At 42.6% G+C, this 72,089-nt stretch overlaps 1 protein-coding gene across 1 annotated transcript; it reads left to right on the top strand.

The window, feature by feature from the left end:
• Nucleotides 1–12,403: 12,403 nt before the first annotated feature.
• valopa (vertebrate ancient long opsin a) lies at nt 12,404–70,653 on the top strand. Its single transcript, XM_068053336.1, has 5 exons — nt 12,404–12,635; nt 40,125–40,335; nt 53,218–53,335; nt 57,416–57,655; nt 70,447–70,653. Exons 1-5 carry the CDS (start codon nt 12,404–12,406, stop codon nt 70,651–70,653), a joined length of 1,008 nt encoding a protein of 335 aa, XP_067909437.1.
• The last annotated feature ends 1,436 nt before the right edge of the window (nt 70,654–72,089 follow it).

The raw sequence follows: 72,089 nt of genomic DNA, 5'->3' as shown, positions 1-72,089 counted from the left end.
AAACGGGGAACTACAAGCCAGTTATCCTGACCTCAGTTGTCAGAAAAATGCTGGAATCCATTATTAAAGAAGTGGTTAACAATTCACTTAGAAAATCAGAATATAATTAAGCAGAGTGAACATGGTTTTATGAAAGGGAAATTGTGTTTGAGAAATCTGTTAGAGTTTTTTGAAGATAGATAGCAGAATAAATAAAAGGGAACCAGTGAATGTAGAATATTTGAATTTTCAAAAGGTATTCAATAAGGTTTTTCAAGAAGGTGACCAAACAGGTGGATGAGGGTAAAGCAGTGGATGTGGTGTATATGGATTTCAGTAAGGCGTTTGATAAGGTTCCCCACGGTAGGCTATTGCAGAAAATACGGAAGTATGGAGTTGAAGGTGATTTAGCGCTTTGGATCAGAAATTGGCTAGCTGAAAGAAGACAGAGGGTGGTGGTTGATGGCAAATGTTCATCCTGGAGTTTAGTTACTAGTGGTGTACCGCAAGGATCTGTTTTGGGGCTACTGCTGTTTGTCATTTTTATAAATGACCTGGAAGAGGGTGTAGAAGGGTGGGTTAGTAAATTTGCGGATGACACGAAGGTCGGTGGAGTTGTGGATAGTGCTGAAGGATGTTGTAGGGTACAGAGGGACATAGATAGGCTGCAGAGCTGGGCTGAGAGATGACAAATGGAGTTTAATGCGGAAAAGTGTGAGGTGATTCACTTTGGAAGGAGTAACAGGAATGCAGAGTACTGGGCTAACGGGAAGATTCTTGGTAGTGTAGATGAACAGAGAGATCTTGGTGCCCAGGTACATAAATCCCTGAAAGTTGCTACCCAGGTTAATAGGGCTGTTAAGAAGGCATATGGTGTGTTAGCTTTTATTAGTAGGGGGATCGAGTTTCGGAGCCACGAGGTCATGCTGCAGCTGTACAAAACTCTGGTGAGACCGCACCTGGAGTATTGCGTGCAGTTCTGGTCACCGCATTATAGGAAGGATGTGGAAGCTTTGGAAAGGGTGCAGAGGAGATTTACTAGGATGTTGCCTGGTATGGAGGGAAGGTCTTAGGAGGAAAGGCTGAGGGACTTGAGGTTGTTTTCGTTGGAGAGAAGGAGGAGGAGAGGTGACTTAATAGAGACATATAAGATAATCAGTGGGTTAGATAGGGTGGATAGCGAGAGTCTTTTTCCTTGGATGGTGATGGCAAACACGAGGGGACATAGCTTTAAGTTGAGGGGTGATAGATATAGGACAGATGTTAGAGGTAGTTTCTTTACTCAGAGAGTAGTAGGGGCGTGGAACGCCCTGCCTGCAACAGTAGTAGACTCGCCAACTTTAAGGGCATGTAAATGGTCATTGGATAGACATATGGATGAAAATGGAATAGTGTAGGTCAGATGGTTTCACAGGTCGGCGCAACATCGAGGGCCGAAGGGCCTGTACTGCGCTGTAATGTTCTAATCTAAAGGTCGCACACGAAAGGTTGCTGCACAAGATAAAGGCTTATCGGGTTGGGGTATTATATTAGCATGGCAGAGAATTGGTTAAAGGACAGAAAATGGAGTTGAAATAAATGGGTCATTTTCAGGTTGGCAGACCTATTACTAGTGGGGTGCCACATGAATCAGTGCTGGGGCCTCAGCTGTTTACAATCTATATTAATGATTTAGATGAAGAGACCGAGTGTAATGTATCCAAGTTTGCTGATGGTACAAAGCTAGGTGGGAAAATATGCTTTGAGGACACAGAAAGTCTGCAAATTGATATAGATAGGTTAAGTGAATGAGCAAGATAGAGGCGAATGGAGTGTAATATGGGGAGGTGTGAGTATATTCACTTTGGTGGGAAGAATCGAAAAACAGAATATTTTTAAATGATAAAAAACTATTAAATGTTAGTGTTCAGAGGGATTTGGGTGCCCTTGTACATGAAGTCCAGTAAATTAACATGCAAGTACAGCAATATTTAAGAAGGCAATTGGTATGTGGCCTTTACTGCAAGGGGTTGGAGTACAAGAGGGAGGAAGTCACTGCAATTGTACAAGCCTTTGGTGCGACCACACCTGGTATACAGTCTACTTTCTTAGTATCTACACGTAAGGAAGAACGTACTTGCCTTAGAGGGATGCAACAAAGGTTCAATAGATTGATTCCTGGGATGAGAGTGTTATCCAATGAGGAGAGATTGAGTAGAATGGGCCTATATTCTCTAGAACTTACAAGAATGAGAGGTGATCTCATTGAATCGTATAAGAATTTGAAAGGGATTGACAAGGTAGAGACTGAGAGGCTATTAGGCTGTTTCCCCTGGCTTGAGAGCCTAGAACTAGGGGGGCATAATCTCAGAATAAGGAATCGGCCATTTAAGACTGAGATGCGGAGAAATTTCTTCATTCAGAGGGTTATGAATCTTTGGAATTCTCTACTCCAAAGAGCTGTGGATTGAATATATTCAGTGTTGTGATCAATAGATTTTGAACTCAAAGGGAAACTAGGGACATGGAGATCAGGTGAGAAAGTAGAGTTGAGGATACGGATCAGCCATGATTTTACTGAATGGCAGAACAGGCTCATGAGGATGCGTGGCCTACTCCTGCTCCTATTTCTTCTGTACTTATGTTTCTTGTGTTCTTGTCCGAGGTGCCATCTACCACTAAAAATTAAGACCCTGTTTTCCAGTTCTGGTAGTAGTAAAATATCTTGGCACTATTCGAAGAAGAGCAGCAGATCCTGGCCAATATTTATCCTTTGACTAAACCAAAAAGAGATACATTGCTTATTTTCTCACATCTATATGTGTGACCTTGTGTGAAAATTAGCTGCCAAGTGTACCTGTATATTTCAAAACTAATTATTTCACTGAGGGCATGAAAGATATTGTGTAAATGTAAATTCTTCCCTCCATTAACATTCATTTGAATAATCCCACATCTGGTGGGAGATCCCAGAAGTGTTAGCAGCTGGTGGGGAGCTGGAGAATTGGCTTTTCAACTGAATTTATACTTACCCTATTGGAGTTGTGCTGGAGAGCCTGTGTAACTTTAGAGGAAAACGTTTTCAAACACTCCAGTCATTATTGGTTTGTTCTAGGATTCCCATTATACATTGATTCATCCGTTGTTAATACAATAAGCATTCAGAAGAAATCTCCCCCCAGTGAGTTCAATATATTGAAGCTTTACTAAGCATAGGGGGTTTAATCAGGATTTGGGAACCTTGCTAATTGCATCTAAGTATGTTTGCAAAAGATGCACCCAGTCAACCAGGATTAGTGCCTTGCTACAACGCCGTGATTATAGGCCAACTTCATCCAAAAAATTCTGAGTTGAAATACTCAAGAATAGACAACAGCAATCAGATATTGAATAAAAAAAGGACAATTTTGTTTACAAAAGGTATAATCCATACTGATAGTTTTATCACTAGCCTGGTTTATAAGAAATCCTTCTGTTGGATCAGCCGATCTCCAATCATTCAATTCGATATGGCCATAAAGACTCAGAAACAAGATGATGCTTGTTGTTAATCAGGTGGTTCACAGACTAAGTCTTGTATCTGCCAACCAAGAGTGATTGTCCTAGCAGAAGCTTTTATTCTGCTGCTTGTGAGTAGATAAGATAGATCTGATCAATCAGCATCTCTGGAGCTTGTTGATTGTTATGATGAAAATAGCATAATGATTGATATCCCATCACTGACGTTTCTCAGCATTTATAGAAACAGAGGAGCATAGTAACCATTAGCCTCACTGAACTTGCTCGGCCATTTAGTTTCCCCTACTCTTTATCTTTGCTGTATTGTTTTTCCATGGTATATTGTTGGCAGTTAATGTAAAATAAAGAGCATATCATTACATGGCAATGGGTTGATAGTCACTGTAATTGGCCCCCAACAAGAATTCAAGTTTCAGGACCATATAACAGCTTTGGTACTATGGAAAACAAATTATTTGATGTTTTGTCTGCAGAATAACCATTCAGCTGCGCTGCATGTGCTGTTGAAGGCTGGACAAAGTCGAGGTAATTCTTCATTTCTACAGTCATGTCACTGTTCCAGTAAATGTTGCTATCAAGGTAGAAAAATTGTTCAATGTCATCAATACTGTTACTTCTAACTTGCAGACCAGTATTTGATGCAAACAATTTGCCCTCATCTTAAGAATTTGCATTTTTGACTTGGAAGAACCTTTGGCTAGACCCCCGAGGGTTGATGACAGATGCAATTCATTTCAGGAAGAATAATGTTGTCATACTTCTGTCCATAACTACATTAAAGAGTTATTGGGTCAGAACACATTTTTGACAGATATTTAAGTGTGAGGTATTGGTTTGCAGTACAAATACACTTAATGTAAGTAGTGCAGAACAATTGAAATATTTGCAGATCCTTTGCAGGCATAGTAACTTAGATATCACAGCTGACTGCATCAAAGATCGACAAAGACACATAAAATGATTTGTTGAACTCCATCATCTTTTCACCAATAATCAGCTTAAAAAATTCTGGTTCCAGGAAATGCAAACCTGAAACTCATTCACTTGATCTATCATTAAACTTCGTCCACCTAACTGGACTTAACTTCCATCCTCAGTCACTTGTCCCTGTCTACATCCTGTCCACAGGTACTTCAATGGAATGACCAGGACCATTGTTCAAGTACATTGCTCATTGCTACAGTACATTTTGGCATCTGTCTTAACTTCAAACCCTGAATGGCGTTGTAACACTGGAGCTTATTAGTGTTTTTTAATCCCTTTGTGGTGGTTTAGACATCTTGTTTCAAATTGAATCGACAATAGACGCTGGCTTTGCCAGTATGCCGACATCTTGTGAATGAATAATAAAAAATAAAGAGGTTTTCTTCTTGGATTGTAATGGCAGAACAATCACACGTGCCTGAGCAGTTGTCCCTTCATACGCATGCTCCCTGTACTGGGAACCTCTGAAGAAGAGTCACTGACCTGCAACGTTAACTCTGCTTCTCTCTTCACAGATGCTGCCAGACCTGCTGAGTATTTCCAGCATTTCCTGCTTTTATGTACATTTATAATACCCCACTCAAATGAATCATAGTCAAAAAATTGTTTTTATGTACATTTATAATACCCCACTCAAATGAATCATAGTCAAAAAATTGTTTTTATGTACATTTATAATACCCCACTCAAATGAATCATAGTCAAAAAGCAGGTAGGTCCAGGCCAGTCACCACAGAAGCACCACTGCACCTACAGTTGCAAGGTCATTGTATGACAGAGCAGAAAGAGATATAAGCCATCACCAAAGACATCCAACAGCCACCATCTCATTTTCTTCTCCCAAAAGCAGTTCTTGAATGAGCACAACAAAAGACTTAGTGGAATATGCTCTTTATATACTGTCACCTATTTCCTTCATCATCAAGTCTTGTGGGAGTCAATTATTGGGCCAATTACTTAGGTGTGGAAATTGGGCTGAACACTGATAATGCTTTGTTTCCATCCCCATTGCACTTGATATACATTCACTATGCACCCCAGGTCTGAAAGGAAAGCTGTTGCGTGAAATAGGTGGAGTGTTTAAATTTCATGGAGTGACATTGAAACACCTCTCCTGTCACTTTCTTGGGTTTTCACATGATATCAGCCACAGTCAATTTGTGCACATCAAGTTCCCACAAATTGCACTGAAACAAATGTGCAGATCATCTGTTTTTGTTGTTGGTTGAGGGGTAACTATTGTCCAGGACACCAGGAAGAACTCCCCTGCTCTTCTTCAAATAGTGCCAGAGGATCTTTTATAGCCACCTCAGAGGACAGACATGGTCTCTATTTTACATCTTATCCAGTACTGCACTGGAGTGTCATCCTGAATTTTATCCTCAAGTCTCTGGAAGGGTCCCTTGAACTCACAATCCTCTAACTTCAAGATGAGAGCACTGTGGCTAAGCCACAGCTGAAACACTATCAGAAACACTCGTCTAATAATACATCTTCTGAATTGACTTCTCAATTTGTGCAGAGTTCACAATTTTGTAGCACAAAATGAATGAAATGACCATGAATAGCAAGTGAGGTGAAGTATAGGGTCATGCTGCCATTAGGTTGGGTGTAAAAGTTCATTGGCATATGATACAGGACTGCTTGTGAACTTCCAAATTTATGTAAAATGGTTCTCCAGTAAATATCCAGTGGAGCATGCATCTCCTCAACCACTGTCTAATCATCTCAGTCTTCTTCCATTATTTCCTAACCGTCCTCTTGCATCTGCCACATACTGGTTATGCTCTCATTTGGGAGACCTTTATAGAGCAGTACTGCAGGACACCTGGTCTCTTCAAGCAGCGTAATCTTTGTTTCAGCGCTATTGTATATTCTGTTTGTATACCTGTCGAGGCATATGTCTCATAAGATTGCATTTCTGCTGCAATTCTTGGACTCTGCAGTGTTACCAACCATGGCTTCAAAGGCTTTCCTTGCTGAAAGAAAAAACAAACTTTCATTTGAATAGTGTCTTTCCTGACCTCAGGACATCCCAAAGTACTTTACAGCCAATGAAACACTTTTGAAATGTGAATCACTGTCATAATATCAAAAACACAGCAGTGAATTTGCAGACAGCAAGGTCTCACTAGCAGCAAAAAAATAAATAAATGACCAGATCATCTGTTTTCCTAGGCTCCTTCTGTTAAGATTGAAACTTCCATTAACTAATGTAGAACTATTGATTGGGATATATGAATGCATGGAGGTAGTTTCCAGCGTCTCTGGTATCCATTTATATGGTATAGTTCTATAATCAAACACAAATATGATGTTTATAGAATGCAAACCCCTTCCAACACAAAAATGCCATTTCATAGATGAGGGGACCTTGTATGTTCACCTGGGTTCTGTTGATGAGAGGCTACACTCTTGCAAAGCCAGCTACTCCTCTGGGAAAAAATGAATGGTCCTTTCTTGCCACAGATTAATGTCCTTAAAAAAAAAGTAAAATTGTTCAGCAGAGCCATGTACTCCAGTCCCATTTCCTTGTGTCCTAATAATATTTTCTTCCTTCTATTTTCTTCTTCAATTCCATATTCAGTTAACCTTTATATGGATTCATTTGTTATACTTTTTGTGGAGAATGTTGAAAGTGCTTCAGAATAGAGGAACTAAATGGAACAAAAGAATTCAATCACTGACCTTTCATCTTTGCAATCTTGAGTTTAGATAAAAGTTTATTTTCAGTACCTACTGTCTGTGATATTCTAAGAGAAACTAGTTCAAGCAGCAATAACTTAGTTGCTCCAAGCATAACTCCACAAGTCCAGCACAGAAGTTCCTAAAATGTGGTACTTAATGACAGTCTCATTAACAGGAGTCAAAAAATAACCTTTAGTGCTGCAGCAGCATGGCTTGTTTTATTTTTTGAAAACTCATCTGCTTTCTCATCTCTTTGTTTAGGTACAGCATACTCATTCCATTCATTCCATCTTTGCTGCCTCCGGAGAATCCTTGGCATCAGGTGGTAGGACCGTATCTCCAACACCAAAGTCCTCGAGGTGGCCAACATCCCCAGCTTACACACCCGACTGAGTCAGCAGCGCTTGAGATGGCTTGGCCATGTGAGCCGCATAGAAGATGGCAGGATCCCCAAAGACACATTGTACAGCGAGCTCGCCACTGGTATCAGACCCACCGCCCGTCCATGTCTCCGCTTTAAAGACGTCTGCAAACACGACATGAAGTCCTGTGACATTGATCACAAGTCATGTGAGTCAGTTGCCAGTGATCGCCAGAGCTGGCGGGCAGCCATAAAGACGGGGCTAAAATGTGGCGAGTCGAAGAGACTTAGTAGTTGGCAGAAAAAAAGACAGAGGCGCAAGGGGAGAGCGAACTGTGCAACAGCCCCGACAAACAAATTTCTCTGCAGCACCTGTGGAAGAGCCTGTTACTCTAGAATTGGCCTTTATAGCCACTCCAGGCGCTGCTTCACAAACCACTGACCACCTCCAGGCGCGTATCCATTGTCTCACGAGATAAGGAGGCCAAAGAAGATCTTGTAGATGGTACACACTGCTGCCACTGTCCATTAGTGGTGGAGGGAGTGAATGTTTGTAGATGGGGTGCCAATCAAGCAGGCTGCTTTGTCCTGATTGGTGTTGAGCTTCTTGAGTGTTGTTGGAGCTGCACTCATCCAGGCAAGTGGTGAGTATTCCATCACACTCCTACCTTGTGCCTTGTAGATAGTGCACAGGCTTTGGGGAGTCAGGAGGTGAGTTACTCGCCTCAGGATTCCTAGCCTCTGACCTGCTCTTGTAGCCACGGTATTTATATGGCTACTCCAGTTCAGTTTCTGGTCAATGGTAGCCCCTAGGATATTGATAGTGGGGGATTCAGCGATGGTAATGCCATTGAATGTCAAGGGGAGATGGTTAGATTCTCTCTTGTTGGAGATGGTCATTGCCTGGCACTTGTGTGGCGTGAATGTTACTTGCCATTTATCTGCACAAGCCTGGATATTGTCCAGGTCTTGCTGCATTTCTACATGGACTGCTTCAGTATCTGAGGAGTTACGAATGGTGCTGAACAATCATCAGCGAACATCCCCACTTCTGACCTTATGATTGAAGGAAGGTCATTGATGAAGCAGCTGAAGATGGTTGGGCCTCGGACACTACCCTGAGGAACGTCTGCAGTGATGTCCTGGAGCTAAGATGATTGACCTCAAGCAACCACAACCATCTTCCTTTGCACTAGGTATGATTCCAGCCAGGGGTTTTCCCCCTGATTCCCATTGACCTCAGTTTTGCTGGGGCTCCTTGATGCCATACTCAGTCAAATGCTGTCTTGATGTCAAGGGCAGTCACTCTCACCTCACCTCTTGAGTTCAGCTCTTTTGTCCATGTTTGAACCAAAGCTGTAATGAGGTCAGGATCTGAGTGGCCCTGGCGGAACCCAAACTGAGCGTCACTGAGCAGGTTATTGCTAAGCAAGTGCCGCTTGATGGCACTGTTGATGACACCTTCCATTACTTTTCTGATGATTGATAGTAGGCTGATGGGGCGGAAATTGGCCGGGTTGGACTTGTCCTGCTTTTTGTGTACAGGACATGCCTGGGCAATTTTACACATTGCAGGGTAGATGCCATGTTGTAGCTGTACTGGAACAGCTTGGCTAGGGGCGCGGCAAGTTCTGGAGCACAGGTCTTCAGTACTATTGCCGGAATATTGTCATGGCCCACAGCTTTTGCAGTATCCAGTGTCTTCAGTCGTTGCGTGATATCACGCGGAGTGAATCGAATTGGCTGAAGTCTGGCATCTGTGATGCTGGAGACTTCAGGAGGAGGCCGAGATGGAGCATCAACTTGGCACTTCTGGCTGAAGATTGTTGCAAATGCTTCAGCCTTATCTTTTGCACTGATGTGCTGGGCTCCCCCATCATTGAGGATGGGGATATTTGTGGAGCCACCTCCTCCAGTGAGTTGTTTAATTGTCCACCACCATTCACGACTGGATGTGGCAGGACTGCAGAGCTTAGATCTGATCCGTTGGTTATGGGATCGCTTAGCTCTGTCTATTGCATGCTGCTTACGCAGTTTGGCATGCAAGTAGTCCTGGGTTGTAGCTTCACCAGGTTGACACCTCACTTTGAGGTATGCCTGGTGCTGCTCCTGACATGCCCTCCTGCACTCTTCATTGAACCAGGGTTGGTCTCCTGGCTTGATGGTAATGGTAGAGTGGGGGATATGCCAGGCCATGAGGTTTCAGATTGTGGTTGAGTACAATTCTGCTGCTGCTGATGGCCCACAGCGCCTCATGGATGCCCAGTTTTGCATTGCTAGATCTGTTTGAAAGATATCTCATTTAGCACGGTGATAGTGCCTCACAACACGGTGGAGGGGATCCTCAATGTGAAGGCGGGACTTCGTCTCCACAAGGACTGTGCGGTGGTCCTATGATGAGAGGCAGAGTAAATTGGGTCTATATTCTCTGGAATTTCGAAGAATGAGAGGCAATCTAAAGAGACATACAAGATTCTGAAAGGGCTTGATAGGGTAGAAGCTGAGAGATTGTTCCCACTGGTCATGGAATCTAGAACACGCAGACACAGTCTCAGGATAAAGGGTCAATCATTTAGGACTGAGATGAGGAGAAATTACTTCACTCAAAGGGTTGTGAATCTTTGGAATTCTCTCCCCCAGAGGGTAGTGGATGCTTCATCATTGAATACATTTAAGGTTGGGATAGACAGATTTTTAGTCTCACATTCAATCAAGGGATATGGGGAGCGGGCAGAAAAGTGGAATTGAAGCCCAAGATTAGCCGTGATCATACTGAATGGCAGAGCAGACTCGATGGGCCATATGGTCGACTTCTACTCCTATTTCTTGTGTCCTACATGCAGTATTCAAAATTGGTTTCAAGTATATGTGCCAGAATCAGTAGCCTTGATCTTGGTAATTGTTCCAGAAGTTTTGGTGGACTGTTTAGCTAATTCAAAGATTGAGAGGTACGGGCAGTCAAAGATTTCTGCTGTATCCAAGCCAAGCTGAACCTAACCTGTGAGTTCATGGTGCTGATACTGGACGTCATTGTGTACCATTAAAACTAATACCCAGTTGGACACACCAATTTTCACCTCAGATCGATTTTAAAAGCTAATTTTTTCTTAAAAAGTGACGCTTATTTGTCTTTATGGCAACCAACTTTGGTAAAGTTACAAAATGAACATTTGGAATGTATTTGTTTAATATTTCCAGACCTTTGTTGTTTATAAAACAAGAAAAAAGTCCATTTGTGTCAAGCATACCCAATGATGCAATATTATCATTGAGTTGCAGTTGCTGCAGTTCTCTCCCCTTCGTGAGCAATGTGGGTGTTGCTTTCCGCAGCAGGGACGCAAGTTTTGCACCTAAAAGTCCAATGTGAGGACAAAGCAGTTTAGTGCTCCAATAATCCACCTTTCACCGTACACCTAATGTGTGGAAAATCTCCAACCGGAACAAAAATGTCTTGCTAACGGATTTGTACAACATGCAATCTCTTATCATGTTGGAAACTTTATCGGAGAATGTTGTCTTGTTAACTACGACAGTGCACGATTTTTGTTTCTGTATAAATGCCGATGATATGGTCCAGGAAATAACTGAGAGGGATTCCTGAGTTTAATAAATGTAGCCGAACTGAACTGACAGCATTAGTGGAGATGCAGATACCATCTTGTGATGCTTGCTTTTCAGCCTTTCATGTTACTTGCCCGCACACTCATTTCTAGAATCGCCAAACACCACCCAGTGCATCAATGTAATCATAAGTGATGTTAAAGGCAATAATAATGATTTAAACGATTTTAAAACATGTATGTGCTGTAAGAGTTCATATGCAGCAACAAGTACAATATTTCCCCCGAGGAGCGACAACATTCAGAAAAGGAAAGGCAGTATAATTTAAACTCCAATTTAAACGCCTCTTAGCGGCCATCAGCTAGTATCGAACGTGCTGGGGCAAAACAGAAATCTATCACTCCCGTTATGGGTGCACGATGAACAGAATCTTCTCTATCTGATTTTCTGGTTTGGATAATACATCTCGCGTTCCATCGATGTGGTCGATTTGCCACCTGTTTTATTAGACGTTGCACTCTTTGTATTTGTCGATTGGATACTTCGATTGAACTTTTGTAATCGATTGCCTAAAGTCACAAGAAGGCATGCAACAGGTCGATTGACATAGAGGAGGTAACTTTCCCTTTTGAGATGGGTCTATATGATGAATAACATTCCCGTCGTGTAGATGGCACTGCATTGTTGGAAACATATCTTTGCCCTTGGTAGTTTGACATTTTTCAATAAATCTGTATGCACAAGGGGATGAGGTACAGCTTCAAGTTGTAAGCATCTCATTTTTTTCCCTTTCGATTTCCTTATTTGAAATTTGTGAAACTTTGTTGTAGGAGTCCTTCCTGCTCTCCCCAAAATAATTCAATTTTCATCCGTTTGCTGCACACTGTAAACTAAAGCCCACCTCAAACTGATATCAGTAGAAAGGGCTCTTGGTACCTCCTCCCCCTCCAGACAAAGAACATGCTGTCAGATGTCCATGCCCGAAGATAGTTCCATTAATCGCACAGAATAGCAGGAGAGAGCACCTAAGACTGGAAAGGGGGCAATTTGCTGCTCTTAAACCTCAAGTGATACCTCCTTTCCTTTTAATTTTTCTTTTCACTGGTACTGCTCGTTGCGAGTTTTGGCAAAATTAAGTAAGCCCATAGTGATTGTTGCAAGGTATTGGCGAATTTTTCGGACTTTGTGTAAAGGATGAATTCTTCGTGGAGAAGGGCTGCCAACGAAACCCTGTTCCCCGAGGCGACCGATGTGGTCCCCCCGGCTACAGATCCATTCAGTGGCCCCCTGCACACCATCGAACCCTGGAACTTCAAACTTTTGGCCACTTTAATGTTTTTTGTGACATTTTTATCACTTTCTGAAAACTTCATTGTCTTGCTGGTGACGTACAGATACAAGCAGTTGAGGCAGCCTCTGAATTACATTATTCTCAATTTATCTGCGGCTGATTTCCTTGTCGCTGTTATCGGGGGCACTCTCAGTTTTATCACCAACCTTTATGGATACTTCGTTCTGGGAGCCTGGGCGTGCGTTTTGGAAGGCTTTGCGGTCACATTTTTCGGTGAGTCGTTTTACATTTAGAAGTTTATCACTGACATTAGAACCCAATATTTGTAGCAAATAAGTATTTGCCAAATATTCCAGGACATTGTGATGATAGTAAGTCGGTATATGGTTTTTTATATATTTTTTTATTTTCAAAATATACTTTATTCATAAAAATCTGTAAAAATTACATGCCCAAACAGTTTAAAACAGCATCAAGTCAAAAAATACAAACAGTGCAAAGGTGATCAGTTTCCTTCCATACAATTATGAGTTGCCTCACAACCCTTCCATTTCATTGTCATGCCATATACATTTTTACATTTACAACACACAAAATTTTCCCGATACAGTTCGAGGGGTTTCCCATGAATCCAGCCCCTCAGTTCAGCTTGGTGAGGGGGACCTTACACTGTGGTCTTTCCCCATTGAGCCTTTGCTGCGGCTGCCCCAAGCTTTAGTGCGTCCCTCAGCACGTAGTCCTGGATCTTGGAATGTGCCAGTCTGCAACATTCAGTCGTGGACAACTCTTTGCGCTGGAAGACCAGCAAGTTTCGGGCAGACCAAAGGGCGTCTTTCACCGAATTGATAGTCCTCCAGCAGCAGTTGATGTTTGTCTCGGTGTGCATCCCTGGGAACAGCCCGTAGAGCACAGACTGCTGTGTTACAGAGCTGCTTGGGATGAACCTCGACAAAAACCATTGCATCTCTTTCCACACCTGCTTTGCAAAGACATATTCCAGGAGGAGGTGGGCAACCGTCTCTTCCCCACCACAGCCACCGCGGGGGCAGCGTGCAGAGGGGGCGAGACTTCGGGCGTGCATGAAGGATCTGACGGGGAGGGCCCTTCTCACCACCAGCCAAGCTACATCTTGGTGCTTGTACCTAAGATACAATCTTCAGACATTTCCACATACTGAAGAGAACACGAGCACACTTGGGACAGGAGAGTGTCAAATGCTTCCTGTTAATGTCACTCTAGTCGCGCGGTGTGAGATGAAATTTTTTATTGGCTTTTCGCTATGAACAGTCACAGCTGGATTAACACATCGGTCAGACTCCTAAGAACTAGACTCTCCGAGCTCAAAATGCAATAGGTTAGTCATGAATGCATCGCCTGCCCTGACATCGAATTTGTAAATTCAGTCTAAAACAGGCTCATTCACAAACCCACAGCTGAAGAAGGGATCGTACAGTCCCTTTGGTGCCAAACCAATTTGTGAAGTTGAACTTGTTGAGTCCCTGGTTCCTCTCACTGTGTGGCCATTACAGACGATTCCTTCGGTTGGAGGCGGCAATTGCGTTGGGGACTTCAGCACTGCGCGTAATGCAGCGAAATGTGCTCCGTCTTTATACTGCATGGAACTTACAATGTTTGAATTCAAAACTGGAGTGCAGGTCCTGTGCTTTCCCTGAAATTAAAATATAATCGTGGTGGAGAATGCGTTCATTTCTGTCGCCAAAGCACAGATTCAATTCCATAAACTGCCCTAAGCCATCGATGTAATTGCTGTCCACGGTGCAAACATTCGGGGCAACTCCTAAGTGTTGAGAAGATGCTTTATGGTTTCATGGCGCGTCTTATTCGGGTTGCTCAGTTTTGTTTCACATTAGCAAAAGTTTCACAGTTAGTAGGGACTATTAGGAACCTAGACATGTTTTGCACTCAGTCATAGGAGTTGCTGCTTCCCAGAGTTCACTTTGGAAATCCCCCATAGTAGGTAGGGAAATGACAAGGCGAAATAGAATGTCTTACTCAGTTATGGTCCACACCATTGGGGAAAGATGTGTTTACCGCCTGAGCAGAGCACAGAGAGGGAAAGCTGGTAGGAAGGGGAATAACACACCAATAACAGAAGCCGCCAGATCGTGCTTCCATTGAAAATCTGCTACCTCTTTGTGTGAACATTGAGCAGTTTTGGCTTTGTAGTCATATCCTGGTGTGAAGTTGCTCAAATTGGATCTCGGCAAACGTTGCGGGCCATCTCGTAGAGTGTAACTGGAAGCGGTACAGAGTGAGGTTCTCAGCTGGTCCTTTTGTCTGCATGGGAACTGAAAGCAATTTTTTTTTCAATGTCAGAACCCGTTGTCCTGTCAACTTTCTGTTAACATTAACATTTAACCAGAATGGGGATACCAGGTCAGTGAAGCTCTATGTGTGTGGAAAAATCACAAAAGGCCAGCTGTATCTTGACTAACATAATAAAAACAAGAAACTCTGGAAATACTCAGCAGGTCTGGCAGCATCTGTGGAGAGGCAAGCAGAGTTAACGTTTCAGGTCAGTGACCCTTCTTCAGAACTGGCAGATCTAAGAAATGTAAAATATTTTAAGCAAGTAAAGCGGGGGTGGGGCAAGAGATAACAAAAAGGATGTTGATAGGACAAGGTCACAGAATAGCTGACCAGAAGGTCATGGAGCAAAGGCAAACAATATGTTAATTGTATGCTGAAGGACAAAGTATTAGCACAGATAGCATGTTAATGGACTGAAAATTGAACAGCCACAAGCACAAACATGAAAAAAAACAGTGGGTAGGCACAGTAGAAACAAACTAAAATAAATAAACACAAAAAAAAAGAAAAAGGAAAAATAAGAAAAAATAACTAAAAATAAAAGTAAAATGGGGGGCCCGTCATGCTCTGAAATTATTGAACTCAATGTTCAGTCCGGCAGGCTGTAGTGTGCCTAATTGGTAAATGAGATGCTGTTCCTTGAGCTTGCGTTGATGTTCATTGGAACACTGCAACAATCCCAGGACAGAGATGTGAGCATGAGAGCAGGGGTGTGTATTGATAAGGCCAGCAACCGGAAGCTCGGGGTCATGCTTTCGGACTGAGCAGAGGTGTTCCGCAAAGCGGTCACACAAGTCTGCGTTTGGTCTCCCCAATGTAGAGGAGACCACATTGTGAGCAGCGAATACAGTATACTACATTGAAAGAAGTACATGTAAATTGCTGCTTCACCTGAAAGGAGTGTTTGGGGCCTTGGATAGTGAGGAGAGAGGAGGTAAATGGGCAGGTATTACACCTCCTGCGATTGCAGGGAAAGGTGCCGTGGGAAGTGGACAAGGTGTTGAGGGTAATGGAGGAGTGGACCAGGGTGTCGCAGAGGGAACGATCCCTCCGGAATGCTGATAGGGGAGGGGAGGGGAAGATGCCTTTGGCAGTGGTATCATGCTGGAGGTGGCAGAAATGGCAGAGGATGATCCTTTGGATATGGAGGCTGATGGGGTGGAAAGTGAGGACAAGGCGAACGCTGTCACCGTTCTGGGAGGGAGGGGAAGGGGTGAGGGTAGAGGTGCGGGAAATGGGCCGGATACGGTTGAGGGCCCTGTCAACCACAGTGGGGGGGGAATCCTCGGTTGAGGAAAAAGGAAGACATATCAGAAGCGCTGTCATGGAAGGTAGCACCATCAGAGCAGATGTGTCGGAGAGGGAGAAACTGGGAGAATGGAATGGAGTCCTTACAGGAGGTAGGGTGTGAAGAAGTGAGGTCGAGGTAGCTGTGGGAGTCGGTGTGCTTATAATGAATATAGTAGACAGCCTATCCCCAGAGATGGAGACAGAAAAGTCGAGGAAGGGGAGGGAAGTGTCGGAGATGGACCATGTAAAGGTGAGAGAAGGGTGCAAAGTTGATAAAGTTTTCCAGTTCAGGGCGAGAGCAGGAAACTGCACTGATACAGTCATCAATGTACCAGAAAGAGTTGGGGGAGGGGGCCTGTGTAGGACTGGAACAAGGGATGTTTGACATATCGCACAAAAAGACAGACATAACTACGGCCCATGTGGGTACCCATAGCAACACCTTTTACTTGAAGGAAGTGAGTGGAGTTGAAGGAGAAGTTGTTCAATGTGAGAACAAGTTCAGCCAAGCGGAGGAGGGTAGTGGTGGATGGGGACTGGTTGGGCCTTTGCTCAAGGAAGAAGCGGAGAGTGCTCAAACGGTTCTGGTGGGGGATGGAGGTGTAGAGAGATTGGACGTCCATAGCGAAGAGGAGGTGGCTGGGGCCAGGAAACTGGAAATTGTCAAATGACGTAGGGCGTCAGAAGAGTATCTTCACTAACACACAGCCAGCAGTGTACCTGAGATCTTCTGGCTCAAACTGGTGACAGGATAAAATTTTATCAGTGTTTCATAGTAGTAGTAAATGGGTGGGGGTTGGCATCCTTTCATCTATGAAAGATGATGGACATGCAACAAACAATCCATTTAGGTGGGATATCTTCTCTTGGTGCATCTTTGCTGATGGCTGTGAAGGCCGGTGCTGGAGAGGCAGGTTCTGTCACAGGTGCTGCATGTGAAGCTGCCAAGTGATGCTGTAAGTTGATTTTTGTTGTTGGCGCCTGTTGTCAAGCTGCTATAGCAACTGGTCATCATGGTAGTGCACACCAGTCCACACGCTGTGTCGCCATTTCCCTCTTTCATCAGCTGTTGACTCCCAAGTCCACCAGTTGACATTTAGAGCTGTCATGATATGCTTGCAAGCATTCTTGAAGTGGAGCTCTGGGCGCTTCGCTGGTCATCTGGTCCCAGCTACATCACCATTTGAACATACATATGAATGTCCGAACATGTGAATTAGGAGCAGGAGTAGGCCATTCGGCCCTTCGAGCCTGCGCTGCCATTCAATAAGTTCATGGCTGAACTGATTACTCCACATTTCCACCTACCCCCGATAACCTTCCACCCCCTTGTTTATCAAGAATCTATCTATCTCTGCCTTAAAAATATTCAAAGACTCTGCTTCCATCGCCTTTTGAGGAAGAGAGTTCCAAAGACTCATGACCCTCTGAGAAAATTTTTTTCCTCATCTCTGTCTTAAATTGGCGACTCCTTATTTTTAAACTGTGTCCCCTAGTTCTAGATTTTCCCACAAGTGGAAACATCATTTTCACATCCACCCTGTCAAGACCCCTCAGGATCTTATATGTTTCAAACAAGTCACCTCTTACTCTTCTAAATTCCAGTGGATACAAGCCTAGCCTGTCCAGGCTTTCCTTGTAAGACAGCCCTCCCACTCCAGGTATTAGTCTAGTAAACCTTCTCTGTACTGCCTCCAATGCATTCACATCCTTCCTTAAATAAGGAGACCAGTACTGTTCACAGGACTCCAGATGTGGCCTCACCAATGCCCTGTATAGCTGAAGCATAACCTCCCTACTTTTGTATTCAATTCCCCTTGCAATAAACAATAACATTCTATTAGCTTTCCTAATTACGTACTGTACCTGTATACTAACCTTTTGCAATTCATGTTCTAGGACACTAAGATCTCTCTGCATTTCAGAGCTCCGCAATCTCTCACCTTTTCGATAATATTATTATTATTCTTGCCAAAGTGGACAATTTCACACTTTCTCACATTATTCTCCATTTGCCAGGTCTTTGTCCATTCACTTAATCTATCTATATCCCTTATGTCCTCTTCACAAGTTACTTTCCTACCTATCGTTGTGTCATCAGCAAATTTAGCAACCATACGTTTGGTCCCTTCATCTAAGTCATTTATATAAATTGTAAAAAATTGAGGCCCCAGCACAGATCCCTGTGGTACACCACTCGTTACATCTTGCCAACCAGAAAATGACCCATTTATGCCTACTCTTTGTTTCCTGTTAGCTAGACAATCTTCTATCCATGCCAATATGTTACCCCCTACACCATGAGCTTTTATTTTTGCAATAACCTTTGATGTGGCACCTTATCAAATGCCTTCTGGAAATCTAAGTACAATACTTCCACTGGTTCCCCTTTATCCATAGCACATGTAACTCCCTCAAAGAACTCCAATAAATTGGTTAAACATGATTTCCCTTTCACAAAATCATGGTGACTCTGCCTGATTACCTTGAATTTTTCTAAATGCCCTGCTGTACTGTCTTTAATAATAGCTTCAGAAGATCGTTGGATATGTGACCGTCTTCCATCCTGCGGACAATGCCAAGTGTGTTGACAATAGCAGAGTACAATCAAGTCCTGACTATTGTCTTTTTATGGTACCTTTGGTGTTACGATGCTCCAAAGAGGTGATCTTACACCATTACACTCAGCCCCTGACCTCATTACAGCCTTGATCCAAATATGGGCAAAAGCGATGAACTCAAGAGATGAGGTGAGAGTGATATCCCTTGATATCAAAGCATCATTTGACTAAGGGTGCCAACAAGGATCCCTAGCCAAATTGAATTCAATGAGAATCAGAGGGTAAAGTCGCCACTGGTTGGAGTTATATTTAGCCCAAAGGAAGACAGTTGTGGTTGTTGGCGGCCAATCATCTGAGCCCCAGGGCGCAGCTGCAGGACTTCCTCAGGATAGTGTCCTAGGCTCAACCATCTTCAGCTGCTTCATCAATGACCTTCCCTCCATCATAAGATCAGAAGTGGGAATGTTTGCTGATGATTATACAATGTTCAATACCTTTCGCAACTCCTCAGATACTGAAGCAGTCCGTGTCCATATCTAGCAAGACGTGGACAATGTTCAGGCTTGGACTGATAAGTGACAGACAACATTTGCCCCACACAAGTGCCAGGCAATGATGATCTCCAGCAAGCGAGAATCTAACCATCTACCCTTGGCATTCAACAGCATTACCATTGCTGAATCCCACACCATCAACATTCTGGTGGGTTACTATTTACTAGAAACTGAACTGGATCAGCCACATAAATACTATGGCTACAAGAGCAGGTCAGAGGCTGAGATGTCTGTGGTGAGTAACTCACCTCCTGACTCCCTAAAGCCTGTCCACCATCTGCAAGGCACAAGTCAGCAGTGTGATGGAATACTCTCCACTTGCCTAGATGAGTGCAGCTCCAATGACACTCAAGAAGCTTTACACCATCCAGGGAAAAGCAGCCTGCTTGATCGGCACCCAGTCCACCACCTTAAACATTCACTGCCTGCACCACCGACGAAAGTGGCAGAAGTGCATATGATATGCAAGATGCAGTGCAGAAACTCGCCACACCTCCTACAACAACACCTTCCAAACCCATGATCTCTTCCACTTAGAAGGACAAGGGCAGCAGATGCGTGGGAACACTACCAGCAAGTTCCCTTCCAAGCCACACACGATCCTGACTTGGAACTAAACCGTTCCTTCACTGTCGCTGTATCAAAATCTTGGACTCCCTCCCTAACGGCATTGTGGGTGTACCCGCACTAGATGGACTGCAGTGGTTCAAGAAGGCAGCTCACCACCACCTTCTGATGGGCAATTAGGGATGGGCAACAAATGCTGACCTTGCCAATGACACCCATATCCCTTGAAATGAATAATTTTTAAAAATGGCTCTGCGTGAAATCCATCTTGAATTAACTAAAAATAATGAAACTATCATATCTTATTAGCCTTTGACCACTGACCACCTCCAGGCGCTTACCCATTGTCTCTCGAGATAAGGAGGCCAAAGAAGAGTATTGTAAAATATCTAATTAACAGTTGAAGGCGAGTAACAATTAATATGTTTAATATGTACGTTTTCAGTGTTGTTCCCACTGTGGCTCAGCTGATAGCGCTAGGGCTGGCGGTTAAGAGTTCAAGTCTTACTGCAGGACCGGAGCCCAAAAATCAAGGCTGATATCCCTGCGTACTAGTGGGGGAGTGCTACACCGTTGGAGGTGCTATCTTTTGGATGAGTCCTGGCCAATATTTATCCCTCAATCAACATCACAAAATCAGATTATCTGGTCATTACCTTATTGCGGTTTGTGGGAGCTTGCTGTGCACAAATTTGCTGCTGTGCTTCCTACATTAAAACAGTGACTACACTTCAAAAAGTACTGTGTTGATTGTAAAACATTTGAGACATCCTGTGGTTTTGAAAGGTGCTATATAAATGCAAGTCTTTTCTTTCTTGTACTATTTGACTTTTATGAATTTTTTTTCTATGGGTATTTTAGAGCCCTCAGTCCACACTGATGAAGCAGGGCAGTGCAGTGTCATTTCTTTTGTACATTGGTTTGGTAGGTTAAAAATAGAACAGACAAAAATCTACTTTTACGTCACAAGCATCTGTAATATAAATGTCTTAAAACATTTCACAGGGAAGAAATGTTTGCTGAGCAATGGTAGAAAAGTTTGAACAGATTCAATCAAGTTAAAGAGATAGGATTTGATGAGGCTTTTGAAGGTGGGGAAACAACCAGCAGGTATGGAATTTTAGAGAGGGTGGAGTTGGCTGAACTCTACTGCTAATGACGGAGTGAAGGAATCAGGATATTGGAAGAATCATAGAATGCCACAGCACAGAAGGAGGCTTTTCAGCTCATCGTACAAACTATCCAATTAGTCTCACTCCCCTGCTCTTTCCCCATAGCACTGCAAAATTTTCTCCTCCAAGTACTTATCCAATTTCCTTCTGAACGTTACTACTGAATCTGCTTTCACCATCACTTCAGGCAGTGCATTCCAGATCACAAAAACTTGCGGCATAAAATTGCTTTCCTCATGTCACTGCTGGTTCTTATGCCTATTGTCTTAAATCTGTGTCCTCTGGTTACCAACCCTTCTGCCACTGGAAACCATTTCTTCTTATTTAATCTAGCAAAACTCTCCATGATTTTGAACTGCTCTATCAAATCTCCCCTTCACTTTCTCTGCTCTGAGAAGCATAATCCCAGCTTCTTTACTGTCTCCACATAACTGAAGTCTTTCTTCGCTGGTACCATTCCAGTAAATCTCCTCTGCATCCTCTGAAAGGTCCTTCCTAAAGTGTGGTACCCAGAATTAGCCACAATACTCTAGCTGGGGTCTAACCAGTGATTCATAAATGCTTGGCTTAGCTTGCTTGCTTTTATACTTTACAGCTCTATTTATAAAACCAAAGGTCCAACATTCCTTTTTAATAGCCTTCAAAGATTTGTGTATATGCACCCAGGTCTCTGTGTTCCTGCATGCCCTTTAAAATTGCACCATTTAGTTTATATTGCTCCTCCTCATTCCTCGTACCAACATGAATCACTTCACATTTCCCTGCATTAAATTATATCTGCCATATTTCTGCCACTTCACCAGTCTAAGTCTCCTGAAGTCTGTTATTATTGTCACCACTAAATGGGGAGTTAATGGGAATTGGAGATGAATGGCTACACTTTTAGTGCAGCCATGGGTCTTAGCTCGGTAGTACCTCATTTCCACTCCTGGATCGCATTGGAATTCTCCTGCGCAAGAGAAAGTTTTACACATATTTGATTGGGAGAGGCTGTTTACAGGTAAAGGGATGTCTGGCAAGTGGGAGGTTTTTAAAAGTGAGAGAGGAAGAGTTCAGGGCCAGCATGTTCCTGTTAGATTGAAGGACAAGGCTGGCAAGTTTAGGAAACCTTGGTTGACGAGGGATATTGAGGGTCTGGTCAGGACAAAGAAGGAGGCATATGTCAGGTATAGGCAGCTGGGATCAAGCGAGTCCCTCGAGGAGTATAAGGGATGTAGGAGTACATTTAAGAAGGAAATTAGGAGGGCGAAAAGGGGCCATGAGATTTCCCTGGCAGATAAGATTAAGGAGAATCCTAAAATATTCTATAAGTATATTAAGAGTAAAAGGGTAGCTAGGGAGAGTGTAGGTTCCTTTAAGGATCAGTGTGGCAATCTATGTGTGGAGCCATGGGAAATGGGCGAGGTCTTAAATGAATACTTCTCGTCTGTATTTACCATGGAGAAGGTCATGGAAGCTAGTGAGTTCAAGGGAGGGAACAGCGATATCCTGGTGCATACCAACATTCCAAAGGAGGAGGTGTTGGAGGTTTTGAAGCACATTAAGGTGGATAAATCCCAGGGCCTGACCAGGTGTGTCCGAGGACGCTATGGAAAGCAAGGGAGGAGATTGCTGGGGCCCTGGCAGAGATTTTTGTATCATTTTTGTATCATTAGCCACGGGTGAAGTACCGGAAGACTGGAGGATAGCTAATGTTGTGCCTTTATTTAAGAAGGGCAGCAGGGATAAGCCAGGGAACTACAGGTCGGTGAGCCTTACATCAGTGGTGGGAAATTTATTGGAAGGGATTCTGAGAGACAGGATTTATATGCATTTGGAAAGGCAAGGTCTGATTAGGGATAGTCATCATGGCTTTGTGCGTGGGAAATCATGTCTCTGAATTTGATTGAGTTTTTTGAGGAGGTGACCAAGAGGATTGATGAGGGCAGGGCAGTGGACGTTGTCTACATGGACTTTAGCAAGGCCTTTGACAAGGTCCCGCATGGTAGGCTGGTCCGGAAAGTTCAAACACATGGGATCCAGGGTGAGCTAGCAAATTGGATACAAAATTGTCTTGGTGATAGGAGGCAGAGGGTGGTAGTGGAGGGTTGTTTTTCAGATTGGAGACCGGTGACCAGTGATGTGCTGCAGGGATCAGTGCTGGGCCCTCTGTTGTTTGTCATATATATTAATGACTTGGATGAGAATGTAGGGGGCATGATTAGTAAGTTTGCAGATGACACCAAAATTGGTGGTATAGTGGACAGTGAAGAAGGTTGTCTAAGGTTATAACAGGATATAGATCAACTGGGAAAGTGGGCAAGGGATTGGCAAATGGAATTTAATGCAGACAGGTGCAAAGTGATGCATTTTGGGAAGTTAAACCAGGGTAGGACATATACAGTGAATGGCAGGGGCCTGGGGAGTGTTGTTGAGCAGAGAGACCTTGGGGTGCAAGTACATAAATCCTTGAAAGTGGCAACACAGGTAGATGGGGTGGTGAAGAAGGCATATGGCATGCTTGCCTTCATCGGCCGAGGCATTGAGTACAAGGGTTGGGACGCCATGTTACAGTTGTACATAACGTTGGTTAGGCCACATTTGGAGTACTGTGTGCAGTTCTGGTCGCCGCACTACAGGAAAGATGTGATTCAGCTGGAGAGGGTGCAGAAAAGATTCACAAGGATGTTGCCTGGTTTGGAGGGCATGAGTTATAAAGAGAGATTGGATAGGCTGGGTTTGTTTTCCCTGGAATGAAGGAGGCTGAGAGGGGACATGATAGAAGTATATAAAATTATGAGAGGCATAGATAGGGTAGATAGCCAGAGTCTGTTTCCCATGGTCGGGGTGACTAAAACTAGAGGGCATAGATTTAAGGTGAGAGGGAGGAGGTTTGAAGGGGATCAAAGGGGTAAATTTTTCACACAAAGAATCGTGGGTATCTGGAATGAGCTGTCTGAGGAGGTGGTGGAGGCAGGAACAGTAGCGACATTTAAGAGGCATCTGGCCAGGTACTTGTATGAGCAAGGCACAGAGGGATATGGAATTAATGCAGGCTGGTGGGATTAGTATTAGTGGCATTATGGCCAGCATGGACGCAGTGGGCCGAAGGGCCTGTTGCTGTGCTGTATGACTCTATGACTCTATGACTGTATGACATATGTGCTTATGGGCATAAACTTCTGCATGCCTGATTGTTACACTTTTTTGGGGTAAAATTCGGTAGCTCCTGAAAATGGGCACAGATCATAATGTGGGAGTAATTACATTCCATGCGATTCAGGCAACACTAAAACTTCATCCTGCCTGCTCATTTAAATGATAGTACCGTGCAATCTAGCACTAAAGGTGCTGCTGAGTGGCTGCGCACCTCAGCAGGGGCCCAGTCCATGTGAGGCTACCACCACTTAAAGCTTGTCTGTAGTACCTAAAGCCAGCCTGCACTTTTTAAATTGGAGGCGTATTCTGGCTGCAGCTGGTGCTTTCCAGATGAGGAAGAGTGTCTGACCTGCAAGAAGAGTGTATATGGCACATCAGCACAGAGAGTGGGCTCCAAAATTCTCTGATACAACACTGGAGGCCTTGGCGGAGGAGGTGGAGAGGAGGAGGGATGTCCTCTTTCTACAGGGGAACAGTGTGAGGCAGTGGGAATAGATAGCAATCACTGTCAATATAAGCAGTGTAGCCCCAAGGACCTGGATGCAATGACCTAACACAAGACAATTAATCTTCAAATGCTATATCCTTACAAATGAACCACTAGCCTCAGACATTGCTTAATTCATCACACCACCTTCACTCACTGACCAACCATCTCTATGAACCAAGACTCATACTGTTATGATCCTGTAGTTGTTTTTACAGGAAGAATGTGGTGTGCCTTTAAGGCTGGAAAAAGAGCCATACTGCTTTAAAGCAGCAAGCTGTTAAGACTGAGTCAAAGAGTGCATTCTTGTTGCCCAGGATACAGCCATTCAGGACCAGAGACCAAGAGATACATTGTTACAATTTAATTTTGAACTGGCTTATAGTGGAAACAGACTGTTTTAACTCAGAGAAACAGACAGACAGCTGTGTGTTAGCACCTGAAAGGAATGTTCTCAGTCCAGTTAAACTGCAGGAAGAGAATTTAGTCTGTTTATTTATTATTCTCCCTCAAAATTCTAAAAGTCAAGCCAAAACAGAGATCTCTGATAATTTAAACTGAAGGAAGGGAAGTTAGACTGTGACAATCTTTTATCCCTCAAACATTCTAAAGCCAAATTGATTCATTAAAAGGGGTTTGCAAGTTGTTAATTGTTGGGAATTCATTGCTGGAGAAGGAAAGCATCAATTTCAACTTCTGAATTAGACTACGGACTGTTCTACTGTTGAAGAACCTTTTCCCCCCCCCCCATCGGACGGCTGTGAGGACTTCAAGCAACCTTGGACTGTTCCACATCTGGCAGGAGCTTAAATCTGCAAGGACTGTAATTTTTTTATATTTTAAATGTTGTTTATATCTTCATAGTGTTTAAGAATTTAGTTTTTCTAATTAAACAGTTAATTTGCTGATTTAAAGACATCTGGCTTGGTTAGCCTCATTCGGGGGTCAATAGATGGTACAATTTGGCTGGGTCTTTCTTTAATTTGGAAAGTTTAAAATGATATGTTAGGCAATCTGTGGAGGGACTGGATTGAATTAACAGCGCGTTTCTCCCACCACAATCAGAATCGTATATTTTGATCGGGGGCTTTGACTGGAGCGGTCGGTCATAACAATACCTCACATTCATAGCTTTAGCTCACCCTCACATGCTTAGCACTGCTGCAAGCTTCACAAACATCTCATAACTTGCACATACTGCTAGCTATTCAACATGACAACCACATCATTCCAATAGATTGTGCCACACTGACACACTTGCCCCTCTCTTGCAGGACAAAGTGGTGCACATACGGAGGCAGCAGCACCTACTGGCAGGGACAGATATGGCTGCCTGTCTTTACACCCCTGGAGGAGACAGTGGTCACCATCATTGAAGCAGCCATGACTGAGGTTAGGGCCAGCGGTGGGGCTGTATCCATTGAAGATGATGGTACGTTAATACCTAATCCATCTTCTCATATTGCATTTACCCCTCATTCCACAACCTTTTTCTGATTTACAAGCTGCAGATGGGTTAAAGATGCACTTCTTGTTTTCTTCCCCTCTCCTCACTGCGACCTTATCCTTGTGCCTTTCTCCTTTCAGATATCCAAGAACTGCAAACTGGTCTGGCATTTGTGGTGGAGAAAGAAGTGATAGAGGAAGAAGAGACTGATGATGAAACACTGTCATTCATTGTCATACTCTCAGCCATCAGTTCAGATGCTGACGCTGTGCGCACTTTAGAAAGGAGCTTAGAGGCGGGATCAGCACATGTTGAGACACTGTCTTGAATACCCTGCACACAAGGCAAGGGAAAGGATAGCACAGGTGCCAGCTCCCCGGAGGGCAAGGTGCCACATGAATTATGTTGCAGGGAACTCAGATAAGCACTTCAATGAGGCAGTGTACAGAAAAAGGCTGATGGGTATGCACACAGAAATGCTTGGTGCATTGACAGCCCTGCCAGAAAGCCCATTTTCACTGTCAAGGAGCATGGAGGAGCCTGGCTCCAACTTGGCGCAGGGGTTTTCGCAGAGCTTGGAGTCCGTCTTTTCCAGCGGAAGTGGTGGCCAACTTCATAAAAACACTTGCAGACACAACCATGATGCAGTGTCTGAGCTTCCATTGCAGCATAAGCAGAAACTGCAAGACATTAGAGTGCTGCAGTGGAAGCTCAGACAGAAATCATGCAAGTTCAGCTTTCTGCCATGCAAGCGTAGCTTGCTGCCAGGAAGATACAAATTACTGCCTTTATGGCTGCAGATGCCAGAGTTCAATGGGCTTGCAAGGTCTTGTGGCACCTATGCTGTGGTGGTACAACACAACACAAAGCCTGGCCTTTCGGGGCCAGAGGTGCACATGGTCATCCTGCAAGGCCATCTGCAGCCTCCCCCACTGAAAGTCAGCAGACTTCCGCCAGCCATGCTGCAGCCACTGGGGTAACACTGTGTAGGGACACTAGGGCAGGCAAAGACGAATGGAAGACAGGCACGAAGGGAATGTACAAAGGTGATTAGTTGACCTTATTGTGAAATATTGGATGGTTTGTTTGACAAAGTTCATTTGGAATGTTTGTTTTATGGTGGCTTTTATTTCAGCTTTGTGGCCAAAGGGATCCTGTTATGGCCTGCAACAGATGGAAGGTATGGTGTGGGATGGCTGTTGAATGGGGAATTTGGGTTGCATTCGCTGGTACTGGAGACAAATGAGCTGATCTTGGACATCCCAGCCAGAAAAGTTATGTGTTGATTGTCTCCTCCCCTTTTCCTCCTACTGATTCTCCTCCTCAGCTGCTCACGTATGCCCAAGTGCTGTGCCCTCATAATGAGGAGGTTGTGCAGGATACAGCAAACCACAACAAATTGTGACATACACTCTTGTGAGTACTGCAGGGCTCCCCCAGAGGGGTCATGGAGCGGCCATGAAGAGGGATATTCTCCCTACCAGGAACCCGCTGGGACGCCACCTGGCAGTCTCCCCACGTGGCAGCGGTGCCTCCTGATGCTAGTAAAATGCCAGCAAAGGCAGCAAGTGGCACTTAATTGGCATAAGGCAACCATGCCACTGAGGTTCCCACCACTGGGAATATCCCATGGCAGCAGGAAGCCATCGGGTTCCCCTCCCTCGCCTTCCGCCACCATTGTTTGAGGTCTCCTGTCCCCAGAGGGTTGGTCAAATCCATCGAAATGTCTTCCCCTCTCTTTGCATACAGTATGTCAGTCAGCTCCCTCTATAACAGTGGACAGCGAACTGTGAGATGTTGCAGATACCGTCTGCTCCAGCCTGGAAGGAGGCTGATGCAAACAAGTTCATGGCTGTAGTCACCTTCACAGCACCTGGAACTGTCTTCCCCACTCTGCTGTGAGGCTGCAGGTCTGTATGCAGCACATGGCAGATTTCAGCAAGGAACTCCTAAGTGAAGCGAAGATGTCTTGCACGCTATTCCTTCCTGTGACTGAGCTAGGAGATTTGCTCCCTGAAAACCCTGGGTGGATATAGCCTCCCTTTGAGAGCCCTTCTCCCCATCTCCTCCCTCTTTGAGCAATCTGTCCTTCTCTGTGTCACCTCTGCTCTTTCTTCCTGTCATGTTGCAGGCTAAGGGGGATACAGATTACAGCACCAATGACTGGGAGCAAGTGGACTGAGTAGAACACTTGACGTGAAAACCAAGGCCTTCAGCACATGCCACACAATTCCCTGTAGACTTAACCAACTTTATTTTTAATAGTAGTACAAACCACCAAACACTTCTACTAACTCAGCAAAACCTTTTAAATAGCGCTGATGGTCGTTTTTTCCTGATGGCGAACGCATGTTCAGTTGTACAAGGTTAAGAGAGGATGTTAATTAGAATGTTCAGGTCAAAAATGGTGCCATGGAGTCAAATCAGTGATACATGCTGACTGATGTCACAATCTGCCTACACTGCATTCTTCCAGTGTACACTCCCAGTGCCCACGCTAACAACCTCATTAAAATGGTGTCCAGAATGGCCTGCACCAGAAATATGCACACATGGCATGGACACTACTTTGGACCCAAAACATCTCACATAGCACCAAAAATAGAAGTGCTTCACATCCAAATAATGTGGCATTTATCTTTTGAGAGCACATAGGGAGCATCCTTACTCTCCAATCATTGACATCAACTTCAGATAAAGTTAAAACACCTTCAGAGTATTCATTGAACTCCATAACATGGACAAAAAAGCTGAACTCAAGAAGTGAGGTGGCAGTGACTGCCCTTGACATCAAGGCAGCATTTGACCGAGTATGGCATCAAGGAGCCCTAGCAAAACTGAGGTCAATGGGAATCAGGGGGAAAACTCTCTGCTGGTTGGAGTCATACCTAGTGCAACCATCTCTGCTCCAGGACATCACTGCAGAAGTTCCTCAGGGTAGTGTCCTAGTCCCAACCATCTTCAGCTGTTGCACCAATGACCTTCCTTCAATCATAAGGCCAGAAGTGGGGATGTTCGCTGATGATTGCACAATGTTCAGCATCATTTGCGACTCCTCAGATACTGAAGCAGTCCATGTAGAAATGCAACAAGATCCGGACAATATCCAGGCTTGAGCTGATAAGTGGCAAGTAACATTCACGTCACACAAGTGCCAGGCAATGACCATCTCCAACAAGAGAGAATCTACCCATCTTCCCTTGATTTTCAATGGCATTACCATCGCTGAATTCCCCACAATCAACATCCTGGGAGTTACCATTGACCAGAAACAACTGGAGTAGCCATATAAATACCGTGGCTACAAGAGCAGGTCAGAGGCTAAGAATCCTGCTGCGAGTAACTCACCTCCTGACTCCCCAAAGCCTGTCCACCATCTACAAGGCATAAGTCAAGTGTGTGATGGAATTCTCTCCACTTGTCTGGATGGGTGCAGCTCCAACAACACTCAAGAAGCTCGACGCCATCCAGGACAAAGCAGCCCGCGTGATTGGCACCCCATCCAAAAACATTCACTCCCACCGCCACCAATGCACAGTGGCAGCAGTGTGTACTATCTACAAGATGCATTGCAACAACACACCAAGGCTACGCAGGCAGCACCTTCCAAACTCGCGACCTCTACCACCTAGAAGGACAAGGGCAGCAAATGCATTGGAACACCACTACCTCCAAGTTTCCCGTCCAAGCCACATACCATCCTGACTTGGAACTATATCGCCATTCCTTCACTGTCGCTGGGTCAAAATCCTGGAACTCCCTAACAGCACTGTGGATGTTCCCACCCCACATGGGCTGCAGCAGTTCAAGAAGGCAGCTCACCATCACCTTCTCAAGGGCAATTAGGGATGGTCAATAAACGCTGGCCTGGCAATCGATGCCCACATCCCATGAATGAATAATAAAAAAAACTTAAACAGATTTAATACCACATTAGAGCTATAGTTCCTACAATGTCAAACCCAAACATATGAGGCTGTTACCTTTCAGGTTATCCTCAGCATTTTTCTGTAGGGAAAGGTTGGGATCATGATGTGTTTCCAGAATTGTATCGCAGTGTTGGTTCCACTGTACTCTTCTGCAGCAATGCTATCATGGTATGAATGCACTCTTTGGATTATAATGCTTGATTTGTTGAATGTTGCTTTGAATTCTGAAATCTAGTTTACAGCTCAAGGGAAGCTGGTTCATTTTACAATTCAGACCCTGAACATACATGAGGAAGGTTCTGTTTTAGTTTCCTTTCCTATGGTGATGTCACAGTTTTGATATCAAAGTTATTAACAGTCTCTCCAAAAATTAATCTGGAAAAATGGCTACCATGAGGGGTACCTCTTTCCAGCTGCATGGCCTTTGTCTTTAATCTCAAACTGTGTATTGTACTTTCTGTTTTCTTGGAATTCCTATGCGTGCATCTCAACATGAATTTAACCATATTTTAATATAACGGCACTGTATCAAACTACAAAAAAGAATGAACTAATAACTGACACAGAATATGTAGTGCAACATTACAGCCTAGCAGCAACAGGAAAACAAATGAATGAGTCATTTTAAACAGGTGTTTTAGTGATTTACTGATAATGTAGTTTGTGAAGGCTCCTCTCTGGTACAGCCCTGAGTGAAACCCATCAGGCTAGATTTAGTTCCTGTTCTGTGCTGAGTCTGACATCGCCAAACGTTTCAACCATATGATAAATGTCAGGGATATTGTTAGCATTCAAAGGGATTTTACCAAATTGTTTGAGTGGACTAAGGAATGACAGATAGTTTTTAATGCAGCTAAATATAATGTTTACCCTTGCAAACCAGCAATATTTGAACATGAAACATTGAACAATGATTAGCTTTGCCCATCTTTGCCAATGGATGGTAAATATTTGGATGTGCCTATTGACTGTTCACTGCACAAAAGTACAATCAGTACTTAAGTAAGGAGCTAGGAGGTGACCAGCAGAACGGAAGCTCAGCTTGGAGTACATAAAAGAGGAGCTTTGGCACATGGAAGCCAGGAGGTTAAATGAGAAAGCTTGGGTGAATAGGGAAATCTATCCAAAGGACTATCGAAAAATTGGCCTGATGGTATAACATATGGGAGGCACAATCCTCGCAGACAAGGCTACAGCATGCAAATAGGAGGCAACAGGCCATGATTGTAAAACATTATGGGCTGTGAGAAGTATGGGGAAAGTAATGGTCTATTCACATTTATATTAAAATGAATTTTTAAAAAAATATGCAACTTTAAAAACTTAAAAAATTACATGCAGCAACTCTCTGAAAATGTAAAATATGAGAATAGCAAAAGAGATTGGCAGATGGAGTTGAGCGACAGAGAGCAGAGGTCAGAATTTTTCTCCACCCCAGCGAGAAGGACGGTGGCGGGGGGTGGGGGGCGTAAAATCAAGTGGGAGGCTCTGGGAGGCCTTCCTGGCCTACTCCTGCCTCCGCCTCACTTGACATGGGCCGCGGGGGTGGGGGGGGAGGGGGGTTGCGAGAAACGGGCCGCCTGCCCCAGTCCGATCAAGGCCCTTAAGTGGCAAAATGGGTGTCCGGTAGACATGAAAGGCCGCCCAGTCGTCCAGTGATACCTGACGGCCTTCCAGCGCCCATGGGGGGGTGGGGGGTGGGGGTGGGCTGACAATCGGGCACAGGGTGCCCGATTGAAGGCTGCCCCTGCTTCCCCAACCACTCCCAGGACCTGAGACACCCCCTTCCCCCAAAACGACCACACTTGCCTCGCTGGGTCGCGACAGATCTGCCCGGCGAGGCAAGCCACACTTACCTCGGTCCTGGCTCCATGTCCTCAGTTGGGCTGCAGTCCCAGCAGCACCACCAAGAGCCTGATGGCATTGATCATAGTGAATCATAGGTTTTATAAGAACAGGGTTATCAGCTAAACTCTATTACCAAGAAAATTGATTTGTTTATATGGGAGCTGGGAGCACTGTGGTGAGGGTGGGAAAGTCAGGAAGCTGGGAACACTGGTAAAGGAAGTTCTAGGATCTGGAATCACTAGAAGATTTGAGGCATGGAATGGAGGTTACAGGCTCTGCAAGCATTGGGACAATTAGATAGATAACAGGAATACAGTATTTACAGATATTCAGAAGATATTCAATAGGATATGTCACAAAACGTGTGTTATAAACATCAATTTAAAAGAAAATTTAGGAGCATGGATAGAAAGTTGCTGGACAGACAGGAATTAAAGACTGAGGATTAATGGTCTTGCTTGGACTTAAAACAGGGTCAAAGTAATGCACCACAATAGCTGGGTGTATTTGTACTCAACAGAGGTAAATTATTTGGACTTGGGTGTGGAGAACAAAAGCTCAACACTTACATGTAAAACAAGCAGTAAAACAGACTATAAAAAATCAGAAAGATAGAGACAGGTTAGTGAAATGGGTAGTCAAGAGACAGATTCAATTTAATGTGCAGAAGGTTGAGATCATATATTTTGGGAGAATAAACAAGGAATGGGAATATAGACTCAATGAAAAGACATGAAAGGGTGTGGATGAACAGAAGAACTTAGGGGTGACAATACTTAATTCCCTGAAAATATGAGTGATAGTAAAAATGCACTGAAATGTCAAGAGCTGTCCTAAAACTGGTATTTTCAACAATCCTGCTAAATTCTGGGAAAAATAAAGATGCTTAATCATTCTGGGGAAGCACTCAGTTGCCAAAGGATGTTTCATTGCTAACAATTATGTGACGGAAATCACACCTGCCAAATGGAAACATATTAATTTTGTCATGTGGGACACTACTGAAACTTTTTTTACTGGACAGTGCACAGAACTTGTTTAAAAAAAAACAACAGAACTGAATGGCTGAAAACATGGTTGCACATTTGCATTCTGAGAGACAGTTGAATAGAGAGACAATGGAAATGCTCACTGATTCAATTAACAAGATTGGTCTGGGCAACAGTAATGATCCACATTTTGTCTGTGTAAGAGCCAGCACTCCAGTCCTCACCAAGTGTGTCTAATAAGCCTTGAAGTCCAGCAATAACTCCCTCCACCCACCCCCCACCCCCACCCCGCCCCAAGAACCTGCTGGCCAACCTGGGGACTTTTTGAATTGTGCCACACAGAAAGGGCAGACTGCAATTTGAAGACAAAAGAGAAGGAAGCTCTCTCATTATCTCTCTCCCTCAAGCAAAGTCCCAAGGACCCACAGAAACAGCTTAAGCCTCAAGACAGAGGACCTCTTCAGCCTTCTGGTATCAGAGAAACAAGTTTGAAAGTGTGCACTGAGCCCTGTGAGAACTGCAAGACCGCAACGCCAATTAAGGACTTTACATTTTTTTTGTATTCATTGATTAGATGTCGGCATCACTGGCTAGGCCAGCATTTATTGTCCATCCCTAATTGCCCTTGACAAGGTGGTGGTGAGCTGCCTTTTTGAACCGCTGCAGTCCATGTGGAGTAGGTATGCCCACAGTGCTGTTAGGAAGGGAGTTCCAGGATTTTGACCCAGTGACAGTGAAGGAATGGCAATATAGTTCCAAGTCAGGATGGTGTGTGACTTGGAGGGGAACTTGCAGGTAGTGGTGTTCCCGTGCATTTTCTGCCCTTGTCCTTCTAGATGGTAGAGGTTGCGGGTTTGGAAGGTGCTGTCTAAGGAGCCTTGGTGCATTGCTGCAGTGCATCTTGTAGATGGTACACACTGCTGCCACTGTGCGTCGTTGGTGGAGGAAGTGAATGTTTGTAGATGGGGTGCCAATCAAGCGGGCTGCTTTGTCCTGGATGGTGTCGAGCTTCTTGAGTGTTGTTGGAGCTGCACCCATCCAGGCAGGTGGAAGGTATTTCATCACACTCCTGACTTGTGCCTTGCAGATGAGTCAGGAGGTGAGTTACTTGCTGCAGGAATCCTAACCTCTGACCTGCTCTTGTAGCCACGGTATTTATATGGCTACTCCAGTTCAGTTTCTGGTCAATGGTAAGCCCCAGAATGTTAATAGTGGGGGATTCAGAGATGGTAATGCCATTGAATGTCAAGGGGAGATGATTAGATTCTCTCTTGTTGGAGAAGGTCATTGCCTGGCACTTCTGTGACATGAATGTTACTTTCAACTTATCAGCCCAAGCCTGGATATTGTCCAGGTCTTGCTGCATTTCTATACGGACTGCTTCAATATCTGAGGAGACACAAATGGTGCTGAACATTGTGCAATCATCAGGAACATCCCCACTTCTGACCTTATGATGGAAGGAATGTAATTGATGAAGCAGCTGAAGATGGTTGGGCCGAGGATTCTACCCTGAGGAACTCCTTCAATGATGACCTGGAGCTGAGATGATTGACCTCCAACAACCACAACCATCTTCCTTTGTGCCAGGTATGACTCCAATCAGTGAAGCGTCTTCCCCCTGATTCCCATTGACTCCAGTTTTGCTAGGGCTCCTTGATGCCATACTTGGTCAAATGCTGCCTTGATGTCAAGGGCAGTCACTCTTACCTCACGTCTTGCGTTCAACTCTTGTGTCCATGTTTGAACCAAGGCTGTAATGAGATCTGGAGCTGAGTGGCCCTGGCGGATCCCAAACTGAGCATCACGAAGCAGGTTATTGCTAAGCAAGTGCCTCTTGATAGCACTGTTGATGCCACCTTCCATCACTTTACTGATGATTGAGAGTCGGCTGATGGGGCGGAAATTGGCAGGGTTGGATGTGTCCTGCTTTTTGTGTACAGGACATACCTGGACAATTTTCCACATTGCCGGTTAGATGCCAATGTTGTAGCTGTACTGGAACAGCTTGGCTTGGGGCAGGGCAAGTTCTAGAGCACAGGTCTTCAGTACTATTGCCGGAATATTGTCAGGGCCCATAGCCTTTGCAATATCCAGTACCTTCAGTCATTTCTTGATTTCATGCGGAGTGAATCGAATTGGCTGAAGACTGGCATCTGTGATGCTGGGAAATTCAGGAGGAGGCCGAGATGGATCATCAACTCGGCACTTCTGGCTGAAGATTGTTGCAAATGCTTCAGCTTTATCTTCTGCTCTGATGTGCTGGGCTCCCCCATCATTGAGGATGGGGATATTTGTGGAGCCACCTCCTCCAGTTAGTCGTTTAATTGTCCACCACCATTCACAGCTGGATGTGTCAGGACTGCAGACTTAGATCTGATCCTTAGCTTATATGATCACTTAGCTCTGTCTATCGCATGCTGCTTACGGAGTTTGGCATGCAAGCAGTCCTGGGTTTTAGCTCCACCAGGTTGACACCTCATTTTGAGGTGTGCCTGGTGCTGCTCCTGGCATGCCCTCCTGTGCTCTTCATTGAACCAGGGTTGGTCTCCTGGCTTGATGGTAATGGTAGAGTGGGGGATATGCCGTGCCATGAGGTTACAGATTGTGGTTGAGTACAATTCTGTTGCTGCTGATGGCCCACAGCACCTCATGGACGCCCAGTTTTGCATTGCTAGATCTTTTTGAAATCTATCCCATTTAGCACGGTGATAGTGCCACACAACACGATGGATGGTATCCTCAATGTGAAGGTGGGACTTCATCTCCACAAGGACTCTGCGGTAGTTACTCCTACCAATACTATCATGGACAGATGCATCTGCGGCAGGCAGATTGGTGAGGACGAGGTCAAGCATGTTTTTGCCTCTGTTGGTTCCCTCACTACCTGTCGCAAAACCCGGTCTATCCTTTAGGACTCGGCTAGCTCGGTCAGTAGTGGTGCTACCAGCCACTCTTGGTGATGGACATTGAAGTCCCCCACCCAGAGTACATTCTGTGCTCTTGCCACCCTCAGTGCTTCCTCCAAATGGTGTTCAACATGGAGGAGTACTGATTCATCTGCTGAGGGAGGGCAGTAGGTGGTAATCGGCAGGAGGTTTCCTTGCCCATGTTTGACCTGATGCCATGAGACTTCGTGGGTGCTGGAGTTGACGTTGAGGACTCCAAGGGCAGCTCCCTCCTGACTGTATACCACTGTGCTGTCAACTCTGCTGGGTCTGTCCTGCCGGTGGGTCAGGGCATACCCGGGGATGGTGATGGCGGGGTCTGGGACATTGTCTATAAGGTATGATTCCGTGAATATGACTGTGTTAGGCTGTTGCTTGACTAGTCTGTGGGACAGCTCTCCTAATTTTGGCACAAACCCCCAGATGTCAGTCAGGAGGACTTTGCAGGGTCGACAGGTCTGGGTTTGCCGTTGTTGTTTCCGGTGCCTCGGTCGATGCTGGGTGGTCCATCCGGTTTCATTCTTTATTGACTTTATCGCGGTTAGATACAACTGAGTGGCTGCTAGGCCATTTCAGAGGGCATTTAAGAGTCAACCACATTGCTGTATGTCTAGTGTCACATGCTGGTCAGACAAGGTAAGGAGAGCAGATTTCCTTCCCTAAAGGACATTAGTGAACCATCTAAACCAAAAGACAGTAACTGAATTATTTTTATTGCCAACCTTACCTAAGCCTCCACCTTTAATTCTTTCTCCACCTCTGTATCTATTTGTGTGTGTGTTTATCTCATATGCATGCTAGTGTGGTTGCGTCATGTATTTTAGTAATTTTAACCAACTTAGAGTGGTAAGGCTAATAAACTTACATCTTTCTTGTTTAAACCTAAGAAAGCCTGTCTGATTGGTTCATTTCCAATTACAATTGGAGAGCAGTGAGCAAGGACTCACTGAGGGGTTAAGCTAAAAACACGGTGTTTTAAAAGTTAAATCCTGTTCCGGCCAAACCAGGAAAGGGCCAGAGGGGAGCCTGAGACCCCTTCCTCACCCGGCCGTAACAATTAGTACCCATTAGTGGCCCAAGCTTTTCGAGATTGAATGGTGGGTTTTGTTAAGAAAAGTTTTAATCTTGTACCTCACACTGTCTTGTTACATTATTAATGGCCAGGCAAAACAAAAATATCCTGAGAACTGAATAAAGACCTGTGATACCAAAGAGAGGACAGGCATTGGAAGAAGGCCACACAATTACAACAGATGGAGATTCACCACCCTGACATCTCAGAGACAGGCTAGACCACCAACTCTACTACACTAACTCAAAAGGGCCACGTTATATACCTCTTGAAAATCTTTGCTCAAGATTTATGCTTATCAGTAATATGTTGAACTGAATAAACTTTTAATATAGCCAATAGAATAGCATTCAACAATGTTAACTTGTTAGCTATACAAAGAGCCTAATCTAAACCAATTTTGCTACTTTTTATTAATCTTGGACATTGTGAACTGTATTACTAAGCTCAGATATTAATACCATTTGTCAATAATGGGCGGCATAGTGGCGCAGTGGTTAGCACCGCAGCCTCACAGCTCCAGCGACCCGGGTTCAATTCTGGGTGCTGCCTGTGTGGAGTTTGCAAGTTCTCCCTGTGTCTGCGTGGGTTTTCGCCGGGTACTCCGGTTTCCTCCCACCACCAAAAGACTTGCAGGTTGATAGGTAAATTGGCCATTATAAATTGCCCCTAGTATAGGTAGGTGGTAGGGGAATATGGGGACAGGTGGGGATGTGGTAGGAATATGGGATTAGTATAAATGGGTGGTTGATGGTCGGCACAGACTTGGTGGGCCGAAGGGCCTGTTTCAGTGCTGTATCTCTAAATAAAAATAAATAAATAATAACTACATAAGTATCTTGAATATGCTTCTGTTTGATGTTAAATTACATCTTAATGTATTGTCATAAATACTAATAAATATTTCATGGTCTTTCTTTTTAGTGAACTTGGCAATAAGAGTTTGAATCATTCATTCAGTTTTTTTATGTATTTTAGCAGGGAATTGGCATTGTAAATGTTAATAAGGTCTAGAGTCTTGATGTAAAATGTAAGATGATTCAAGCAAGCCAAATTCAAGTAATTAGTACTTCCCAAGAGATAAATTCCCATAATATTCTTTGATGAGATGTTATGGTAAGCAAATTAAGGATTTGTCTGGTACACTTTGCTTAAAATTTATTTTTACTATTCATTAAAATTTATTCATTCACCAATCCCAGTGTTCTTGCAGAGTGCAAGTAGATAAAGCCATAAAAAAGGCCAACACTATTTTGTTTTTGTTACTAGTGCCATCGAGTACAAGAGTAAAAAGTAATGTTAAATTTATATAAAACATTGGCAAGACCACAGTTAGAGTACCATGCAGCTTTGAGCATCCCATTATAATAAGTGCACTAAAGTCATTGAGAACATAAGGCATACATTCTCCAGAATGATGCCAAGAATGAGGAAATTTCTGCAGTGCAGCAGAGAAGGCTAAGAAAAAATCTAATAAAGGTTTTTAAAGTTATGAAAGATTTTGATAGATTGCACAGGGAAAAAACATATGCTTAAGAAGTCAATGACAAGGGATCATAAATTTAAAATTGTAATGGAGAGCGAGGAGAGAGGTTAGCAGAGGTGTCTTTACACAGAAGAATTTGAACATGGAATGCTTTGCCACAGAGAATGGTTGAGGCAGAGAGACTTGTGTATTTTAAAGGAAAATTTGATAAATATTTCAAGTAGAAGAAACAGAGCTATAGGGAGAGCACAGACGTAGTGGGATTGTTTCTGAATTGTTCTTCAAAGATAAGATGTGTTAAATGGCATTCTTCTGTGCTGTAAGTCTTTATAGTTCAATGGACATTGTGCATTTCAGTTAGTGAGAAAATGGAGGATGCATTTTTATTGAAGAAAAATTTTGACTGATTTGAATGTTTCATCAAGAAATACTTACACCAACAGTTTTTTATTGAAAAGTTAAATTATAAATGTTCACAGAGGAAATTTCAATGAAATATTCATAGTTTTTCCAAAAAAGTAGGATTTCTTGCCTAATGGCAAGAATGACCATTTCTGGTCTCCATCCCTATAGTTACTTTAGTGATCTCAATGACAGGGAGTAGCTATGTATATCATAAATTCGACCATAACGCCATTGGAGCCATTTATCATTGGGAAAACATAATATTGGCAAAGAATCCTGTGACTCCTCTTGAAATGAATGGAGTTATCTGAGACACAGGTGGCTGTTTCTTACCAATGAGCAGCTAAGTGGAAAAGAAGGCTCAAATGGTAGATGATAATTGGATCAGGAAATTCAAAGTTTTTAAAATTTTTAAAAAATCTATGATTCATTGTCTCAATGTGCAGTACCTAGTGCAAAGCCTGGCTGGTCAGCCACACAACTTTCCATCTGCTAAAATAATCCAATTTAAATCTGGGTAAAAAGGACTCAAATGTTCAGTGGTCTTATTTGCAGGTTTTTGTCCATTTTATACATGACCAAAGTCATTGGTTATAATTGCAGAGAGAAATTGTGTGGCTATATGTTTTTGATGTGGTTGGCTGCAATTTCTGTAGGGGTTTGATAGATTTTATCCAACATTCAGTTTCTACCATACTTCAGCAGTATTAGTGTGGAAAATGTGAGGGGGCAGAAATCAGGGACATTGACCTTTTGAGAGAGAAGGATGATCCACATGTGTCCCTCGCAGTCTCTGGTGATTTTTATCATATGCAGTAGCCATAATTTTCATTTATGTTGAATTCTAATTCATTCAAACTACAAAAAAATCATGTACCTGGATGTCTACTGCTCAATGACTTTTCTTCCATTGTTGAAAAAAAAAACCACTTGCAAGATACTATGCATAAAATCTAGAAATTACGTTGTATTATTCCATATATTAGTATAGGTTCATTCTTATCATTTGGAGACATTAACAAATGTATATGATTAAAGATGTGACATTAAACCTAGTAACACAGTATAATGTATGATGTAGTGGACCAGATATTTTTAATACAAGTAGTGCTTTTCAGAGTTAACTAATTAATTGGCACGTTGGAAAGTGTGTAGGAGGCTCAGTGTCATTGAATGAATACTGCATGACAGTATCTAAGTTACAGAATACTTTGGAGATCCTTAACATAAAGCTTATGGCAATGCAGCTCAGTTCTAACTAAAAGCAAATGCATATGCTGAATTAGAATGGGTGCAACTCTGCATAATAAATTAAGGCACAGTCGAGCAAAATGCTGTTAAATATACTTTAGCTACAATGAAATGCTATCAATATACTAAACAGAAGAATAGATCTTGTGAGGATGACATAACTTTCTACACTTTCGATATTTTAAAAATTGTATGAATATAAAATAATTAATGGAAATTTAAGTTACACCGACAAGGTGATTTCTGTTGGATGTGAGCTTTAATAGGTTTCTATGTCTATCTTACAGGCATTGTGGCACTCTGGTCATTAGCGGTGCTAGCCTTTGAGCGGTATTTTGTGATCTGTCGACCATTGGGCAATATCCGCCTACAGGGGAAACATGCTGCCTTCGGCATTGTCTTCATTTGGGTATTTTCTTTCATCTGGACCATCCCACCCACTATTGGTTGGAGCAGTTACACTCTCAGTCCAATTGGCACGACATGTGAACCGAATTGGTGAGCCAGCAGCTGAAGAAAGAATGATGAAATGCATGCAGCTAAGTATTAGTAAGAGGTTTATGATGTATAGTTCTTTTGCTGAAGTTTTGCTAAGCTACCCTGTTATAGATTTGAATCTGTATCTTCCTTATTCTACATATTATGTATAGTATTGTGTTGCTATATTTCCAAGCTGTAGATGACGTTAAGTTGTTGGAATCATGGAATCGTTTCAGCACAGAAAGAGGCAATTCAGTCCATTGTGTCTTTGCCAGCTCTTTGCAAAAGCAACTCACCACCACTCCCCTACCTTTCCCCTGTAGCCCTGCAAATGTTTTCTCTTCAGATCATTTTCCAATTTCCTTTTCAAAGGCACATTAAATCTGCCTCCACATGCTTTCAGATAGTTCATTCCAGATCCTAACCACTCGCTGCATAAAAGATTTTCCTCATATTGGTTACCATTCACCTTAAATCCGTGTCCTCTGGTCTTGACCCTTCTGCCAATAGGAACAGTTTCTCCCTATCTATTCTGTACAGATTCCTGCAGTTATGCACGATCTCATCCTGCAAGAGAGAGGGATGAATGTGCTGCAATATGTTTGGGTGATGTGCCTGCCATAGCTGAATAGTTGGAGACATGTGGAAGCTGCAAGAGGTGGCTGTAAGGCTGGCAGCAATAGTAAGTGAATTTGGATGAAGTGAAGTATCTGGATGTTAGCATGAGTCCTGACTGCTGATGGGTGAGTGATGGGGGTGTGGTGCATTGAGCAGCGTGTGAGGCTGGTGGTGCAGTGGGTAGATGATGTCCTTTGAAGATGCATTCACTAACCTTGACCATCCCTGTGAGGTCATTGAACATTTTCCAGTACTTCAGCCAGGTCCTTGAGGCCAGACTCTGGGAATTCACCTTCCTGGTCTCCTGCTGCCATTTCCTTCTCAGGGTGTGCCTTGAGAGCCTCCTGACACCTTGTGGAAACATGGCGTTGCTCTTCCGTTCGACATTAGAACGAAATAAAATAGGAGCAGGCGTAGACCATATGACCCCTCAAGCCTGTTCCGCCATTCATTACGATCATGGCTGTTCTTCCGCATCAACTCCATTTTCCTGCCTGCTGTCCATATCCCTTGATTCCCGAGAGACCAAAAATCTATCTCAACCTTAAATATTTGTAATGACGGAGAATCCATAACCTTCTAGAGTAGACAATTCCAAAGATACACAACCCTCTGAGTGAAGAAATTTCCCCTCATCTCGGTCGTAAATGATCAGCACCTTATTCTGAGACTGTGACCCTTGTTTTCGATTCCCCAGCCGAGGGAAACAACCTCTCAGTGTCTACCCTGTCAAGCCCCTTCATAATCTTGAACGTTTCAATGAGATCACCTCTCATTCTTCTAAACTCCAGAGAATATAGGCCCACAGGACAACCCTCTCATCCCAGGAACCAATCTAACGAACCTTCGCTGTACCACCTTCAAGGCAAGTATATCCTTTCTTCGATATGGAAACTAAACCTGCGCACCGTACTCCACGTGTGGTCTCACCAAAGCCCTGTACAATTGTAGGAAGTCTTCCTGATTCTTGTAATAAAGGCCAAGATGCCGTTTGCCTTCCTAATTGCTTGCTGTACCTACATGTTAACTTTCTGTGTTCCTTGTACGAGTACACTCAAGTCTTTCTGAACAACAGCATTTAGAGTATTCATCCCTTTTTAAAAAATTCTGCTTTTCTATTCTTATGACCAAAGTGAATAACCTCACACTTCCCCACCTTATACTCTATCTGCCAACTTGTTGCCCACTCACCTAACCTGTCTATATCTCTTTGCGGCCTCTTTGTTTCCTCCTCACAGCTTACAATCCTACCGAGCTTTGTATCATCAGCAAACGTAGATACATTACTTTCAGTCTGTAATGTAGGTTGTAAATAGCTGACGTTCCAGCACTGATCCTTGTGGTATTCCACTAGTCACAGCCTGCCAAATCGAAATGCCCAATTTTTCCCCAATGTTTGCTTCCTGTCCATTAACAAATCCTCTATGCATGCCAAAATATTACCCCCAACCCCATGAGCCCTTACCTGGCATTTTAGCCGTTTTTGTGGCACCTTATCAAATACCTTTTGGAAATCCAAGTACAATACATATTGGTTCTCCTTTATTTACACTATTAGTTACATCCTCAAAAAGATTTTGTTATGCTCCCTGTGGAGTCCACCAACAAACCAAAGAATCGAATCCAATTTAGGAAACAAAAAACAGCGCACAAGATTTCACTTTTATAAATTTTACTTTAACATTCAAACCAAAACCAACATAAATTAAACTTGAACTAACAATTAAACTACAGTTGATATATATCTTAAAGATTACACGTTAACTATCAGATGCAACAATACAGGATAATGCTGAACTGTTGCAAAGTCTATCAGGTCTTTGAACTTTTCAATTAGATCTCCAGATCCTGTTTCCCAACTTGCAAAGACCTGTTTCCACTCAATGGCAGTTTCTCTGCAATCTGAACTCAACCGATACCATCCGCACCAAATCTGTGCACCCTTCCACAACTTCGTAGCCTTGTTCACAACAGTCCTGGTGGTGTAGCTTCACTGGTCTTGCCTTACGTAACTCTTTAAGGCACTGAAAACAATGGTAGCAATTTGTATTTTCCAAAGATCAGCTTCCAGAACACAGGTTTGAATTCAAAGAGCTTGTTTATTTAAACGACAACTCCCAGATTTGCAGCTGGCTTCACCCCGCAGAGCTTTCTTGTCTCTGGTTAAAAAGAAAATCCTGTTTGTTTTGTTAACCTGGTTCTGATCTTCCAAAACCTTGAAGCCTTTAGTTTCATTTGCAAACCAGCTATGCAGGCACATCACCCAAACACATTGCAGCACATTCATCCCTCTCTTTTGCAGAATGAGGTTGCGCAAAACTGCAGGGAGCAGCAAAGAACTCACGGGGAAGAAACACACCTGCATCCCCTGAGGCCTTTGGAGGAGACAGTGCTCTGCATTGTAGGGCCAGCTGTGACTGACACCATTGCATCAGACATTACCAAAAACATTCAGGATGGCGATATGTTCCAGCCTTATGCCCTTTCGCAAATCCCACTTCAACTGCTTCCTGCTATCTGTGAAAGCTGTAGGTGGTTTGGCCATGGACCACTTGCTTCCACCCCATTCCCCTTCCCTCAATACAACCCTCCCTTCTGCATTTCTGCTTTCAGACACCCAAACAATTAAAAAAAAAACAAGTTCTTAATATCTTGAACTTTTTTTAACAAATAGCATATTGTACACTGTGCAGGTAACATTTTCCTATGTTACAATTGCATATATCGTATTTACAAAATAACCAAGGCTTAACCAATTACAAAGTTAAGATTAATAAGATTCAGACATGGTAAAATTTTCACATTTTAGAGCTTTCCTTCACTCTTACACCTTCTGTTTAAACTCTGGCCAGAGTATCAGCAATTACATCGCTTTTCCCTACAATATGTACAATTTTCAATGTAAATGGCTGTAACATTAAGCTCCAGCGAAACAAACTGAAGTTCTTTGTTCTGAACTTTTCCAGAAACACAAGTGGGTTGTGATCTGTATAAACCAATATTTCTTCCTGACTATTGGTTACACATACCTCAATCTGTTGTAAAGCCAGTGCAAGACTTAAAACTTATTTCTCGATGGTCGAGTACTTTCTTAGATGTTTATTGAGCTTCCTAGAGAAGTAGCTAACAGGCTGTTCCAAACCAGCATCATCACCTTGGAGCAGCATCACTCCTACCCCTACATCACTGGTGTCAATAGCCACTTTGAATGGTTTATTAAAATCTGGGACTGCAAGAACTGGTTCTTTTATTAGAATGCCTTTAACTTCTCAAATGTTGTTTGGCATGACTCTGACCATTCGAACTTCACATTTTTCTTTAACAAATTAGTCATTGAGGTGACTACTGTGCTGAAATTAAGGACACACAGACAATTCAGGAACATACAGAAGATTTGCATCGATGATTCCAGATTTAAGCAAAAGCAATCACCATGTGTGCATAACAGTTGCCAGTTTTTCCAGCTTTTACAGAGACAAACAACAACCCAGGGCCACACTAGAGCAAATGGCTAGCAAGATTAGAATGCCTAATGGTAGCACTCGATATCAATACACCCCAAAGTAAGAAAGCATTACTCCGACACTATACTGGTCCTAAAGTCGATGATATCTTTGATACACTCACTGACACTGGAACCAGCGATGATTATGACGCAGCGAAGAATGCTCCAACAAGTTGTTTTCAACCGAGGGAAAATCCTCACTATGAACTTTAATGTTTTCAGGCAAGCAAAACAAGACATGTGCGAGACCCTTAACCGCTACATGATGAGACTCAGAAGTCTGAGCCAGAATTACAATACTGGGCCCCAACGAAAAGCAAGATCTACCTACAATCCACAGTGAACTCGAAGACCCATAACAAAAACTCTTCCGATATTGCCTCAAACTTTTCCACTTTATTTCTTCTGCTCTTTTCTGTATTTATCATCTGTGTGTATCACCGATGCATGCCAGCATGGGTGCATCACGTATCCGTAGGCGTCAACCGAATTAGAGTTTAAGTTTAATAAATTTCAACTTTTCTTCTTTAAACCTAAGAAAGCCTGTTTGTGCTGGTTTCTTTGCCTTATAATTGGAAAGCGGTGAACAAGGATTCACCAAGGGGGAGCTAAAAACACGGTGTGCTTAAAATTAAATCCTGTTATGGTAAGAGCAGGTGAAGGCTGAAAGGGAACCCTAGACCTCTTTCTTACCTGGTCGTAACAACAGAGACAAGCTTATTGTTACGTTTTAATTGAGATAAATTCCAGAATTTGCACTATGGGTCATGGGGACCACAGGAAATCTACTAATAAATGTGATACTGGAATAAAACATAATTATTTGAAACACTTTATGAAAAATCTATTTTTCAAAAGTTTGACTTTACCGTGAATTACATTGATGATTACCTTTAAACACCCAAGCTACTAATAATGTTTTAAAATTCAAACTAGTTGTGGATCTCTAAGGAGCTGATAAGTAATTGTTAAAAAAACGAAAAATTATTTTGTTTGTTAAATGTCTGTATTTCATATACTTTTAAAAACATCTATATAAAGTTGATTTGACCAAGGTTCAGAATAATATTGATTGTAGGATATCAGGAAAACACGATATGCCAAATGAGAAATATTAAATCATCAGTTTGAAACATGCATTAGACTTTTAATTGAAAAAAACTCCAACAGTAATTTTTTTAAAAACTGGCAGCCAAGATGGCCACCACAATTTGAATCTGAAACACCTTTACACATTCAAAGGCCCAACTACAGATAGAACTCTGAAAAGCCCTCTGGACCCAGAACAATGGCTTTCTCTAAGTAATTGAATTACCTAGGATTGCTTCAATAGCATGACAGTCAAGACCATCCTGACACATTGACTTTGAAATAGCAAACTCATCCGAGTGGAAATACTGGCATCCAGGAACCTGTGGAGGCAATTCTGAACCTTGTATCTCATTAAAAACAAAGGGGATTGAGAGAACCATGTGACCATCTGTCCATCTCTGAAAAAAAGTTTTGTTACACTCACAGAAGATAAGCAGTAACTCAAAGTGTGCAGCAGCAGAAAGCTGCATGTTTCCCTTTCTCCCCAGAAAACATCAAGTTTGAAAACCATCTGCGACTGTAGATCCTCCAAGTCTATAGAAAGCTACAGCCAGCCACCAGACGAAGAGAGCCAACTTCAGTTCTGCCTTCAAGAAAACCCTGAGCAAAGCTGGCCGGCCACAAAGTGAATTTTGACCAACCAAGGACTTCAAGAGTACAACTCCAGCCAGACTACTGAATCATCCATTTTACAGACTGTGTACTTAAGTTCCATTTATTCTGGACTTTAATCCAACCACCAAATCTATTTTCCTCTATAATCTATTTGTGTGTGTGATTCTCGTGTGAATGTGTAGGGCATTTTTAGTATTAATTGAAATTGGGGTGAGAGTGTTAAGTATAATAAACTTACCTCTTTCTTGTTTAAACTTAAGAAAACCTGCCTGATTGGTTCTTTTACAATCACGGTAAAGGTAAAAAGGTAGAACACTCACAGAGGTGGTAAGCACAATCACTGTTAAAAAGGATTAAACACTGTTGCGGTCAAATAAGAGGAAGGGCAAAAGGGGAGCCTGAGATTCCTTCCTCACATAAAATCAAGTGGGAGGTGGGGTGTTTCCATTTCCATCACATAACCGCCCCCGCTGCCACTTTAGCAGCAGCAGCCAGGATCTTCAGCACCTGAGGAGGCTGCCTGATAATACCAGGCAGCCTTCTTGCAGGCCTGGCTGGGGTGGCCCTTTGATCGGGCACACTGTGCCTCACAGAGGGCCCCCCAGCAGCACAAGCCTTCCCGATGGAATACCTCTCCCTGCCCTCTTGAACAACCCCACCCCCCTCGCTGGGGCCCAGCCAATTGTCCCCAGCTAGCCCAAAACCCCACTCACCTTTATGAAGGCTGACATCCATGGTCCTCTTCTGGCTGGGCGTAGTCCCAGCAATGGCCACTGCTCTCGGTGGAACTGCTGGGACTGAAGAGCTGCCAGCCCACTGATTGGCCTACAGCATTTGGAGGTGGGACTTGTTGCCTTAGTGAAGCACAAGTCCCGCCTGAGACCAACTAAGGGCCTTGGCCATGCCAAATTGTTGCACGCTTCCAGGCCTGGCAGAGGCCTCCTCTGCCATGTAAAATTCTGGCCTATGCTTTCTGTACTGTATAAACTACTGCAGAGTAATAGATATATCGATATTCTAAGAACAAAAAACAAAGAAAATTACAGCACAGGAACAGGCCCTTCGGCCCTCCAAGCCTGCGCCGATCCAGATCCTAAATCTAAACCTGTCGCCTATTTTCTCTTCCATCTCAGAAAGTAAAGTAAATCTAGCAGGATTTGTAGTGCCAAATCCTGTCATCGAATAATGGAGTGGCATTGAAGATGAGTGTAGAAAACTTCATGGTTTAACGTATCTTATTATTTCAGCTGAAAGATCTTACAACCATTGACACTATAAATTACAGGAAATACTCAGCAGGTCTGGCAGCATCTGTGGAGAGAGAAATATTAACACTGTTTCTTTCTCCACAGATGCTGCCAGACCTGCTGAGTATTTCCAGCACTTGCTGTTTTTTTCAGATTTCCAGCACCCACAAAATTTTGCTTCTACGGTAAATTATTTATGGATTGCAGTGACTATTGTTAAATAGGGAAGCATGATAGCCATTCTGCAAGGTGTTAAACCTCTTTCTCAATAGACTATGCTTTTTTAAAATGAAGATGGCTTCACATTTGTGAGTGATAGTTGTATGGTTTCCTTCCAGTATTTTAATATTTTGAAAAGCTGCTTGTTATCAGATTATTAATAATGAGCTTGTGAGAGGGATACAACTATTCAAACAAAGGTGGCAATTGTTTGTGACAGCTATGAGCTTGTCATTCCTTGTGTTGAAGCCATTTCTAAACTGCATTTTCAGGATTTGGGTGTCACTGACAAGACTGCTATTTATTCCCCAGCCCAAGTTGCCCTTGAGAAGATGGGCCTTCTTGAACTGCTGCAGTCTGTGTGGTGAAGATGCTCCCACAGTGTAGATAGCTGTGGAGTTCCAAGATTTTCCAGTGATGGTAAAGGACTGGTGATATAGGTCCAGGTCAGGATGGCGCGTGACTTGGAGAGAAACTTGAAAGACCTTGACTGCCCTCATTGAGGCCATGTAGGGCATTATTCACATTCAAGAGAATAGATGGAGTGTGCTCACTCATTGGGGTGGCAATATCAAGGGCCCCTGCAGCAGAGCCCATAGCAGCACAGGTCCTATATACAATTGTGGCGGGGTTGGGGGTGTGGGGGGTTCCTCGTTTCCTGTATGTGCTTCTGTAATGTGAGGCATGTGGAGTTGAAAAATTATCCCTGTAGTTTTTAGATGTTGTAAGTTGCACATACTTATGAACAGACATATGCCCAACCTGCAGCACAGCTGTATGACAATGGCTCAACATATACTGTTGAGCATGATTGTATTACAATGATTCTGTGTGTAGCCTTTGTAAGGTGTCTGTGTGCCAGGTGTTCCAGTAGTAAGTTGCAGGTGTTACAACCAGTAATGCACTGTTAATTCAGTCCCACTACTCCACAGGTCATAGCATATCAAATAAAGTTACCCACCTACCGAAGACTAGCCAAATTAAACACTATTTTTCCCCCCAGAATAAAGCCAGGTTTCTTTAAACAACAAAAGCATTATTTATTAGAAAAGAAATAATAGGTCTTAACTGCTAATGAGATAAATCTATATATATGAGAAAACTCCTTAATCCCTTAACCCTCATGCACACACACATACATTCAAAGAGAAACGGTTAACCAGTTTCAAAAGGGTGTTTTGCATTACAATGGTTTCTTAGGAATAGAAGGAATAATAAAAAATAAGTGAGGTTCACGTTCTGCTAGGATGTTTTCGATACGGTGAGGTGTCCCAGAGTTGAATAGTTGAATGTCAATAGTCTCTCCAGGCGTGGTTGATGAACAGTCTGTGATGGGTAGGTTTTCATGGCAATTTACCTGCAGCAGGTGCCACCTAGGGGTGTAGCAACAGGTCTGCTTGGGTTTTGAAGCAGCAGTCTAGCTGTAGAAGAATTCTTCAGATTTCAGTATTTCTAAAAACACAGGAGGCAGCAGGAATCTCACTGGATGCAGAAATTCTTCAGAGATCGGAGGCAACAGGAATCTGTCACCTTTCAAATGCAGGATTCCTTTTCGAGAGATGCAAATCTCCTTTACAGAGAGAGGTAACACTTTTCTTGGTCTTTTCTCTCTTGCTCCAGGCAGGTCAAGCAAAGATTTTCAAATACCTGCCTTTGTCCAATTCATAGGCTTTTTAAAGGCTCCAAAGTAAAAAAAGAATCTTCTTGAACATGGTCACATGTCCAGCCACAGTGTCTCCCCCCGGTTCAAAAGCTGCTCTGAAGAAAGGCCAAACCCTTGTGATTTCCTTGAAACTGCTGACCTTCCTGTCCTTTTACAAGTTTAACATCCTTTCAAAATGCCTATAAAGTTCAACACCTGTTCTGAACTTCCTTTCAAAACATTGCAGGCATTCCAATTATTTTTGCAGGTGTCTTTCAATGAGCAAAATCCTATTTTCATGTTCTTTTTGAAACACAAGAAGTCCAAGATTTTAATAAAAAAAATTTTTGTGACACAGGTTAAAGGAGTTATACAAATGCATTGCAAGTAATGAAATAATTGTCAGGTTTCTGAGGCAAAAGCCAGCAGTACATGTGTAGCAGGTTGATGACGAACACTTTGCAGCTTGCATATTTGAGCCATCTTTCTGACATATGTTAATATTCTGAAACTATATCTTTGCAGCTTTCTTAAGGTCCGCCATTTTCTTCAAGCATCTTTTCCTCAATCCAGTGGCTACTGTATGCAGCACTGAACCTGTCTGCTACTTTCTACCAAGCATGCTACATGACTAAAATAAAAGCAAAATACTGCGGATGCTGGAAATCTGAAACAAAAACAAGAAATGCTGGATTCACTCAGCAGGTCTGGCAGCATCTGTGGAAAGAGAAGCAGAGTTAACGTTTCGAGTCAGTGACCCTTCTTCGGAACCTGTTCCCTGTTCCGAAGAAGGGTCACTGACTCGAAACGTTAACTCTGCTTCTCTTTCCACAGATGCTGCCAGACCTGCTGAGTGAATCCAGCATTTCTTGTTTATGCTACATGACTGTCCCTGTGGATGGGTTCTCCTGTGGGTCACAAAGGGAAATCCTTCTTACATTCATTTCATACAGTAGCACCTTCACTTCCTCACAAGTGTTAGTCATCAACCTGCTGCATACATGCTGCTGACTTATGCCAAGCCCTCAGAAACCCTTATAACTATTTCATTGCTTACTCTGCATCCATCAAAAAGGGGGTTTGGATGCCTAAGCAGTTCATCACGTGCCTACAAATTTTATTTCCTACCATCATATTTGTGTTGCCATTCATTAATTTTTGCCAACCGCTTCTTTGGTCTACGTATTGTTTGGGAAAGGCAACCAAAAATTCTTGACCCAACACTTACCTTGAAGTGACTGCCTCCATTTGAAATCTGACTTATAGCTTTTTAAGGGATGCTATCGTTCCAAATATTCCCCCACCCCTGCACCCCACCCCCAACCCTTCCTGGACTTCCTGAAATTTTAGGGCTATTGAATATTCAGAAATGCATATCAGTTGTCTGAAGGGTAAATTTACTGATCCCACACTCCCACCAGGGAGCCACATTTGAAGAACATGGGTAGACAATAAGAGTTGCAACTCTGCAGAGCTGCACTTAGTTCCAGTACGACTCCCTGCTGGAAGTGCAGTATTTGGGAATTTATTCTGTAATGACAGTAGAGTGCCTGAATCAATAAATGCAATACAACCAGTAACATCTCTCACAGGGAGAATCTGGGAGAATCCAATGGACCACTAGGCCTATTGGAAGAGCACCACTCACCAGAGCAACAGTCGTTGTTATGCAGACCCCCACCTGCCAAGAATGAGGCATCTTAATTTCATCATATGAACATTAATTTTAAACTGTTGCTGGAGGAATAAATGACTTGTTAAAGAGATCACCAGACCTTTGACTGGAGTACATTTGCATACGAAGAGACGGTACTTGTGGAGACAAAGCACTATTCTCTGAATCCATATAACCCGCATGGATTTTGATCACCAGACATTGAAGGTGTAAGGAAGCGCATTCCAGGGACTGCTAAGATGATACAATCCACAAACGCAGGAGTGGTTAAGCCAGTTAGTCACATGACTGACCTGCTGGCCAACTTGGAGTTGAATTGTGCCACACTGAAATGAACAGAAGGTTGTTTACAACTGACGCTGCAACAAGGAAGCCTCTCTCCTGGCCGTCTGTCTCTTGCTTTCTCCCAAGCCACCGGACCTACGGAAGACACGTAAACCTCAAGATAGAAAAGACTCGGACATCGAAACAAGTTGAAGCATGCACTGGGCCCCAACGAATTGCAGGACTCACCGGCAACCAAAGACTCCACACTGAACTGAAAGGACTGTAATTATAACCCAGCTATTGCCTTAAACTTTTCCCCTTTATTATTTTCTACTTTTTCTGTCTCTATCTGCTTGTGTGTTTATTGCGTAAGCATGCTTGCATGGTTGCGTCGCATATTTGTAGTTGTTAACCGGATTAGAGTTTAAGATTAATAAACTTCCACCTTTCTTATTTAAATCTAAAGAAACCTGTCTGATTTCTTTGCCTGACAATTGGAGCAGTGAAGAATGATTCACCAAGGTGGAGCTAAAAACCCAGTGTTTTAAAAATTAAACCCTGTTACGGTTAAACCAGGCAAAGGCTGAGAGGAAACCCCTAGACCCCTTCTCACCTGGTCGTAACAGTCGTCAATACTGCCAATTGAAGTAGGGACCAAAACAGATAAACATGGGTGATATTCATGAGGATGTGAGAGTGCAGGATGAGGCAAATGAGGAAGAAGGAACAGTGGTATTGGCTGATGAGGTGACAGCTAGTACAGGCGGAGGCCCAGCATACTGTGTCCCTCCTGAATTGTATGGGGTTTCAGAGTATTGGTAGGCTTGCTTTCAAGTGAAGCCTAGTATAACAGCAGGGCCATGTTGAGGAATTACTTGCTTCCTTGCACACAGAATTGGAAAGTAGTCTGGCTTGCTTAAGTTTACCTGCCACTCAGAATTTTATCTTCAGATTGATCTTTATGCAGCACAAACATAAACTAATGTATTTTTAAGAAACAACAGGTGAAACACTATTAATCATAATTCATACTTGAGAAAATTGAATGAAAACAAGATTTGTTAATAAATAAATATTATTAGGTTCATCGTCTGAGCTATTTTGATGGATGAACAAATTATGAAATGTAGGTAATATAGCACATAAATATTGTACTTATTCTGGTAATTAAATCCATGCAATGGGATTGCAGAATAAACATAATGAAGATCTATTGAATAGGACTTATATACTACAGATAGAGTGATTAATAAACTCTCAGGTGACCAAGTCACAAATTATGGGATGTGGCACAGGTTGAATATCAATGGGTTTTCACAATCAGGTAAATTCAATACTTCCAGTGTGAGCTGAGCTCAAAGGAGGCACAAGTCAAAGTGAGGGCTACAATACTGCTGCCCTGATTTCTGACCCAAAGACCCTTTTGAATATGGCTGAATGTTCAAATCATGGGACAACTGAATTGAGATGCTTACTATTTATACTGTACATGGAAGCATAAGTTAAATACCAATTTACTACAATGAGTAAAAGAAAGGTTTTAATTGTGGACAATAATGAAAATTTGCTATAACCATGTATTTATGACCACTATATTTATTTCTCAGAAGAAATCTTTTCCTTAAATTTTGTGTGGCTTGGTTTAGTTGCTGATAAGGATAATACAAATGTTGGTTAGACTGCTGTATGATGTGAAGATTGGGCTAAATATTCCTTTTAATCAGTTTCCATGTAATTAGAATGTGATGTGACGTCCTTTCTATTGAATACTTTATTAAAATAGCATCACATATAAATAACCCACCTTGAGCCATGAAAAACTATGCATCAGATAGCATTTTTCCAACTGTAATGAAGCAAATATTGTTACAGCATTAAAATTTACTGATTAGTTTAATGAGCTGCTGCATTATCTCCAATTCTTAAAGTCATGCATTTTATATTTATAGGTTGAAACATGTGTTGATTCTGGGTATGAAGGTGTTTGATATTGTATGTAACTGTGCTATATTTCTTGCAGGTATTCTGGGGAATTCAATGATCACTCCTATATTATTGCACTTTTTACAACTTGCTTCATTATGCCTTTATTGGTTATATTTGTCTCCTATGGAAAACTGATGAAGAGACTAAGACAGGTAAATTAATGTTCACAGATTATTCTATTCTCTGATTGAACCATATATCTCAACTTAAACACTCTTTTATTAGAGAAGTTGACCTTCCCAATAAAAATTATCCCTACTCCATGTCATTCATATTAGATTTCCAGTTTTTCACTATTACCAGTTGATTTGGAATATTAGCCGATTGATCATTTGCTGTTGAACTACTTATTTCTAGAAGCCGTAAAACATCATGTAGGTAACTTAAAACTTCTCATTGAACATTTGGAAATCAAGTTCCTTTTGCATTACTGATGGAATTTGGGGCATCACTGTCAATTAACTCTTTATCGCCTTTTCCAAAATTCTGAAATGTCTGACATGCTAATGTCTGAGCTGAAGTATCAAAGCCCAACAGCACTACCATTATGCCCTGGATTGAAGCACGATATCCACGTAACTATTTCCTGGTCAGACCAGTCAATGCAGCACATAATACCTCGACATACAAACATAGAAACATAGAAAATAGGAGCAGGAGTAGGCCATTTGGCTCTTCGAGCCTGCTCCGCCATTCATTATGATCATGGCTGATCATCCAACTCAGGAACCTGTTCCCGCTTTCGCCCATACCCTTTAGACCCAAGAGCAAAATCTAACTCCTTCTTGAAAACATACAACGTTTTGGCCTCAACTGCTTTCTGTGGTAATGAATTCCACAGGCTCACCACTCTCTGGGTGAAGAAATTTCTCCTCATCTCAGTCCTGAAAGGTTTACCCCATATCCTTAGACTATGATCCCTGGTTCTGGACTCCCCCACTATCGGAAACATCCTTTCTGCATCTACCCTGTCAAGTCCTGTTAGAATTTTATAGGTTTCTATGAGATCCCTCCTCACTCACCTGAACTCCAGCGAATATAATCCTAATCGACTCAATCTCTCCTCATACGTCAGTCCCACCATCCCATGAATCAGTCTGGTAAACGTTCACTGCACTCCCTCTAAAGCAAGAACATCCTTCCTCAGATAAGGAGACCAAAACTGCACACAATATTCCAGGTGTGGCCTCACCAGGGCCCTGTATAATTGCAGCAAGACATCCCTGCTCCTGTACTTGAATCCTCTCGCTGTGAAGGCCAACATACCATTTGCCTTTTTTACCACCTGTTGCACCTGCATGCTTACCTTCAGCAACTGGTGTACGAGAACACCCAGGTCTCGTTGCATATTCCCCTCTCTCAGTTTATAGCCGTTCAGGTAATATCTGCCTTCCTGTTTTTGCTACCAAAGTGGATAACCTCACATTTATCCACATTATACTGTATCTGCCATGCATTAGCCCACTCACTCAACTTGTCCAAATCACCCTGAAGCCTCTCTGCATCCTCCTCACAACTCACCCTCCCACCAACTTTTGTATCATCTGCAAATTTGGAGATATTACATTTAGTTCCCTCATCTAAATCATTAATGTATATTGTGAATAGCTGGGGTCCTAGCACCGATCCCTGCAGTACCCCACTAGTCACTGCCTGCCATTCGGAAAAAGACCCATTTTTCCCGACTCTTTGTTTCCTGTCTGCCAACCAGTTTTCTATCCATCACAATACATTACCCCCAATACCATATGCTTTAGTTTTACATGTTAATCTCTTATGTGGGACTTTGTCGAAAGCCTTCTGAAAGTCCAAATAAACCACATCCACTGGCTCCCCCTCATCAACTCTACTAGTTACATCCTCGAAGAATTCTAATAGATTTGTCAAGCATGATTTCCCTTTCCTAAATCCATGCTGACTCTGCCTGATTCTACCACTGTTCTGTAAGTGCCCTGCTACAAAATCTTTGATAATGGACTCTAGAATTTTCCCCACTACCGACGTCAGGCTGACTGGTCTATAATTCCCTGCTTTCTCTCTACCTCCCTTTTTAAATAGTGGGGTTACATTAGCTACCCTCCAATCTGTAAGAACTGTTCCAGGGTCTATAGAATCTTGGAAGATGACCACCAATGCATCCACTATTTCTAGCGCCACTTCCTTAAGTACTCTGGGATGTATATCAGCAGGACCTGGGGATTTATTGGCCTTCAATCCCAACAATTTCCCCAACACCATTTCTCTACTAATTCTGATTTCTTTCAGTTCCTCTCTCTCACTAAGCCCTGTGTTCCCCAACATTTCTTGTATGATATTTGTGTCCTCCTTTGTGAAGACAGAACCAAAGTATGCATTTAGTTGATCAGCCATTTCTTTATTCCCCATAATGAATTGCCCTGTTTCTGACTGTAAGGGACCTACATTTGTCTTCACCAATCATTTTCTCTTCACGTACCTATAGAAACCTTTACAGTCAGTTTTTATGTTCCCCGCAAGCTTGCTCTCGTACTCTATTTTCCCCTTCTTATTCAATCCCCTGGTCCTCCCTTGCTGAATTCTAAACTGCTCCCAATCCTCAGGTCTGTTGTTTTTCCTGGCAAATTTATACACCTCTTCCTTGGACCTAATGCTATCTCTAATTTCCCTTGTAAGCCATGGTTTGGCTACCTTTCCCATTTTACTTTTGCGCCAGACAGGGATAAACAATTGTTGCAGTTCATCCATGCGCTCTTTAAATGTTTGCCATTGCCTATCCACCGTCATCGCTTTAAGTAATGTTTCCCAATCCGTCATGGCCAACTCGCGCCTCATACTTTCGTGGTTTCCTTTACTAAGTTTCAGGACCTTTGTCTCACAGTTTCTGTACTCAGGGAATCTCCTGTTATACTTTCTTTACACAGTAAAGCCGATGGAGACTGATTTAACCCCATCATTACCTTGCTATTTTTTGAATGGCCCAATTACAAAAGTTGTCATTTATCCATCTGCTCGCCCAAGCCAGGTCAAACTCTCAAGATCTCTGTCTTCCCATGCTCATACTCTTACATAGAAACATAGAAAATAGGAGCAGGAGTAGGCCATTTGGCCCTTCGAGCCTGCTGCGCCATTCAAAAAAGATCATGGCTGATCATCTAATTTAGTACCCTGTACCCGCTTTCTCCCCATATCCCTTGATCCCTTTGGCATTAAGAAATGTATCTATCTCCTTCTTGAATATACTTAATGACTTGGCCTCCACTGCCTTCTGTGGTGGAGAATTCCACAGGCTTACCACCCTCTGAGTGAAGAAATATTTAATCTCGGTTCTAAATGGCATAGCCCGTATCCTGAGGACTGTGACCCCTGGTTCTGGACTCCCCAGCCATTGGGAGCATCCTCCCTGCATCTAGCCTGTCTGGTCATGTTAGAATTTTATAGGTTTTTATGAGATCCCCTTTCATTCTTCCAAACTCTAGTGAATATAAGCCTAGTCGATCCAATTTTCCTCATACGTCAGCTCGTAAACATTCCAATGCTAGCGCCTGGTCAAAGCAAGGAAAACCTGGCACCCAGGTTCAAGGCACTATTGTTTTCCCTGCCCTCTATCTGGGCCTCTGAGGTTCTGCTAACCTTTTGGCTCTCACTCAGCAGTTTGTCTGTTTTCCTGCTCTGCTACGTTTCTACTGAAGTTTACTTTTTCACCATTTGGTTGCATTTAAACCTTTTCAGCAATAAAGCATTTGGTCAATGAAAACTGCAGTTTTCATGTCACCTTTCAACCGTCTTTACCCAGAGCATTGCATAAGCAAAATTAAAAATATAGTTCAGTATAAGATTCAGTATAACAATGAAATTAAAAAAGTGACAGTATTTAAGTTAAGCTTTCATTAATTAGCAAGAAGTAGGGATTTCCCAGAATTCTTACATTACTTAGTTAAACTTTGGTAGCAATCTAAAGTTTGAGTATTGAGTGCTGACCTCATTTATATTACATGGTGAGACCAGTTTTTAGGCAGTTACATTTTGTGCATATACTGCTATTCCACAGTTACAATTTTTAAAATCAGTATTTAGAATGGTTCACATTTAGAATGGAAAAGAGAAGGAAAATAATTGAAAGCATTCATGTAATCAAAAAGCTACGAAACACATTTAGAATTGTTTGGTGCTTAAATCTGTATGATAAAATAAAAGGTTATGACGCAACAGTACACTTTTTGAATAAAGTAGCTGACTTAATGTTTTTGCCATAGGTGGCAATTACTCAAGGGAGACTGGGGGTTGCAAGGAAGCCTGAAAAGCAAGTCAACAAGATGGTAATTGTTATGATACTGGCATTTCTTTTCTGCTGGTCTCCATATGCAGTTTTCTCCATAACTGTGACTATTTGTCCAACCATCGAGTTAGATCCACGGCTGGCAGCAATACCAGCTTTCTTCTCAAAAACCGCAGCAGTTTATAATCCAGTCATTTACGTATTCATGAACAAACAGGTATGCTTTTATTTTGCTCTAATTTACAATTTAACAATGATAATGTCTCGGTTTTTTGGTCATAATGATATTGTTAGCAGCAATGATGACAATCTGACATGTAGCTGTGCACATTGTATTGATTGTATTGCACTGCAATGATTACAGTAGTTGACATAACCATTAAGCACATTTTTCAATTCAACAGAAAGATCAGATCAGTCATTGCAATGCAATGTTTTCACTCTGGTGATAACATGTATGTAATCATACTTCTGATCACAACTAACAAAACACATTGATAATACAAATGAAAATTATGAAACCTCCAAATGCAATTATACAAATGCTCAAATACAGTAAAAATAACTAAATTTCTGATGTGTCATTTGTTTCTAAAAATGAAGGACAGGAACCATTGCAGATGGCATTTGTCAATCTCTGTTCAGTTTAGTAGAGGAGTTTAATTTATTGATTTAGTAATGCTTACATGAAAGAAATTGGATAGAGTGCTATGATTTCACTAGAACTCCACCCAAATCATTGCATTGTTAAATGCAGCATCGAATTCTCTCCAACGCTAAGTGAGCAACATACATCCAATCCTTTAATTCTAGGTGATTGTTCATGTCAATATTCATGTTTTCACATAAAAATAAGCAGATAAAAGCGGGAGATATGTATTTCACTTGCATAGTGGTTCTAGGCCTTCATGCTTCGAAAGATACATTAAATGCAACAGAACAATTTTTCTTTTCCAACAGGTTTACTGTAATTAATGTTACTTGAAATGCTATTTAAAATAATACGTAGATCAAAGACATCCACAAGACAAAGCTCAAAGAAAGGAAATCCACATTTAAATGTCGAAGAAGAAAGTTAGGGTTAAGAATAAAGTGGGGAAATGTTTATTTATCCAGAGATCACTTTTTAAGAAGAAAAATTATAATATTTGGATGAATGAGCAGAATGATTCTACATTTTGTAGCGAGCATATTTGCAATGAAATGGATTGATTAATTTTGAATCATTGATGTGAAGTGTCTTGTTCAGTGAGTCTATTACTTTTTTAATGCACAAGTTTTGCCATCAAAAGGTGCATGGAGCAATTAAATCACAGATATAAGTGAATTATAGAATTTCTGAAAAAATGTGGATGAATTGCAGGCCGGGTTCTTTTAATAGCATTTTCTTTGAGATAAGGTTGTATGAAATAATGCTGACTTAATTTGTCTACTTTTAAGAAAGTCAGTTATTCTAAACATTTTCTTTGTGGTACAATAATGTTGAAGTCACTGCTACAGATGCTATATCCATGGCCAGTTGTGATGAACTTTGTAATGCAAATCTACCACTGATTGATGCATATGGCCTATCTTGATTTGGAAACAAGAAATTCCAGTTTAGAAGCTGCACCACTCGAAGTATCATGGATTGAGACTTCCATCTGCCATTCTGCCTTAGGAATGACACCACCCCAAATCCCAGGAGCAGGGTCATCTTCATAAAAGGGACAGGTGTCCACACCATTTACCCAATGTTACTAGTCATTGCAATTCTAAAGTAGCCACTCAATTACAGAGTGTGTGTGGAGCGGGCTGGCTAAGGTTCCCCATAGAAATATGCTTGCTGCACGCTCTTCCACGGTTGTCTTGTTGCATTCCCAATGGATCTTTCCAAGATTGTGAGCTGTAGCTGCAGCTGAAGAATGGAAGTATGCCTGCTTCATGTGGGTTGGCCATTCTTCTTTGGCCTCCTTATCTCGAGAGACAATGGATAAGCGCCTGGAGGTGGTCAGTGGTTTGTGAAGCAGCGCCTGGAATGGCTATAAAGGCCAATTCTCGAGTGACAGGCTCTTCCACAGGTGCTGCAGAGAAATTTGTTTGTCGGGGCTGTTGCACAGTTGGCTCTCCCCTTGCGCCTCTGTCTTTTTTCCTGCCAACTGCTAAGTCTCTTCAACTCGCCACACTTTAACCCCGTCTTTATGGCTGCCCGCCAGCTCTGGCGAACGCTGGCAACTGACTCCCACGACTTGTGATCAATGTCACAGGATTTCATGTCGCGTATGCAGATGTCTTTAAAGCGGAGACATGGACGGCCAGTGGGTCTGATACCAGTGGCGAACTCGCTGTACAATGTGTCTTTGGGGATCCTGCCATCTTCCATGCGGCTCACATGGCCAAGCCAGCTCAAGCGCCGCTGACTCAGTAGTGTGTATAAGCTGGGGATGTCGCCGATATTGATGGATGGAGCATTTCTGACGTCCTTCCCCATGATGTTCGTTTTCTTGAGGCTGATGGTTAAGCCAAATTCATTGCAGGCAGCTGCAAACCTGTCGATGAGACTCTGCAGGCACTCTTCAGTGTGAGATGTTAAAGCAGCATCGTCAGCAAAGAGGAGTTCCCTGATGAGGACTTTCCATACTTTGGACTTCGCTCTTAGACGGGCAAGGTTGAACAACCTGCCCCCTGATCTTGTGTGGAGGAAAATTCCTTCTTCAGAGGATTTGAACGCATGTGAAAGCAGCAGGGAGAAGAAAATCCCAAAAAGTGTGGGTGCGAGAACACAGCCCTGTTTCACACCACTCAGGATAGGAAAGGGCTCTGATGAGGAGCCACCATGTTGAATTGTGCCTTTCATATTGTCATGGAATGAGGTGATGATACTTAGTAGCTTTGGTGGACATCCGATCTTTTCTAGTAGTCTGAAGAGACCACGTCTGCTGACGAGGTCAAAGGCTTTGGTGAGATCAATGAAAGCAATGTAGAGGGGCATCTGTTGTTCACGGCATTTCTCCTGTATCTGACGAAGGGAGAACAGCATGTCAACGGTCGATCTCTTTCCAGGAAAGCCACACTGTGCCTCAGGGTAGACACGCTCGGCCAGCTTCTGGAGCCTGTTCAGAGCGACTCGAGCAAAGACTTTCCCCACTATGCTGAGCAGGGAGATTCCACGGTAGTTGTTGCAGTCACCGCGGTCACCTTTGTTTTTATAGAGGGTGATGATATTGGCATCGCACATGTCCTGGGGTACTGCTCCCTCGTCCCAGCACAGGCAAAGCAGTTCATGTAGTGCTGAGAGTATAGCAGGCTTGGCACTCTTGATTATTTCAGGGGTAATCCTGTCCTTCCCAGGGGCTTTTCCGCTGGCTAGAGAAACAATGGCATCACTGAGTTCCGATTTGGTTGGCTGTATGTCCAGCTCATCCATGACTGGTAGAGGCTGGGCTGCATTGAGGGCAGTCTCAGTGACAACATTCTCCCTGGAGTACAGTTCTAGGTAGTGCTCAACCCAGCAGTCCATTTGTTTACGTTGGTCAGTGATTATGTCCCCTGATTTAGATTTGAGGGGGGGCGATCTTCTTCATGGTTGGCCTAAGAGCTCTCTTAATGCATTCCTCCGATGTTTCCGGTGTCTGAGGCCAGCTGAATATGACTGCATAGGTGTTGCCAGTAGTCGTTTGCGCAGCGTCTGGCTGTTCTTTGTGCAGTGCTTCTGGCTGCTTTAAGTGCTGCGGATGTTAACTCGCTGGGGGCTTTCTTGTAGTTCAACAGTGCAATGCGCTTAGCGGCTATGACAGGTTCCAGCTCTTCATTATGAGATTGAAACCAGTCTGCATTTCTCTTCGCACTTTTGCAGTAGGTGGTCAAAGCTGACTCATAGATGGCGTCTCTGATGTGGGCCCACTTGGTCTCAGGTTGGCCATACGCTAAGAGTAACTGGTAGGATTTCTGGGGCTGCCTGCTATCTCACCAGATCTATCTCCTAATCTGAAAGCACAATGGACAGATGGGTGGGCAGAAGAAGCACCTGCCCCTTCATTCAGAATTTCTCAAATGGCCCAAGATGTTGAAGAAACCCAACAGAATCAGGTGCCACTCCATAATTTCTGCTGCCTGAATTGCACTAGTTCTGCACACAAAATAATTTGCAACTTCTAACCTGTGAACTCAGTGCCATCTTTATGGATCTCTTAAAAATAAAAGACAAGCCCTTCTGTGTAGATCCTTTCACCACCTTGACAATAGGAAAATCTTTGGGTTTTGGGATGAGAATTGGAAGGCATTATTTGGAGATTAAGTATGCGAGCAGGTTTCTACCCAGGTTCCTATCCAGGCTATATTAAAAGCAAAATACTGCGGATGCTGGAAATCTGAAACAAAAACAAGAAATGCTGGAATCACTCAGCAGGTCTGGCAGCATCTGTGGAAAGAGAAGCAGAGTTAACGTTTCGGGTCAGTGACCCTTCTTCGGAACTGACAAATATTAGAAAAGTCACAGATTATAAGCAAGTGAGGTGGGGGTGGGGCAAGAGATAACAAAGGAGAAGGTGCAGATTGGACCAGGCCACATAGCTGACCATAAGATCACGGAGCAAAGGCAAACAATATATTAATGGTGTGTTGAAAGACAAAGCATTCGTACAGATTAGGTGTGAATACACTGAATATTGAACAGCAGCAAGTGCAAACCTGAAAAGAAACCTGAAAAAAACAGTGGGTAAGCAAACTGAACAAACTAAGATGAAATGAAATAAATGCAAAAAAAGATTGTAAAAAATGTAAAAAAGAATGTAAAAAAAAGGAAGAAAAAATAACTAAAAATGAAAGTAAAATGGGGGGCTGTCATGCTCTGAAATTATTGAACTCAATGTTCAGTCCGGCAGGCATCTCATCTACCGATTAGGCACACTACAGCCTGCCGGACTGAACATTGAGTTCAATAATTTCAGAGCATGACAGCCCCCCATTTTACTTTCATTTTTAGTTATTTTTTCTTCCTTTTTTTTACATTCTTTTTTACATTTTTTACAATCTTTTTTTGCATTTATTTCATTTCATCTTAGTTTGTTCAGTTTGCTTACCCACTGTTTTTTTCAGGTTTCTTTTCAGGTTTGCACTTGCTGCTGTTCAATATTCAGTGTATTCACACCTAATCTGTACTAATGCTTTGTCTTTCAACACACCATTAACATATTGTTTGCCTTTGCTCCGTGACCTTTTGGTCAGCTATGTGGCCTGGTCCAATCTGCACCTTCTCCTTTGTTATCTCTTGCCTCACCCCCACCTCACTTGCTTATAATCTGTGACTTTTCTAATATTTGTCAGTTCCGAAGAAGGGTCACTGACCCGAAACGTTAACTCTGCTTCTCTTTCCACAGATGCTGCCAGACCTGCTGAGTGATTCCAGCATTTCTTGTTTTTGTTCCTATCCAGGCTGCTGCTTATGTAGATTAGGTTGCAGATGCAAGTTGTTGTTGCTGCAGCACTATAACTCTAAGTGGCGAATCCACCACCAACTGGGTATTGGCATCTGTGTTTTGGCCAAGTGAGTGGTGGCAAAACATTCAAACATTTTATGGTAAATTATGTTGTTCATCATGATGCTCTGAGAAAGTTCCTAGATCCTGCCATTTATCTAGCCAAGACCTAAACTCTAATGATTTTTTAATGATGAACCTCCTTGAGGTGGAGATAAGTGTCCTCTGCTGGGTTCAATATACCAACCCTGCCAATGAGAGATTAGAATCTAGTCACTCGTATCTGGTGATAACTGTTAACTGGCCTAATTTGTCCTTGGAGGCTGGAATTCAGCCATTCAGCTCCATCCTAATGGAGGGGTTGCCTAACAAGTGCTGGTAAGCCACACAGTTTTAGATGGGTAAACTCCAGCAGTGCCCCTACACTAATTTTGGAGTCCTTGATCAGTGGCTTTTGTTAAATTACAACGTTTTTCTTTGGATTTAGGTAAGTTGGATACGAGGATGGTGTATGTGTTTCCCAAATGGAATGGAAACTCTACTTTTGTGAATTTTTCAGTTTGATTTGGAGTTTCTTAAACATTGTGGTGAGTTTCCACACATTAATGTTAAGGCGGGGATAGATAGATTCTTGTTCGGCAATGGAATCAAAGGTTCTCAGGGGTAGATGGGAGTGTGGAATTCGAGATACAAACAGATCAACCATGATCTTATTGAATGGCAGAGCAGGCCAGAGGGGCCGAATGACCTACTACTGCTCCTAATTTATATGTTCATGTGTTTGTCGGTACATGTCAGAAATCTGGCTGAAAAGAAAAGTGAACTGATACACTGATGCAACAAACAGTGAACTTAGATATAAATCATAGAACAGCAGAAATTGATTCACAGGCGAAACAATTTTCTGTACTTTTTATGTATAGAAAAATTGTGGTGGCAATTGTGAAAACTAGCTGCAGTGCCTGAGACAGAAAATAAAGAGTTCCTGTTTGAAAAAATAACAGCCATTGACTTCTTCCTGATGATATAAAGAACCAGATAGGTCAAATACAAACACATATACATTTCTTAATTCAAATATTATCAATCATAATATCTAATCTGATATTTCAAGAAATGTAGCCAACATTCTGTTCAAAGTCAGATATTTCAAGCATTTTGTTGTATAGGGTGAAAGAATGAAGGGACACTTTTTTGGATCCATATGAGAGATGCCATCCTGCCACTTGATCTTGCAGTTAAGGATTTATTCGCCACGTAGAATGTGCCACTAATGGTGGATTTATAGTTGTTCTTCAGTGATTAGAACTTAAGAACTGACAGCTCCTCCTCTTCCTACGACCTTTATTTCTTCCTCCACAGCTGCACTGAAATCCTGTTGTGTTAGCCTGAAAGAAGGGAAGAATTAAATGTGGAGATATGAGGATACTAACTTGGTATTGGACCATGGATAAATTGAGAAATAGATCACAAACCAGCATTGCAAAAACTTTAATTGTCAAAGACAAATTTATTAAAATATTAATGACTATAGACTAAGGAAAGTACATATGCTTTAAAAGTCTTCAATATATATATGTGAAATTCACATGTGTAATGATAAATGGGAATGAAATAAAACACAAATTGATAAAATAATGTGACCAGCACAGAGTGAAAAATTTTCCACAAGTAGAGTTTTTATGCAGTCATTTGGAATGAGGAATTACTGGGCAAGGTTTCACCAAGGGTGGTTGCCGTCTCAGTGTTGTGCCTGTACACTTGATCTGACAATGTTGGGGAGAACTATGGATATTCTGACTGGTCAGCTGACGTGCATTCTGGTGCTTAGAGAATTGGTGCCCAATGAACCGGGTGCCACTGGTCATTCATTTTACCAGAATGCAAGAGGTCATTGAACCTCTTCCTACACTGGACCCACATCTGTCTCGTGGATCCCCGGCTGCTGACCTCCATGGCCACTGCCATTCAAGGCCTCTTGGTCACACTGGGCAGATTTCTCCTTCCTGAAGCCAGGAAGAACACCTTTCTCCTCTGCAACTCCAGGGAGGCATCAGAAAAATGGGGTTCCACCCAGGGATGCATGCCCATGCCAACACTGGCCCTCAGATCTCCTGCTGCTCCGTCCCTGAAGGCAACGGCAAGCTCAATCATGGCTGCATATGGCACATATGGATAACACGTTTAGGGAGGTGATCACAGGTTAGGAGCATGCAGGCAGAGAGGGAATGGGTGACTGTCAGGTAGTCTAAGAGAACCAGGCAGGCAGCTCAGGAGTCCCTCTAGTCTATCTTGCTTGCTAATCGATTTTCCATTTTGGATACTGGTGAAAGCAATGGTTCATCAGGGGAGTGCCGCCAGAGCAAAGTCTGTATCCCCACGGGTGACTCAGTTGCACAGGAAGGGAGGAAGAAAAGTGGAAAAGCAATAGTGATAGGGGATTCAATAGTCAGGGGATCAGACAGGCATTTCTGTGGTAGTAAACGCGGCTTCAGAATGGTGTGTTGCCTCCTTGGTGTCAGGGTCAAGGATGTCACAGCGCAGCTCCAGGACATCCTTCTGGGGGGTAGGTGAACAGCCAGAGGTCGTGGTCCATATTGGTACCAATGACATAGGTAGGAAGAGAGATGAGGTCCTGAAAGCAGATTTTAGGGAGTGTTACAACCAGGTGAGAAGGCGTCTAGGGGTTCCTTTTTGCCTTCATCTGGTCTTATTGTAACAGGCTTTTGATTGTTAACACACTGTGTTTTAGCTCCCACTTGGTGAATCCTTATTCACCGCTTTCCAATTATGAGGCAAAGAAATGAGCACAAACAGGCTTTCTCAGGTTTAAAGAAGAAAAGTGAGATTTACTAAAACTTAAATTTAAACTCTAATTCGGTTAACGCCCATGGATACACAACGCACCACGCTAGCATGCACGTGCGATACACACATGCAAATAGGGACAGAAAAGAGCAGAAGAAAAATAAAGTGAAAAAGTTTGAGGCAATCTCTGAAGGGGTTTGTTACTGCGCTTTGAGCTTGCCGTAGAGTCCTTGATTGTAAGTAGTCTTGCTTTTTGGTGGTGCCCAGTATTCTTCTTAAACCTTGTTCACTATAGGAGACTTTTCTCTCTTGGGGTTCATGTGTCTACAATGGGTCTTCAGTTCCATGAGAAAGAGATGGGAGCAGACAGGAGAGAGATGTTCTCATTCCAGGAGCAAAGAGCTTTCTGAGTTTTAAAACTCTATGATGAGTTCAAATTCACAAAAACTCCAACAGCCAGTTAGTCATGTGACTAAACTGGTCTGACCACGTCTGTTTGTGTATTTGGCCATTTTAGCAGTTAATCTAGAATGCTAGCTTCTCCACCTTCAATATGGATTAAATTGGAGCAGGGAGCAGGCAGTGGCCCCTTTGTCCTTTCCAAGTAGTATCTGTTACTATGCAAATATCTTTCCAGTCAAGGGTCTGGTTTTTTTAAAATCAAGTTCTTTCTTTAGATTAGATTAGATTAGAGATACAGCACTGAAACAGGCCCTTCGGCCCACCGAGTCTGTGCCGACCATCAACCACCCATTTATACTAATCCTACACTAATCCCATATTCCTACCAAACATCCCCACCTGTCCCTATATTTCCCTACCACCTACCTATACTAGTGACAATTTATAATGGCCAATTTACCTACCAACCTGCAAGTCTTTTGGCTTGTGGGAGGAAACCGGAGCACCCGGAGAAAACCCACGCAGACACAGGGAGAACTTGCAAACTCCACACAGGCAGTACCCAGAATCGAACCCGGGTCCCTGCAGCTGTGAGGCCGCAGTGCTAACCACTGCGCCACTGTGCCGCCCAAACTGTTACTCCAGTAACAGTTTAAAAATCAATGTTCATGTGTCAAAATTAATGTGCCTCATTCTTGGCAGGTGGGGACCTGCATGACAGGAGTTAGGAAGGAAATTAAAAAGCAGGACCTCCAAAGCAGTACTCTCAGGATTCCTCCCAGTGCCATGTGCTGGTGAGCATAGGAATAGGAGAGCTGATCGATTGAACAGCTGGCTGGAGAATTAGGTAGGAGGAAGGGCATCAGATTTCTGAGGCATTGGGACGGGTTCTGGGGTAGGTGGGACCTGTACAAGATGGACGGGCTGCACTTTAACAGGACCGGAACTAATATCCTCGCAGGGAGATTTGCTAGTGCTGTTGTGTGGTGGTTGATTTAAACTGGCTTGTCAGGGGGATGGGAACCTGAGGGGTAGCTCAAATTGGAAGAAAGTAAATCTGGTAACAGGAGGTAGAAAAGTAGCAAGTGACATTAGAAGGCAGGCAAAACAAAGGCGAGCATCAACTTAGAATGCAGAATAATGTCATGAAAACCAGGTTAAGGGCACTCTACCTGAATGCACGCAGCATTCGCAACAAGGTAGATGAGTTAAAGGCCCAAATAGAGGTAAATGGGTATGATCTAATTGCCATAATGGAAAAGTGGCGACAGGGTGACCAAGACTGGGAACTGAATATTCTATATTTGACATTTAGGAAGGACAGGCAGAAAGGAAAAGGAGGTAGTATTGTGCTGGTAATAAGGGATGGGATCTGTACATTAGTAAGGGAGGATCTCAGATCGGAAGAACAAAATGTGGAATCTGTTTGGGTGGAGCTAAGAAACAGCAAGGGGCAGCAAACATTGGTAGGAGTTGTTTATAGGCCACCAAACAGTAGTGGTAGTATGGGGCATGGTATTAATCAGGAGATTAGAGAAGCATGTATCATGGGTAATACTGTAATCATGGGTGACTTCAATCTGTATATAGACTGGGTAAACCTAATGAGCACTAATACTGTGGAGGATAAGTTTCTAGAGTGTGTTAAGGATGGTTTTCTAGAACAGTATGTTGAGGAACCGACTAGAGAACAGGCTATTTTAGATCCAGTTTTATGTAGTGAGAAAGGGCTAATTAATAATCTTGTTTTAAAAGAAACTTTAGGGATGAGTGACCATAATATGATAGAATTTTACATTATGTTTGAAAGTGAGGTAGTTCAACCTGAAGCCAGGTGTTAAATTTGAACAAAGGAAATTATGAAGGTATGAGGGGCAAATTGGCTGAAATGGATTGGGAAAATACATTAAAAGGTATGACATAGGCAATGGATAGTCTTTAAAGAAATATTACAGAGTTTACAGCAACTATACATTCCTTCAACGCACAAAAACCCCAAAAGTAAAGGCAGTCAACCGGGGATAACAAAGGGAGTTAAGGATTGTGTAAGATTAAAAGAAAAGGCTGATAAGGTTGTCAGAAAAAGTAGTGAACCTGAGGATTGGGAGGATTTTAGAATACAGCAAAGGAGGACGAAGATAAAGAAAGGGAGGATAGAATATGAATGTAAGCTGGCAAAAATATATAAAAATTGACTGTAAAAGCTTTTACAGGTATGTAAAAAGGAAAAGACAAATGTGGGTCCATTACTGGCAGAGTCAGGAGAATTTATCACGGGGAATAGAGAAATGGCAGAGAAGCTAAATGATTACTTTGTGTCTGTCTTCACTGAGGAAGGTACAAGAAATTTCCCAGAATTAGAAATCTAAGGGATCAGGGCGAATGAGGAATTGAAGGAAATTAGTATTAGTAAGAAGGTTGTATTGGAGAAATTAATGGGGCTGAAGGTTGGTAAGTCAGCAGGATCTGATATTCTATATCACAGAGTGTTGAAAGAGGTAGCAATGGAGATAATGGATGCATTAGTAATCATCTTCCAAAATTCCATAGATTCTGGAGCGGTTCCTGCAGATTGGAAGGTCGAAAATGTTACCCCACTATTTAAGAAGGGAGGGAGAGAGAAAACAGAGAATTACAGACCTGTTAGCCTTATATCAGTAGTTGGGCAAATGCTAGAATCTATTCTAAAGGGTGTGATAAATGGACACTTGGATAATAATGCTCTGACTGGGCATAGTCAACATGGATTTAAGAATCATGTTTGACGAACCTGTTGGAGTTTTTTGAGGATGTTACTAACAAAGTTGATAAAGGGGAGTCAGTGGATGAAGGCTTTTGATAAAGTCCCCCACAGGAGGTTGGTTAGCAAAATTAAAGCACATAGGAGGTAATAATATTGGAATGGATTAAGGATTGGTTAACAGGCAGAAAGCAGAGAGTAGGAATAAATGGGTCATTCTCGCATTGGCAGGCTATAACTAGTGGGGTACCGCAGGGATCAATGCTTGGGCCCCAGCTGTTCACAATATATATCAATGACTTGAATGTGGGGACTAAATGTAATATTTCCAAGTTTGCGGATGACACAAAACTAGGCGGGAATGTGTGTTGTGAGGAAGATGCAAAGCAGCTTCAAGGGGATTTGTACAGACTTAGTGAGTGGGCAAGAACGTGGCAGATGGAATATCATGTGGAAAAATGTGAGGTTATCCACTTTGGTCCGAGGAACAGATGTGCAGAGTATTTCTTAAATGGTAAACGATTATAAAGTGTAGATATACAAAGGGACCTGGGTGTCCTTGTCAATCAGTCACTGAAAGTTAACATGCAGGTGCAGCAAGCAATTAGGAAGGCTAACGGTATGTTATCCTTTATCGCAAGAGGATTTGAGTACAGTAGGGAAGTCTTGCTTCAATTGTATAGAACCTTGGTTAGACCACACCTGGAGTACTGTGCGCAATTTTGGTCCCCTTACCTTAGGAAGGATATTATTGCCATCGAGGGAGTGAACGAAGGTTCACCAGACTTGTTCCCAGGATGGCGGGACTGTCCTATGAAGAGAGGTTAGGGAAACGGCCTGTATTCTCTAGAGTTTCGAAGTATGAGAGGTGATCTCATTGAAACCTACAAAATACTTCAAGGGATAGACAGGGTAGATGCAGCTAAGATGTTTCCCCTCGTTGGGGAGTCTAGAACCAGGGGACACAATTTCAAAATAAAGGGCAAGCCACTTAGAACCGAGATGAGGAGAAATTTCTTTACTCAGAGGGTTGTGAATTTTTGGAATTCACTACTCCAGAGGGCTGTGGAAGCTCAGTCATTGAGTATGCTTAAAGCAGAGATTGACAGATTTCTAAATACAAATGACATGGGATATGAGGATAGTGTGGGAAAAAGGCACTGAAGTGGATGATCAGCTATGATTATATTGAATGGTGGGGCAGGCTCGATGGGCTGAATGGCCTACTCCTGCTCCTACATTCCTATGTACTATATTCCTATTAACTAAAGTCCAATTGGATTTCTAGACTGATATTAGCTCTATTTAGCAATTAACACAAACGCAACCGTAAGTCATTGGAACAAGAAGCAAAATTTTGCAAAAATTAGAAGCTAAAGTCCAACAATTTTGTCACAGAGAGTAAGTGTAATCTTAACGTTTCATATTAATGAAAATGCATCCTTTTATTTGTAAAGGAACACAATCAAACTATTTGATATCTGTGACAGGAGAACAATAAAATTTAATACATTTTATCTAAACTTGAAATCTAGAATGTGATACCTATTAATATTATTATTAGAATATTTTATTTCTGAACCTTTTCTTATGTATATCCAGTTTAGGAAATGCCTCCTTCAAATGTTCAGCCTTAGTGAACCTGACGTCTACCCAATGACAGAGCATGCAATGCAAGCTGCTAACAATAATGAGAGAGAAATGTCCACCTTTGCAACACGGCAGACTTCTTACTGCAATACAGCACCAAAGCATGAAGATGGAAACAAACGTGACACCTTTGCTCAGCTGCCAATTCCTGAGAATTAAGTTTGCCCAGTGTAAATACAAGGGATGTATGACATTCTATTAACTGTATTAGTATTCAATCATTACATATCACCATCATGTGCAAATTGTTGTAAATTGGATGCAAATTGGTAGCACGCCAAACTTTCAATATTCTCTTCTATTTCATATTAGGAATTCACTAACCATGGCAATAAAGAGCTTCAGTTATGCAATGTCTAGATATGTCAGTGGTTATAGCATAGAGTTATATCAAGTTTGCAGCTTAATTTGTTAATCACGACTTCACATGGAGATGCAATTCACAACTTTGCTGAGATTTGGAATTATGTGGTTGAAGTGATTCATAGTGTATTCTACAGGCACATACTCTTAAAATCAATAACTATAGTTTGTAAATGTCCTCAATTATGACAGGAATTTTAAACTACACATTTATGTGTGGTAATGAAAGTGTCATATATTACAAACCAAATCGAGCCATTGGCTGTCCAGATCAATCTGTTATTTTATAAATGTGGCCATTGAGATCAGAAACAATCTAAGGATGATTTCTGTCTAATATGAGCTGCACACTCTGAAATCAGTGTGGCATGAGCCCACAATTTCATACCTTGTGAATTATGGGGGTGGAATTTTAACACTTTGACCCGCTGGGAGAGGTGGAGCCCAGTCACGCGTAAGGAACCCATAAGTATCTGCAGCGCATTAGTCAGTGGCTTTTTGACCCAACCATTCCATTTGCATCTGAGTCCAATATTTTCTGACCAATTAGCGTCAGCGGACATGATGACAACCTACATGAGTCTATTTCAGCTGAACTATTTAAAGGAAACTGTGAAGATGACAGCTGAAGGATTTTGCAGGTGGGAGAACAGAAGAAGCAGTGGTACTAATGGAATCCTAGCATGGCAAGGCTGCACCTCGCTTCACAGATGCCTCCCTAGCCCAGATGCTGTTGTGTGTAAGGGCCTGTGTGAGGATACTCTTCCCTGCTGACAGGAGGTTAAAGCCTGCCTCAGAGAACAAGAAGTCTGGAGATCTCTGAGGAGCTTAGCAGCAGGAGTGTGGTGCCACACTCCTGGGTACAGTGTCGGAGGCAGTTTATTGACCGAACCAAGGCAGGAAAGATGGGTATGATGGCACATTCAACTATAACCTGATGTTCAAATTTTGCTTTATAATGCTTGTGTGAAGCGCTTTGGAATGTTTATTATGTTAAAGTTGCTATATAAATACAAGTTTTTGTTGCATGCCACCCCAACCTCCTCACTTTGCCTTCCCAAGCCTACTCCTGCACATCACTCTTCACATCAATTTAGCTTGAAGATCCATCTATCCCTCTTTGTTTACGCACTTCCTCACATCCCCATCTGACCAACCATCATTGACAGTCACCTGCATCTTAACGAACATCGTGCCTATCCTTCATAGCAACCCTCAACAAACATTTTCCA

Source organism: Heterodontus francisci, chromosome 20, assembly GCF_036365525.1.
Source record: "Heterodontus francisci isolate sHetFra1 chromosome 20, sHetFra1.hap1, whole genome shotgun sequence".
NCBI lineage: Eukaryota > Metazoa > Chordata > Chondrichthyes > Heterodontiformes > Heterodontidae > Heterodontus > Heterodontus francisci.
This window is presented reverse-complemented; position numbering and strand designations above follow the sequence as displayed.

What these genes read in the sequence shown, in the direction of transcription:
- valopa (XM_068053336.1), top strand. Translation starts at nt 12,404, where the DNA reads ATGTTTTTTGTGACATTTTTATCACTTTCTGAAAACTTCATTGTCTTG. An exon ending in CTTTGCGGTCACATTTTTCG is followed by an intron (nt 12,636 to 40,124) that starts GTGAGTCGTTTT and finishes TCTATCTTACAG; the next exon opens with GCATTGTGGCACTCTGGTCA. An exon ending in ACGTATTCATGAACAAACAG is followed by an intron (nt 57,656 to 70,446) that starts GTATGCTTTTAT and finishes ATGTATATCCAG; the next exon opens with TTTAGGAAATGCCTCCTTCA.